General features: G+C 43.1%; 4 protein-coding genes across 4 annotated transcripts; 3 read left to right on the top strand and 1 right to left on the bottom strand.

Annotated features, from left to right (window-relative positions):
• The first annotated feature begins 1,888 nt into the window (after positions 1–1,888).
• On the top strand, positions 1,889–19,469 carry LOC308118922 (glycerol kinase 3-like). Its single transcript, XM_080478636.1, has 19 exons — positions 1,889–2,054; positions 6,647–6,720; positions 8,724–8,830; positions 8,974–9,051; positions 10,767–10,846; positions 11,576–11,713; positions 11,832–11,941; positions 12,640–12,706; positions 15,167–15,202; positions 15,456–15,523; positions 15,956–15,998; positions 16,093–16,173; positions 16,705–16,783; positions 16,865–16,961; positions 17,278–17,362; positions 17,901–18,021; positions 18,154–18,297; positions 18,890–18,970; positions 19,061–19,469. Exons 1-19 carry the CDS (start codon positions 2,001–2,003, stop codon positions 19,081–19,083), a joined length of 1,566 nt encoding a protein of 521 aa, XP_080334762.1. The 5' UTR covers positions 1,889–2,000; the 3' UTR covers positions 19,084–19,469.
• ddx18 (DEAD (Asp-Glu-Ala-Asp) box polypeptide 18) lies at positions 19,177–25,640 on the bottom strand. The gene is made up of 13 exons (XM_080478635.1): positions 25,487–25,640; positions 24,999–25,169; positions 23,874–24,047; positions 23,427–23,562; positions 22,853–22,953; positions 22,583–22,782; positions 21,840–21,954; positions 21,610–21,749; positions 21,367–21,528; positions 21,011–21,277; positions 20,876–20,932; positions 20,379–20,556; positions 19,177–19,812 (listed from the first exon to the last, which is right to left on the bottom strand). The coding sequence occupies exons 1-13, from the start codon at positions 25,608–25,610 to the stop codon at positions 19,667–19,669; spliced, it is 1,971 nt and encodes a 656-aa protein (XP_080334761.1). The 5' UTR covers positions 25,611–25,640; the 3' UTR covers positions 19,177–19,666.
• Positions 25,641–25,921: 281 nt separating this feature from the next.
• Positions 25,922–28,091, top strand: LOC308118587 (uncharacterized protein). The gene is made up of 2 exons (XM_080478063.1): positions 25,922–26,133; positions 26,401–28,091. Exons 1-2 carry the CDS (start codon positions 25,930–25,932, stop codon positions 27,472–27,474), a joined length of 1,278 nt encoding a protein of 425 aa, XP_080334189.1. The 5' UTR covers positions 25,922–25,929; the 3' UTR covers positions 27,475–28,091.
• Positions 28,092–28,772: 681 nt separating this feature from the next.
• On the top strand, positions 28,773–43,829 carry LOC308118813 (actin-related protein 3). Its single transcript, XM_080478411.1, has 12 exons — positions 28,773–29,012; positions 33,706–33,761; positions 34,878–35,002; positions 36,572–36,682; positions 36,777–36,872; positions 36,951–37,058; positions 38,530–38,673; positions 39,219–39,392; positions 40,123–40,215; positions 40,437–40,562; positions 41,944–42,027; positions 42,920–43,829. Exons 1-12 carry the CDS (start codon positions 28,969–28,971, stop codon positions 43,013–43,015), a joined length of 1,257 nt encoding a protein of 418 aa, XP_080334537.1. The 5' UTR covers positions 28,773–28,968; the 3' UTR covers positions 43,016–43,829.
• The last annotated feature ends 27,108 nt before the right edge of the window (positions 43,830–70,937 follow it).

A 70,937-nucleotide genomic window follows, 5' to 3' on the forward strand; every position in this document is an offset into this window, starting at 1 on the left:
AAGCAGAAGCAATAACCTGTGTGGATTTACACCGTGCATCCTGCCTTCACAAGAGGAATTCATGGTTCTTCTGTGCGGAAGACTTCAGTTTAGATACCAAGTTACATTTGTAGAGGAGCTGCATACGACGAGATGTACGGGATGAAAATATTAGTGGGCTGGCTGTAGGACTGTCAAAATGCATAACGTTTCCTGCACGCGATCCTCTGGTAATGCTGAAGATATCAGCATGCACCTGCAACCCTGTCCTGGTTTGCTGGCGCCGCCTGGTGGCCAGGCTGTCCCTTTGACTCCTCCCACAATTAGGCAGCTCTGCTGGCACATGGCACCACGAGAAGATGTACTTCGTCCTCTTCCCAAAATGGGCATGTGTGGGCGGAGCCAGTCCAGCTCACACAGACACAGCAGATTCTGAATGCAGCTCCTATGATCCAATATTCACGTGAGGAAAATCGAGGTGAAGGTTTTGTTGTGGTAGATCCAGTCTAAATCTTCCAAATCAAAATAAAGTTAATGAACAGAAAACCCACATTAACAGATAAACCTCTAAGCCAAACATTGTGAATTATAAACGTGTTTAATTGAGCAAGTCGTATGTGAATGTGACCCCTCTGGAGTTATTGATCGTACTTCATAAGTGAATAACAATGTTGTCTTTCAGCATTTGTGAGCCGGCGTTTAACCTTTTGAAACTCACTAAAATATCTGTCAACTGCAAATTTTAAACCCCGAAATGTCGTTGAAGGCCGTTCGATGAACTGTTACATGACATTTATACCATGACGATCTCAACAAAGTAATTGACCAAACGAAATGACAAAACTTTCTCAAACCACACAAACACTTCGGTTTTTCCACTTTAATTTAAATATTACTTTGAATATGTACAATTGTTCAACGCTCTTACAAAATGTTGAATTATTTGCACTGACATGCTTGAAAAGTCCAACAAATCCAGTGAGTCAAGTTCGTCTTTAATAGTCTAGATGATCTTAATGTATATTTTTACACATTTAAACTGAGCATATTAATCTCTTAAAGCTCTTTTAAAAAGTGTTTAATTTTCACCTCGGCAGAGGATTTTCAGAGGTTTGTGCGAAATTTAAAAGAGGAAAATGACTGTACCGTCGCCTGATCACAATCCTCAGCAGCAGGTGGCGATGCTGCCTCGTACTGTGAGCCGGCATTGATTTTATTAAAGCAAAGCTGTTATAACAAATGTTAAATTTTCATGGTGAAGCAGGTCTGAGGCAGAATATCTGTCCAGTTGAGGACAAAGGAGGAGATGTGTGGAGGATTAAACTTACCCAAATTGAATAATACACACCCCATTAACTAATCATTCAAATGTGTCAGTCATTCATTAAAATTTTAATCAAGTTGATAAATTTGTCATAAATTCAGCACTACTCGTTTTATGTAGAACAATCATGCATAATTATGTCACTAATAATTAATTATTTCATGGTCCGGTGTTGTACTGCTTCATGAATTTATTTTCTCTGTCAAACTCGCCAGTAATTATTCAATGGGGGTATTTATTTATTTAATTTTGGAACTTTTAGCCCTCCATATGATCAAAACTAACAAATATTGATTAATTGTTGGTTTGTTGTTTTTTTAATCATTGTTTTAATGATGTAGGGTATTAAAATTAAAATGTAGTTGACATCATATATATATATATATATATATATATATATATATATAATGTAAAGCGCATTATTGTACAAATTCTGCTTCCACTTTCATGAAAGGAACAAATAATTAAATACTAGCCACGCCCCCTCAATCCTAATTGGACAGAGTCCATGCCAACGCCTCCTTCACAGCAGCCAATCAGCGCCGCCAGTCTGCTCTGAGCCCGCCCTCCACCCGGGCCGGACCCGCGGTGTCCTCAGCCCGTCGGTCGCGTCAGTTCCCCGGCCGTCCTCCACGCTCCACTCCCCCGGTCCTCCTCCGGGACTTCACAGCGCCGTGTCTCCACCGTCTGTCCCGGGATGGACCCGCTGGTGGCCGCTATCGACCAGGGCACCAGCTCCACGCGGTTCTTGGTGAGTGTGCAGGCGGACCGGGAGGCTCTCCGCCCGGCGGCGTTCCTCCCCCCGGACTCCCGGTCTGTACCTCTAGTGAGACACTGGAAGTGAGAGAAACTGTCTTATGAGTGACAGGAACTCTGGAACCTTTAGGACCAAACCAGACATTTCTGTGGTTTTCTGCCAAATCAATTTTACCCTCGAAGATTCAGAATGAGGCTGAAGCTCCGGGAGTTTTGAAGCACGTGCGTGTATGACGTCTTAATGAAAGATGGTCAACATTACATTTCCAGCTGTTTGTACACCTGCTTTTACAGGGTTCATCTTTCATTTCCTGCATTTTCCACACAATTTGGACATTTTGGAATAGAATAGAATAGATATTCTTTATTAAGCCCAGAGGAAGCGTTGCTCCTCACAGAGTAAATAGAAATAAAGTTAAACCTCAAAACAAGACAGGATAGAAATGTAATAAGTCATTTTTAAATAATATACACAAAGAGACTAATAAAAGCGGCATCAATGATTAAATTAACCAAAACACAGCGAACACTATTTACAGAGTTATAGAGTCTTATGGCCACATGGTTATTCGACAATAATCATAAAATACATGTAGAAGAAATACAATCAGAATGTAATGATTATTTATTAGATTCCATTCATTAGGAACCGTAAACCTTCATGAAAAAGAAACTTTTGAGGGATTTGTTTTTCCTGTGGTGCTCTCAGCTGATCTGGAAGAAATGACGTGAGATATGTTCACACAAATCTTTCAAAATTAATACAACGTTGCAGACAAAATAAAGTGTAATCAGTGTTTCTTGGCACGTTACTCTATAATATGAAACTCTTATAATGTAAAAAAAATAGCAATGCTGATGACTAAATAACACAATGAAAGAAACTTTATACTAAAAGTATCGCAGTATATCAGAGAAATGTTCCACCTCATGGTGACGTGACAGTTTTTATAACACATATTACATTACATTATTATTATGAAAAACTTGGATTTATTACTGCGTCAAAGTTTTAATAGTTTCTTACCTGATTTGGTGAAAGTTAATATTACATCATAAATAAAAAATAAAATAAAAAATCCCTGTGCCAAGAGGCGGTTTGAGTTAAAGTCATAAAACATTATGTCATTAAAGTAATAAAACTAAACCATTATCACATTACGTCATGGAAATTGTGACAACTATAATAAATTGTATTGATAATATTTATCAAATCAGAACAAAGGAAGTTATAATGTAATGATATATTCTGGTCTGATGACAGTGTAATCTGTAATCTGTAACCTGTAATCTGTAATCTGTAATGTAAGAACACAAAGCAACCATCAGATCAAGGATTCATTCCTCTGAGAAACACGAGACATCAAATCTTAAAACAATAAGAGTTCCTATGTTTGATAAAATATATACATACACAAATATTTTCTTGTTTAAGATTTGATGTTGGGACAATCCGAAAGTAGAAAGTGTGAATATGAAGGTCGTTGTTTGTTTGCAGGATCTTTGATATCAGAGCGACGGATACTGATCGTATGTCCAGCAGGACGAGTTTGTCTGTTTGTTTTATTTATGTTCAAATACACACGAATACATCCCAGAGTACTTTAACAGAGAAAACACAACTTCTTCATGGGAGCAAGTAGAGGAGTCGGAAAGGAAAAACTGCCTTCTGACAGGAAGAAACCCGCAGAACCAGACCCATAGGAGGAGGAACCTGCAGAACCAGACCCAGAGGAGGAGGAACCCGCAGAACCAGAACCAGGGGAGGAGGAACCCGCAGAACCAGAACCTGAAGAGGAGGAACCTGCAGAACCAGACCCAGAGGAGGAGAAACCTGCAGAACCAGAACCAGACTCAGAGGAGGATAAACCTGCAGAACCAGACCCAGAGGAGGAGGAACCTGCAGAACCAGACTCAGGGGAGAATAATCCTGCAGAATCGGAGCCAGAGGAGGAGAAACCTGCAGAACCAGACCCAGAGAGGAGAAACCCGCAGAACCAGACTCAGAGGAGAATAAACCTGCAGAACCAGAGGACGAGGAACCTGTAGAACCAGACCCAGAGGAGGAGGAACCTGCAGAACCAGACCCAGAGGAGAATAAACCTGCAGAACTGGACTCAGAGGAGAATAAACCCGCAGAACCAGATTCAGCAGAGAAGAAACCTGCAGAACCAGACCCAGAGGAAGAAACTTTCTGAGTCTGACTTTCTGCAGAATCTGCACTGTAACTACAATCTGCACGGCTGATTCACAGTTCCAGGTCAACCGGAAGATCCGATCCTGGCACAGGAGCCACGGAGGCTTCTGGATGGTTTTTCATGAAAACAACAACAAAAACAAAAACCAGCCTGTTGTGTTTGGCGAACTGAACAGTGGAGTGACTGTTTGGCTGAAGCAAATATAGAAAAGTTTTCTCCTTTTAGTATTGGGAGCCCAAATCAAAATCAAAAACACTGAACTCAAACAATATTATTAAAATGTTATTTATATTAATGTTATTAAAATTCCCAAAAATATTAAAAAATGTAATTGATTATATTAATATTTCAAATCTAGATATATATTATTGAATATAAAAAAATATATAATTTGTATTAAAAAAAAGATTTATCATCTATATATTCATTTTTTTCTACTTTTATTAATTCTACAGTTTTTTACTGACAATTGTACTGATATTTTGTCTCTTCTTGCAATAATATTATAATAATAAATCTTAAACCTTTCAATCATTCTCAGTCTGATTACCTGCTCGTCCTTTGTTGTGGGTGAAAAACAGACGGATGGAAATCAGAATAACTCGATTTCAAGACTATGTTCAGCAGATCTCTCTTGTTCATTATGCAACACTCAGGTCGAGCAGAGATCTGGTTCTGACCAGAAGTTAAACTTTAACCTGAAAGTCATCTTTACATTTTGTCTGGTCCTGAGCGCAGCACATGTAGCCTCGCTGGATCCTGTAAACTTCAGACTTGCTCTTGTTATTCTGCGTCTATGAGTCCATGAACTGATCCCGAGTTCACATCAGGCTGCTCATATCTCCTAACTTTCTCCGGCTGTGCCCACAGAAGACACAAGGTCAGCGTTTTGGACCTTTGTACCACTTTTCTACTTCCCCTGTGACCTCGACTCGTTCAGTCTAAACATTAACGCGAACCGGTTACGAAGTCTCAGACACAACATTCATTCAGAAACAGGAGTCTCCCGTTGCATCGGCACAGTGAGGAAATAGATGATCAGAATCTACTACAGCCTCTTTGATTTCATAAATATGATCACAGCCATAGTTTTCAGAGGTGTAGAGAAGGAATCTAGAACTGGAATCTTCAAGAAAATGATTCAACCCAACGTATCTGCATCAGCTTGTCTTTCAGATTGGGGTAAAGGTGTAATTAAGTCTATAGAGGCTCGACATTGGAAGCTGGCCTGGACGGTTTCAGTGTGGGGAAGTGATCAGCTGAATGTAAAGTCCAGCAGATTCAGTAGAATTGGTCTGTTTTCTTCCTCCGTCAGAAGCTGGGCCTCTTAGGATGTTAAACTGTGACTTCGTCTTCCGTCGGACAGGTCCTGAAGTCGGTCCTGCACTGGGTTCATCCTCTCACCTCATTAGAACAAACTTCGGTCCCTCTGTACTTTATGACCAGTGCACTACCTCATGCTACCTCATGCTACCTCATGCTACCTCATTTCATTTCCCCGTTTACACTACAACGGTGCTCGGAGCCAATGAAAACGTAGCTTTTTGAAAACGGCTCCCAAGGGAGAATTTTTTTTTAATGATGTCCATCTCCATGGAAACGGGGACAAACGCTCAGTTTCAGCAAAAATGCCACTTTCCTGGAAAGCAACTACTGTGCATGTGCCACCACAGCCGTGGTAAATACGTTTTCTGCACATGCTCAGTTAAGAACAATGTTGTGTGATGACTCCCCGTCCATGTTCTCCTTGGAATTGGTAGTTTTATTTTGACAGTCACCGTAATAACAATCCAACTTGATTGTCTGTCCACTAGAATGTTTAAGTTTGATACCAAATACAGTTCATGTTGCTCTTGATGGCAACGTCGTAATCCTTAAAGTGACTTTGGTGTGATCGATTTAGGCAACTGCGCATTAGAAATTAGTGGACAGGCATGGTGATGGTCTTGGTTTGGTGTGTTTGGATTATTCTCTGCGCAGAAGTGCTAAACTTTATGGGAAGTATATTTTAAAGAGTTTTTTTTTTCCTGGTACAGTAAATTTAAACATCAATCTCCTTATTTTTCTTTTGGTTAAGGAGCAAGTGCATCATGGTGAAGTTCATTTCGGTTGAAAATGATGCCATTTCTAAGCCTCTCAGAGGAAACTTCAGCCCCACAGTACTGCTTCAGTACTAATGCTGTGTCACTGGTCTGAGGGCTCAGGTTTCAGAGTTGTGTTCTCTCGTTTTACTAAAACTGCCGTATCAGAAGTGTTTCATGTAAAACCTCAAGGCAGCATTTGTTTCTTCTCCTGGACCAGACAGGCTGTATGTATCTTGTTACCTGCTCCTTCTGAACTCTGCATTAGACCATCAGATGCAGTAAAGTCGGTCACTTTCTCTCCACAGGTGTTCAATGCAAAAACCGCTGAACTCATCTGTCACCATCAAGTACAGATCGACCAGAAGCTCCCCAGAGAAGGGTGAGTGACATTACAACGTAACGACACTACAACGTAACGACACTACAACGTAACGACACTACAACGTAACGACATTACAACGTAACAACACTACAACGTCACAACATTACAATGTAACAACACTACAACGTAACAACGTAACAACATTACAACATAACAACACTACAACGTAACGACACTACAATGTAACAACATTACAATGTAACAACATTACAACGTAACGACACTACAACGTAACGACACTACAACGTAACAACATTACAACGTAACAACGTAACAACATTACAACGTAACGACACTACAACGTAACGACACTACAATGTAACAACATTACAATGTAACAACATTACAACGTAACGACACTACAACGTAACAACATTACAACGTAACAACACTACAATGTAACAACATTACAACGTAACAACACTACAACGTAACAACATTACAACGTAACAACATTACAACGTAACGACACTACAACGTAACAACATTACAACGTAACAACATTACAACGTAACGACACTACAATGTAACAACATTACAACGTAACGACACTACAACGTAACAACATTACAACGTAACGACACTACAACGTAACGACACTACAACGTAACAACATTACAATGTAACAACATTACAACAGAACAACACTACAACGTAACAACATTACAACGTAACAACATTACAACGTAACGACACTACAACGTAACGACACTACAACGTAACGACACTACAATGTAACGACACTACAACGTAACAACATTACAACGTAACAACACTACAATGTAACAACATTACAACGTAACAACACTACAACGTAACAACATTACAACGTAACAACACTACAACGTAACAACATTACAACGTAACAACACTACAACGTAACAACACTACAACGTAACGACACTACAGCATCACTACAGCGTCACTACACGACACCAACAAGTCTGGTCAGAGTTGACCTTTGAACCAGAAGCTGCTCGCAGACAGGACGCCAAAGCTTTTAATGACAACTGAATACTTTTGTGTTGCATTAATGCCATTTAAAGTTATATTTTTACCTGCATGAACTCGACCAGAACTAAACTTTTTTTTTTTTGATGATCCTGCATCTTTTCAACGTGCAACCTTTGAGCAGAAGGACACTCACTGAACTCTTCCTTCGTCCAAAAGAGCTGCTTTCGCCACTGTCCACATAATTACCCCTGTAACTTATCAAGTTTAAGGAATTTACATTCTTCTAGCTTATAGCAGTTTTTATCTGATTTGGTTGTTTTGCAATTTGAACAATTTTTACCTTCTTGAACTGTTTCTTCAACTGTCGCGCTTGTCTCCTGAAAAGATTTTCTTTTTGTGCAACAAAATGAAACAAGACAAAAGAACTGTGAATACATGGCGCCGATCCAGAGCGGCTCCAGAGGAACACATCATTTATTATTTACTGGCACACTAGTTATAATTTAACCACATTTTATTTGATGTTGGACACACCTACATGGGACTTACAGCCTCACACCACTGAAGTTACATCTGAGCATGTGGAGAACTACTAGTTACTACGGCCGTGTTGGGCACGCCAATAGCAGCATTTCCACCGTCTTTGTGGAGACGGAGCATTTCAAAAAAGTTGTCTTTTTACCCCCCTTTTCCACTGAGTCGAAGGTTCTAGAAAAGTTCCACCTTGGGATCCGTTAATGGAAACAGTGGTGTCTTCAGTGGCTCCGAGCACCGTGGTGGCGTAAACAGAACCTCAAAACGCAGCGAACGTTATTTTGCATTTTCACGTGAAAACGGGGCTGAAGTGTCGCTCATTAGTGTGGCTCGGTAGACTGTAGTTGGCCACTGGACCCAAAGACAAGTCTCCAGGTTAAAGTACAGACTGGGTGACGTCCAAAGTGTTTCTGGCTACAAAGGGACAAGGTGTCTGTAACAACATAGCAAGTGAAAAGTTCCTCAGCAGCTCAACACAACACTGTTGTCTTTTGCTTGTGTCTTTGATTCAGCTGGGTGGAGGAGGACCCCATAGAGATCCTTCAATCCGTCCATGAGTGCGTCGAGAGGACCTGCGACAAACTACGCCGGCTCAATGTCGACGTCTCCAACATAAAAGGTGGGACCCTGGCAGATGGTCCATCCATCCATCTTCTTTCCTGTTCAGTCCAGAAATCCCAGCTTCCTGCAGTGCTTCTTCTCGAGACGCTTCTAGAAAGCCAACGATATAATTAATCTTTCCATTGCTGTGTCGCTTCCCAGCGGTCGGGGTGACCAATCAGAGGGAAACAACCGTAGTTTGGGACAAAGAGACGGGCGAGCCGCTCTACAACGCCATCGGTGAGTGATCTGTCCCGACGTCAGAGCGCTTCCTCCTTCGTAAACCTGTTTCTGTGACTGACTCGCCACTAATCGGAAACGTCTCTCAGTGAGTAAGAAGATGTTGTAAGTCAGGAAGCCACCCAGCAACTTCACTTTGTTGCATCAGGCTGTAGTAACCTACATCAGGTCTGTGTCTGAGTACCCCCCCCCCCCCCCCCCCCCCCCCCCCCCCCAAGACTCTGAGTGCTAATACTGCCAGTGAGACAAGTAGTGTCAGAGTTCTTGATAGGCTGCTTCATCTGAAAGCTGCTCAGGATCTTTATTGGATTATACAGAGAGTGGTCGTGGGGGGGATGGGATGAGGAGGGGATGGAGGTCGGCTGACTGAAGGCTGAAGCACCATGTAATGAGCTGAAGCCACGATGAGTAGTAAACATGTAGTGATTAGTCCAGGAGTGCAAAACTCATTTTAGTGAGCGGGCTACAAGAGTTGGTTACAGGAAATACATGGCTCCTTATTTAGTCATATATTTGTACTGTTATCTCAAATAAAGTAGAACGAAGTGCTCTTCCAAAGTAAAGTTAATGACTTTATCACATAGATATACACAGGCAGAGCACGACAAAAACCAAACAAATTCAAATCAAAGAGACTATAGAGGCAAAAACTAACTTTAAATGTGTTAGAGCTCCAAAAGCTTCAGAAGATGTCTCACACCCTGAAAAGTTTACTTTTTATTCCAGGTGAAACATGTTTGAGAGAGGAACTCTGATTCCATCTTTCATCGATCGCATCAAGGATTCTCAGTATGTTTCAATATGTTCCTCTGACATGTTAAGAATATTTAAGTTCAAGATCGGCCTGCCGATTTCATCAGCCGGTTAAAGCCGTCAGAGAATAATCGGCCTAAAGTTGGCCGATTGACGCCGATGTTCACGCTTATTTTTCAGTAATAAAACTAGAGCTACACTCGGTAGAGCACAGATTTTCGCCAACGCCACATTTGTTTGTGGAACCGAGTTATCGACGCCACCGTGGTAGGTCATGTAGCGACACCACTTTGTGAAACACTGAGCAGCGAGCGTCTCCATGGCAACAGGAGCTGATCTCCTTCGATCTCCATGAGTTGCCTCTCTCATCCACTTTGTATGTGAATTTTAGTTTTTAAGTTTTTGGGGGTTTATTTGGAAAAGGTTAAACGTTGACATCCCAAAATCTAATCAATCAGGCAGCTCTGCTCTGGCACACGGTACTACGAGAGGAAGTACTTCCTCCTCTTCCCAAGATGGGCAGGTGTGGGCGGAGCCAGTCCAGCTCACACAGACACAGCAGATTCTGAATGCAGCTCCTATGATCCAATATTCAAATGGAGGAAAATCAAGGAGAAGCTGGATTTGGGGAAATAAACCTTAAATACAGCGTTTTTGGACCAACGGGACCATGTGAAAGTGTTGAAAAGCTGAATAATATGACTCCTTTAAGTTCAGAAAAGACATCAAGTAAATGTCTGATGCAGATATTTAATGAGATTATAAAAACTGATTCCTACTATCAGCTGGGAGCAACATACAATTTCAGCTTCTTATAGCTTTTATTTTCAGCTTTTGTGTGCCGGATGGAAGTGAACCGCGTGGTTTCATTAAGCTTCTTCTGCCCTGTGAAGCTTTGAATCTCCACTTTGAGGCTGTGCAGACTTTAGCTGACGTGGATCTTCTGTCTGTGCCGTGTTTAGTTTGGTTGGACCTTCGCACCCAATCCACCGTGGAGAGACTCATCAACAAAACCCCAGGCAGAAACAAGAACCACCTCAAGGTGAGACCCGTCCCCGTGTGTGTTTGTATTTTCTTAAACTTCATCGTCAGGATTTCATGTATCTGATTAGGATGCAGCTCTGGAGCCACACGTGGCTCTTTAGCGCAGCTGCACTGAAGCGTTCACGGTTATATATGAATAAACGTTTTTATTTGACTTACAAAGCAGACATTTTTGGAAAAATGTTACCATACCTGGTTAAAAGGGCCTAAAAAAGTAAAATAGTTAAAAATGCCAACACAAAAAGCTATTAAGACTACAACAGCAGAGATGACTACGCTCGCTAAAATGGCTCAAAACTGCTGAAATCACTAAAATCATGAAATTGAAAAGTCAATCAGACGAAAGAACAGAAATCGCTAGAAACATTTAAAAGTTGTCTAAGAGTCAACACAGCAAAACGAGTAAAATGGCTAAATTCAGTAAAACAGATAACGACACTAACACTAACCCTAAACAGTTAAAATACCTTAAATGGCTAAAACCAGGTCAAATCAACATATATGAATGATAAATTCTATAAAAAATGTATACAGCTAAAACAACTACGTCTACTTAAAAACAGCTAAAAAGTAGTGAAAATCACTGAGCTAAACTTCATACGTGCTGCACTAGAGACAGTTTTGGTTTGATATTCATTTTATTTTTCCGCTCTGTGAGCGATTATCTTCATTTCAATGCTCGCTCTGGTTTCGTAGCTCTAGCGTTGAACGTGTTGAACCTCCACAGAATAAGACGGGCCTTCCCATCAGTACGTACTTCAGCGCAGTGAAGCTGCGATGGCTGCTGGACAACGTGGACGAGGTGCGGCAGGCCGTGCGCGACGGGCGCGCTCTGTTCGGCACCGTGGACTCCTGGATCATCTGGGTAGGGCCCGACGCTGACGACGGCTCAGCACAGGGTGAGACGGCACTGACATCCAGTGTGTGTGTGTGTGTGTGTGTGTGTGTGTGTGTGTGTGTGTGTGTGTGTGTGTGTGTCCCAGTGTCTGACAGGGGGAAAAAACGGAGGCGTCCACTGCACAGACGTCTCCAACGCCAGCCGCACCATGCTCTTCAACATCCACACCATGGAGTGGGACTCAGAGCTCTGCAGGTACGCAGCCTCTCACTGGAAATGACCTCTGACCTCTGCAGTTCGTCTCAGCTGTTAATTAGCTCCTTCCCCTTTTGGTATTTGGTTAAGATGTTATTTTAAACTGATGTGAACGAATGATTACCGATAGTTAAAGCAATGAACCCGTTGAGTCAGACAGGCTAACATTAAAGGTAATGGTAACAAGGTAGTAATTATTTGATCGTATTTAAATTACTTCACCAGTTAGAAGTAGAATTCCAATAACTACTTGGAAAAGTAATTTTTCTGTTGGATCATTTTCTTGTCACTTTAACTTGCGTCCTGAGACCCCGTTTACACGACAACAATTCTGCATCAGTTCTGTGTTTCCGTTTCAGAAAGGTTTTGCGTTTTCACAGCAACGTTTTGAAAACGATGTAGTTGCGATGTTTGCCACTAGCGGATGCTGTTGGTTCTTTGTCGCGGCCCGGCATGCTAACTACACAATTTTCAGCGTTTCTGTCGTTTCCATGTGAACGGACATGGTTTTCAGAATTTTGACGTGTAAACGGGAAACTTTTCTGAAATGAAAATAAAGATGCGTTTTCACCTGAACTGTTGAGTTAACGGGGCCTCAGTCTCTCCATGTGGCTGTTTTTATATATATATTACATATTTAATAACCTCAGGACTGTTTGGTAACCGATCACAACAGATTTCCTTTGTGCCGTTTCCAGATACTTTGATATCCCGATGGAGATCCTCCCGGACGTCCGGAGCTCCTCGGAGATCTACGGCTGCATGGTGAGTCCAGACTGAGCGGTTTCCCAGTATAACACCCACCAGATAGTCCTCCCTCAGTCGACTCTGTCGCTCGGTTTACCAAGTTATCAAGTGAATATTCCCACCGTTTCTAAATGACTCCCGGAGACGTTCGCTGACCAGAGGTGCTCGTCGTCTGACTTCTGCCTCAGTGACTCTTGAACGGAGCCTCTCAGTGTCTTCATGGTGTCATTGAAGCAGAGATATTGACGACAGAGTGACTGGACCGTCCTCACCCAGACGTCTGTACGTTACAATGGTTCTGGAAGTTTGTGTTTGTGAGACAGAAAGAGAAAAGATGGACCCCTGTTGAATTATTGAGCCACATAATTGATATTTATACTAATAGCCTACTAGCCTAGTGGTATTAACATCTATTAAGTGGCTCAATAATCCAACAGGGGTCTTAAGTATTATATTTATATTATACATACTAGATATTTATGAAAAATAATCTTAATTTTTGAAAAGTTTTACTTTTCATTATTTCTTTTAGGTCTTCAATTTATACCAAAAAAACCTCCTTTAGAATATAATAAAAGGGATAAAGAAAGAATGTAAAAATAAATGAGTGTAGCTCAAACTATCGAACTATTGGGGTCTTATGATAAAAATTTTTGCTTTTGATTTTAATTGCAGCGTATTTCCTGGACCATAAATGTCACCTTTCTTATTTTTTGGCTAGTGACATATATTAACGTAAACTGGTAGGTACCATCTGAGACCACTAGATGTCAGTGTATGACAACAGAATGTCGCTACTCTAAATCCCCCAAGGCTAATCGTGGGCTAAACGCTAATAAAAGCACGGAAGGTTCTGGAGCAACAGCTGCGGGATGAAGATTATCAACCGTTACATGTGGACATGGAGAATAAATGTTTTTCTCTCTTAATGAAATAATGTTTGAAAGATGCGACTTATAACGTGGAAATTATGATAAAAATCTACTAAAAGCTCAGTTGAATTAGTTTTAATTGTCCTATGAACACAGTTTCTATTTTCAGTGGTCGTGCACTGCTTTCCGCCGCCGTCCCGTCGTGTTGTTGTCCGTCTTTGTTTTTCCACTCTCATATCTTATCTCTGCTCAGCGGCTCGGCCGTTTCTCTGGAAGCTCCTTTATGCAACCTGCACATTGGACTCTGGGTCAGAGGTCAACACCAGGGCAGCCGTGTTTGTTTTCAAGTGCGTGTGAGAGCTATGTTTTAGCGTTGGGAGGCTGCTGTTCTTCATGGTTTCCAACATCCTCCCAGTCAGACAGAGATCCAGACTGACCGACCAGCATGAAGCTGTTGTCTCACATTATAACCATAATAAAACCACTCTGCCATGTCTGCCATGACCGGGACATCCCTGGATTGATCGGGATAAAGACGCATCATAAATCGCGCTGTGGCACCATGCTGTGACGTCACTGTGACATTTAAGCCTCGTAAAAGTTAAAGATGATATTTATTACAATGATTTCAATGTCACCTTATTATAAAAACGGCTCATAAATAGGGTTAGGGTTATAAATAAGGGTTATATGAAAAAACCTTTGTCGCGCTTTGGGGTCTGTTCAACACGACAATGGTGCTCGGAGCCAATGAACATGCAACTTTTTGAAAATGGCTCCCAAGGTACAACTTTTTGAAAAACGCTCCAACTCCATCTCCACGGAAACGGGTTGAAACGCTCCATTTCCGGGGAGCAAAGATACAACCTTTCCGGAACACAATTACTGTGCACGTGCACCACGGCCGTAGGAAATAGTTCTTCTGCACATGCTCAGCAGACGGACAATAAGTAGTTGTATTTTGACCGTCACAGTAATAACAGTCCAACTTGGTCGTCTGTCCACTAGAATGATGACGTACTCCTATTGTATAGCGTTTGGTCTCTGCTGCGTGTGTGTGTGTGTGTGTGTGTGTGTGTGTGTGTGTGTGTGTGTGTGTGTGTGTGTGGTTTCATTACAAAAACGAACCTCAGCAGTCGCCTTCCCGTCATATCAGACCTCACACATGTATGTGCACTCGTCCCTGCAGCCTCAGGCCGTCTGGGTTTTGTTGGTTTTAAGTCGGCGTCGTTTTTGTGACGTGTCGAGTTGTGCTCATTGAATATTTTCCTGCTTTGATACTTTTCCTTTTTTAACTACAGTGACAGAAAATCCAGCAGGTTATATTGACTCGGGGCAGAATGCCCTTCAACCAGGGGCTGATTGAATCTATCCAGGAAAGATAAAAAGAAACAAAACATTAGAGTTTCTGTAACAATAACCTCAGGGAACGGCAGGATCCATCCGTGCTTCCTGAGGCACAGATAGATCCTGAGAGGAGTACGCTTCTTTATATCTATATTACACCCCTGAATGAGATCTACTGAACTGACTTCATGTGAGTGTGGACCTTTCACAAAGTTCCTGAAGCACACTTTTAACATGCGACTGTTTGCTTTGTGACCAGAAATGCGGCTCTCTGGCAGGAGTTCCTATCTCGGGGGTAAGTTTTCCTTCTCCACGTTGTGTAACCTTGTTGGAACGGTGACATCTGTCTCTCTGCTGTGGCGTGTGGTTCATGTTACTGTCCTGCAGACGGGCGCGACAATGTGTCACTACGTAGTAACAAACTGGCTCATAAATATAAAAAAAACCCGCTCCGAGTAACCTCCATCACCCGATGACTTGCTGCTATTGAAATGTTTGGTAACGATAACATGAAGACTGACTGAGCGCACCCTCCTTCCCTCCGTCAGTGTCTGGGAGACCAGTCGGCTGCTCTGGTTGGTCAAACATGCCTGCAGGAAGGTCAGGCCAAAAATACGTGAGTCTTCTTCCATTATCTTCCTGTAACTTTTTGACAAACATCTTTTATATAACTTTTGAATTGAAGTCAGAACCAGCTCACTATTGTGAGAGCAAAATACCGTATTTATTAGAGTATAACTCACTTTTTTTTTTGTAGTTTGGCCACTTATGCAGCTTATATATTTAAATATATTAGTACCTATTGTCTGTGACCACTAGGTGTCCCTGTGTGACAACAGAATGTTGCTTCAGTAGCACGGGAAACCCGAAGAGAAAACTCCCCACAGAATGATTTGAAGTAAAAGTGATGAAATGTGAATCAGCAAAGTTCAGAGTGTGAGAAACTTGTGAGGGACTGGAGGAAAACTGTAGTTCCATCCTGAACTGGTTTCTTTCACGGTAGAAAACCAGATGTCTCAAGAAGGACATGCACTTGTTTTGTTTTCAGGTACGGAACGGGCTGCTTCCTGCTCAGAAACACCGGCACTAAGGTAGAACATGATTTTGGCTGTTCGATGAGATTTAAAAAAAATAAAAAATGTTTTCCCTGCTCTTTTCTAACGTGTGTGTCTGTGACCGTGTCAGCCCGTGATGTCCGACCACGGCCTGGTCACCACCGTTGCCTACAAAATGGGAAAAGATGCGCCGGCCTGCTACGCCCTGGAGGTGTGCGCTCACGTCTGTCACACTCGTCTGCAAACAATGGTTCCAAAACACGTGTAAACGACGTCGTCTCTATACATCCAGAAGACGTCCTCAGAGGAGCCAGAATGAAAGAGCTTTTTTTCTGGGAACGACCATGTTAATTGACAGTACTGATAAAACATTTACTCATGTACATAGCGGTGTTGACGAGACTTGAAAAGTTCAATGCCTTGTGACCGAAGACTAAACTTCCCATCCTGTCTCCTCTTGCCTGTCATGATCGAACTCCCTAAATATTTTGATGACAAATCAATGATTATGCAGGCGGCTGGACTTAACCGACAGCTTGTGACCTTTCAACTGATTCTGAGTGTCTTAGGTGTCCATCGTTTTATTTTTAATGTGTCATTTGTCAACTAGTTCTGGCGTCAAATAGACGTCCAGATTACAACCTGGACGAACGCACATGTCTTGGGACATCTATGGACGTTGTTTGCTCAGTGGGCAGTAACGTCCTCCATGCGGATGAGTTATTTTTTCTCCTCCTCGCAGGGCTCGGTGGCCATCGCAGGCGCGATGGTCAAGTGGCTGAAGGACAACATGGGCATTGTGAAGTCCTCCTCGGAGTTAGGTACTTCTTTCCTCCATCGCTAGAACTCATGGAAAAGTGACCAAACGAGGCTGTGATTCATAGCCGCCGGTCTGCTTTCAGAGAGTCTGGCTGCCGCAGCAGGGACGTCGTACGGATGTTACTTTGTGCCTGCCTTCTCCGGCCTGTACGCCCCCTACTGGGAGCCCAGTGCGCGAGGGTAAGAAAGTTAACGCAGCCCACAGGAGGAGGGTTCCACTGGGCCTGAGATTACCAAAGGAGATATCAACCAAGCACTTCCTGATTAGTTATTAGTTATGTTATTTTCCTCTTCATGATGCATTTTTGACCGATTTATAGTCTGAGATATACGGTAGTTACTAACCTTATGCAGACTTTTACCGTATTTTCTAGAATATGAGCTGCACCTTTTTCAGTAGTTTGGCTGGTCATGTGACTTAAATGAGGAAGTAAGTTATATATGTTTATACGGATGGATGGTCAAATCTGCCTCCTCTCCTCTTTTTGTTTTCCAGCATCATCTGTGGACTCACACAGTTCACCAACAAGAGTCACCTCGCCTTCGCAGCTCTGGAGGCCGTTTGCTTTCAGACCAGAGAGGTGAGCAGCAATATTACCTAAAGACAAACTGAACCGCGGTGGATAAAACTCCCTGCACTGAGCTTTTAAAGATGGAATAAATGTGTGATTAATTGCACATAATTGACATGGATTGTGCTTTTTGTGGCGCGAGAAACTACACTGTTATAACGTCATAGATTTGTTTGTATTTATTGTAAAATAATATAATTGTTCACCTGCTGTTCTCCGTCCCGCTCATTTTTCAATCTGCAGTTTGTTTTATATTTATGTGTATTTGTTACGTTATATCGTGATATCTACTATTGTCAGATCTACTATTGACTCCAGCGTTCACATTTTCTCCATGTTTGTAACTTTCACCCGTTTTGCTCTTTTCAAATGGAACAAAACGAAAAGCCTTAAATGTATTTCGCCCAAACAGTATGTATGATTATTCCATGAAAAACTTGCTGATTGTATTGCGTTTTCCTGTCTTTGTTTATTCTGTTGATGCAGTTTAATTTCTAGACCAAATCCTGCATAAATTAAAGGGTGTGTGTGTGTGTGTGTGTCTCAGATCGTGGATGCCATGAACCAGGACAGCGGTGTTCCTCTGATGCAGCTGCAGGTGGACGGAGGAATGACGTCCAACAGATTATTGATGCAGCTGCAGGCTGACATCCTCTGCATGCCCGTGGGTACGACTCACACTACTACTACTACTACTCACTTATAAAAAATATATAAATTTGACTTCTATTCCAGGAAATACGGCAAATTAGCACCATTTGACCGCAGCTGTCGTGTTCTGGTTGCGGTGTCTTTCCCAGTGCGACCCCTCATGTCGGAGACCACCTCTCTGGGCGTGGCCATGGCAGCAGGGGCGGCAGAGGGGGTGGATGTGTGGAACCTGAACCCCAGCCAGGTCGTCCCGGTCGCATCTGAGAAGTTCCAACCCAAGATCAACCCAGAGGGTGAACAAACCGAGTTCCTCACTGGAACTCAAAAACAAACCCAACGTGACATGAAGCCAATTTACACCATTTTGATCAGAGGCCACATTCTGCCAGTAAAATAGTGCAATAATAACAACCTATAAATGTAAACGTTTTCTGTGTTGTGGTGCAGAGTATACGTGATGGAATTAGGGTAATTTTTAAGGTTAAAAAATAAAACCCATGAAGTAATAAGCAAATCAGTATTTAGTATTTCCTACTTTGGTTCTGTAGGTCCAATCCAACTCCAACGTGGGGCTTCTGGTGCTCAATCCTTTCGTAATAATCAACCAAATACGAATATCACAACATATTGTCCACCTAGTACTCCATGTCATGTATAATCACAGAAAATCAACACAAAATAGGTCCTCAGGAGGTTAAACAGTGTTTTCCTCTTTGGATACATTCAGGGTCAGTTAGATAAACTCTGTTCAGAAACCTTTTGGTCGACAGTCTATTGGACTTTTCTAATTTGTGTCAGATTTGTCACCTGGAGCTGCGAGATGAGACTGAATAGACGTCATAAAAACCGACCGTCTGGTCACAAACTGTGTGTCCCTCCTCACAGAGAGCGAGTTCCGTTACGCTCGCTGGAAGAAGGCCGTGCAGCGATCCATGAACTGGGAGACGTCCGAGCTCAACGGCACCGGTACCGGTAACCGTCGCCTCTGGAAACTCCTCCGGAGTGACTCGCAGGTCGTTAACGACTCTCTGTGTGCTTTGCCCTTTGACCCCGCAGATCACCCGGACGACTGCAGATAGGCCGCCGCCGCCGCCTTCAGGGATCAACCTTTCTACTCAAGTGCCAGTCTGAATGAATCCTGACGAGCCGAGGAGGTTTTTTTTTTTTTTTTTAACAAACATTGAACAGACTTGAAAATCTACGATCTCGAAGAGAAATAATTTTTAAGCGGAACAGAAATGACTGGAAAAATGTAAATCACTGTGATCGAATCCCGACAGCACTTTAGGATTAGCCAATGGATTTTAAAACCTTTAATTTGAAAAATCAAGTTTTTGAAGTTTTCACCGGGGAAAACGTATAAACGAGGCACACAATGAGACCTGCATCGTTCACCGTGTTCAGATGCTTTATTTGTGTTATCCTGTGAGCGTAAAAAGACAATAAAGTTGAACTTTAGCACGCCGTTTGGTTTAACGTCACTTCCTGAAGCGTACTTTAAATGTGCCGAGCGCCGACGAGCAAAGAGAGGATTCAGAGAACTAGAAGGACTCGAGTTCCTCCAACATGAGACGGACAGCGCATCGAGTTCATGGGTATAAAACAGGAATCTATAGAAGAGGAGGAGGAGGAGTTGGGGGGGGGGGGGGGGGGGGGGGGGCTTCAGCGGGAGAACTGCCTCCGGTCGCCCGGCCCTTTGTTCACGTGCTTGAAGATTTTGGATTTGTGCACGTTCTTGGACTTCTGGTAGCCGAAGCCTCCGCCGCCGCCTCGCTTCTGCATCTTCCCGCCTTTGCCGCTGTGCACGTCTGCAGGGAGGAGAGTCAAGGAGGGAAACTTCCACATTCAGAACAACGATCCTGTAAACCTGGAACCACCTGGAACCACCTGGAACCACCTGGAACCACCTGGACCGGAGCAGCAGAGTCTCGTCCTCTACTTGCTCTGGTGGAATTGTTGGGTTTTCTATGTAAAAGCAGCCTGAAGTAACCACAACAAACTACAAGCCGGTAGAGCGCAGACCTTCGCCAACGCCACAGTTTTTTGCGGAACGAGGTAGGTCAGGTAGCTTCATCACTGTGAAACACTGAGCGTCTCCATGGCAACAGACGCTGATCTCCTCCATGAGGTGTCCCTCTCTTCCGCTTTGTATGCAACATTTTTTTCACGTCCCAAAATCTAATCGACTGGTCCTTGGACGATGTCAAATTATCCCCTTACGCAATTCTGGTGAGTAGTTGTTGTGAAAAGTTGGTAAAACACAAACAAACCAATAAATAAATACACGAAGATGAAAACATCACCTTCCCTCCAAACTTTTGTTGGCGAAGGTGATAGAACTGAGAACACGGAACGTGAGCACAGGGAAGGATACTGAGGTCCACGAAGGGAGGCACTTTGAACCCGAAGGAGAGCGCCACCATGGGGAGGTTGAGGGTGTTGACGCTGTAGATCTGCTTGAGCGAGTGCGAGTCGTACGCCCTCACGTAGGACTTGTAGGCCTCCTGCGCCGACTTGTGGAGGTAGTAGTTCTTCTCGATGAGCTTCTCCAGCTGAGGAGGGAGGGAGAGCGTTTAGACCGGGTTTCTCTTCAATCCTGTTTAGTCTTGGAATTTAAGTTTAGGAATTAATAAAAGTTTCTATTTCTATTTTGTATACAGAGACTTAAAGTTCATTTGCATGTGATAGGATTTAGTAGTGGCTTATTTTGAAATTGTATATATGAAAGATCAAATAATAAACAAAAGCAGTGGCTTAATATTTATATTAAAGTTCTACATTAAAACATCCTTATTAGTAGAAGGTAAAGTTTCATATTGGGGCCGGCTCATTCTTCAATACTGGAAACACAACAAAGACGAGCGAACCGACCTGAGACTGGATGTCCGAGATTTTAGCCCAGGAGAACTCAAACTCGCTCAGAGGAACCTGAGGAGAAACAAAGACGAGGTTAAAGTTGCGTCCAGAGGCGAGAGGCGGCGCGGAGGCGAGAGGAGGGAGGCGGACCTTGGCCTGCTTGAGGAAGCGCAGGAAGCCGAGCTCCTCGGGCCGCAGGATGAGGAGGGCGTGGCCCCGCCCGTCGATGCCCCGGGCGGTTCGGCCCACCCGGTGGATGTACTCCTTGGGGTCGTCCGTCGGGTCGTACTGGACGATCCAGTCCACCTCGGGGATGTCCAGACCTCGGGCCGCCACGTCGGTGCACAGCAGGATGCCCGAGTCCGCGTTGCAGAACTGGAAGAAGGTGGTGGTGCGTTTGGTCTGCTTCTGCTTGCCCTGCGGAGGGAAGAGCAAGCCGGCGGGGGGTCGTGACGTGTACAGAGGGACGGGTTGGGGGGCGGGTGTGGGTGGGGAGGGTCTCTTACGTGGATGGCCATGACGGGCAGGTCGATGTAGTTCAGCAGCTCGTAGTGGAACTTGACGGACATGCAGGAGGAGAAGAAGACCATCAGCTTCTTCTTGCGGTTCTTCTTGAGGAAGGTGAAGAGCAGCAGGAAGCGTTTCTCCGAAGGACAAACCACGTAGCCCTGAAACGGCACACAGTTCACTGTCAGACCAGACCAGACCGGACCGGACCACCCCCCACCGCTGGCCCCACCGCCCTCTACCTGCTCCAGGCCGTCCACTGTGGCGTTGTCCTTGTTGTCGTCCACGCCCACGTACAGCGGCTCCTTCTTCAGGGAGATGCGGGCCAAGTCCTCCACCTTCCGGGTCTGAGTGGCTGAGAACAGCATGGTCTGCCTCCTCTCTGTGGAGGGGAGGGGGGGGGGGGGGTCAGCCAAACATCATTCTCTCTCTCTCTCACACACACACACTGGTGTGCAGAACGTTGTCTTACTGGGCAGCAGCTTGATGATCTGCTTCAGCTCCTCCTCGAAGCCGACCTCCAGGATCCGGTCCGCCTCGTCGATGATGAGACACTGAAGGTTCTTGAACATGAAGCCCGGAGTGTTCTGAGGGAAAACATCCAGCCCAAACATTAACACCGCCTCCACTTCTCAGTAAAGCTCAATAGAAAGCTGTCCTCTCACTGTAAACAGTGTTAGTGTCTGTTTGTGCGCCCTCTAGTGGTCTCAACGTGTAAAACTACTTAATTGTGACTGATGAAACACCAGACTATAAATATATTATGTTTATCAATTCATTTAATGATTTGATTCAAAACAATTTGAATTAAATCAGTTTTCAGGAAATCTGATAATTTTATAATCAATAAGTTCAACTAAACATAAAACCTGGGCGATCGCTCAGTCAACACGAGCTGTGAAACTGATACCAGTACCGGGTCCGATATCGCACAAGGTACTCGATACAGTGGAGTACTGCGTGACATCATCCACCAGCAATGGAGAATATACTGAAATATTGTAACAGAGTAAAAGTATCTTTACTTTGCTGAAATTCTACTTAAGTAAAAATGTACTTGGGTAAAAGAAAAAACTTAATTTAAAGAGACAGAAACGCTAAATTTAACACGCTGAAGGGGAAACGTACGTACGTGTGTGTGTGTGTGTGTGTGTGTGTGTGTGTGTGTGTGTGTGTGTGTGTGTGTGTGTGTGTGTGTGTGTGTGTGTGAGAGACCTGCAGGTGGTCCAGCAGGCGGCCCGGCGTGGCCACCAGGATGTTGACCCCGTTCGCCAGCTTCTGAGCCTCGGCTGAGCGGTTGCTGCCTCCCATGACGAGCCCGTACGTGTGAACGTGGTGCGTCATGAGCTCCTTCAGCACGCCGTACGTCTGCATGGCCAGCTCCCGCGTGGGGGAGAGGATCACCACGCCGGTACCTGCGGGGGTGGGAGGTTAGCCGGGGGGTCTCTGAGGGGGTGGATGGAGGTGTGGGGGGGAGGGGCTCACCATTCCGGGGCATGAACTTGAGTTTGTAGATGAGCTCGATGGAGGGGATGAGGAAGGCCAGCGTCTTGCCGCTGCCCGTCTTGGCGGCCGCCAGCACGTCCCTGCAGGGAAAACATCAGCTCACACACGGGGGAAACCACCGGATGTGTGTTTAAAACAAAATACTGCCGATGCAACGCGGAATCTTCGGCTGCGTTGACACGTCAAAATCACATGACCACAGGATCCATCAATTTTCCTGCTTCCCATTCATTGTCTATGTGAAACGCAGTGCGATGCCGGAGTGTGTGGCGGCACACAGCGAATCGGTTCCTGGGGCCGTGTGACGATAAAGACGCTCTGCTCTATCCTGTAATAAGTGTTGTGATCAAAGGAAATCCTTTTTTCAGATGCGGGGTGTTTCCATCTTGGAAACCAAAAAAAAGAACTCCAGGTGATGAGGTCTGTTAGGTCTTTTACCTAGTGGGCCGCGCCGAGGTTTTAATGGGCAGAGACCAACGGTGTGCGGAGATCATCGCGGCTCCCTGCTAACAACGTGCTAACGCTAACACTAAGAGGGGCGTGTGAGACTCACCGTCCCTCCAGCAGGGGGCGGATGCTCTTGTGCTGGATCTCGGTCATGTGTTCGAAGCCCATCTCCTTCACTCCTTTCAGCGTGTTCTCGCTCACCAGCTCCGACAGCGAGGAGAAGGACGTGTCCTCGAACGCCCCTGAAACAGCATCCGGGAAAAGGGGGGGGGGGGGTTATTGGAGCTTCACAAGGTTCTCACACACTCTCAACACAGTCCGATGCATGTTGTCGCAGAGAGAAAATCCCATCTGATTATCAGACATGTGAGACTTTCTGGCTACAAGACGATAAACCGCCAAAAAGATACTAAACTAAAACTCCCGAGTCAGCAGTAAAACTGTGAGTAAAACAGCGTAAAGAATGGAGACGATACAAAGAAAAAAGTTTGCGCAGGTTGTTTGATCAACCATCAGCATGTTGCAGGACGAAAATCTACTTTTCTTTCCGTACCCGTTAATCCAGACGGTAACTCGGGTTGATCTTCATCCTCGTCATCACCACTCTCCTCTCCCCCGCGAGCTCCACCTTCCTCTGGTTTGTCATCATCAGCTCCTGCTGCCTCCTCATCGTTCTCCTCCGCCTCTTCTTCATCGGCTTCTTTCACAACTTTACTCTTTTTGTCGACTGAAAGTAAAAGAAACGTATTTCTTCAATTTAAACAAAAATACCAAATACTCCACAAATGTAATTTACTAACATTTTAACTACAATATTTTAAAGAAAATCAAATTTCTGTGTCAAAATTTACAACATTTAAAAAGTATAAAGCCACAAACCGAATAAATTATGATTGGTGAAAATTAATTGTGTGAATGGGAGTCAAATATAATTCTTTACATATCAGGGGAAAGTTGTTTGTCTACTATTTTTTAAGCCAGTTCAACGTTTAACTAGTTAACGTTAATACAAGTTAAAAAAATTAAGCATTCTCACTGTACTTGTGTAATATAAGGTTAAAGACTAATAGATTCTGTTGATTTCTATTTAATAATTTTAATTGCAGCTGCAAAAATAAAACAAATAATCACAAGAGAAAGGTTTTAAACAATTCTAACAGCCCTTTTTCTTTTAAAGTAACATCTGGGGTCTAATTGAGATAATTACAAATTTAAATTAAAGATAAACATCTAACATTTTTGACTTTATAAATGGATTTTATAAGTGACTTCAGGTCGTATTGAATTTGCATCTGACATACAAAGTGTTTAGCAATTGTAATGGGATTGTTTATATTCATATTCTAAGGTACCATGCTTTTACACTGACGGAGTGATGCATTATTTGTCAGAACAACCTCAAATAAACCACCCTCTTCATTTTTTAAAGTTTTGTGGAAAAATATTCCACATTTTAAAATGAACTCGTTTGGCTTCAGTGGGATGTTATCAAATAATTATGGCTTCCTGGCATTAACCCTTTAGAAGCCACGTTATAGTGAAAACACAAATAGGTTCTAAACTATTAAACTTATTAGATCTACAAACTGGTGTATGTCGGTGATTCAGTATGTGAACAGCAGCATTGGTTTCTCGATCTTCATATTAATCTGGCAGAAATGATTACTTTGAAAGTTACCTGGAGTTTCAGCAGCTTCTATCAGCTTCCTCTTCTTTTTCTTCTTCTTTCCAGGAGTTTCTGTCTCCTTGGAATCCTCTGCTGGTCCCGTGGCTCCTTCCTTCTCAGGATGGACGTTTGTATTGGAGGATGAGGGGTTTGTTTTCTCCTCGAGTCCGTTAGAAAAACTCACTGCAACACAGCAGTGAGAAAAATGACTTTAAAAAGAGTTTTAAGTTCAGTCTGCAAACATCAGCGTCACCTACACACGTCGCGCTATGCTGACATGCTAACCACTGTGGAAAACGGTTAAAATCAATCCTGATCGTAAAATATAAACTCAATGTGCTCCAAGTAGACACGTGTCACTTTAACTTTAGATGTTGAATATGATCAAAAAGGATTTTCTAAACATCCTTAGCTGTCGGATGCTAACGCTGCTAGCCGGGTGATGTCGTGTCAGTCTCAAGATTAAAACCACTTCGGAACAGTTCCGCCGCTACACTCACCCTCCTCCTCTTCATCCTCTCCTCTCTGGACATTCTTCTGCGTCCTCTGGGCTTTGCGCTCTTTGTTCTTCTCGTTTCTTTTCTGGATTTTCTTCCTTAGCAGCTTCATCTGCAGGTCCGCCATGTTTACTGCTCGCGAACATGTGGGTACGACGTCGGTGCTCAGGACCCGGAGAGGTGGCAGCAAGGACTGCCTGAGTCAAAGCCGCACGGACGTTGTGGTGGCAGAATATAATGCCTTAGAGAAAAGATTAGATAGTTAGTCTGTGATGTAGAAGTAGAAAATATATATCGAAATTGAAGGTCTCATTTTGCATTTAGAATGTCAGAGAAAACCTGGTATATTTAAAAGCTAAACTATTTTGGTGGATACATTATCTTTATGTTTGTATTTCAGCTGGAAATGACGTCTTGAGACGTCACTTCCGCTCGCCGCATCAACAATGGAGGACTCTGCCGTGGTCGCTCTGTGTCTGCTGTGTCTTCTCCTCTTTTTACTGCGCACAGACCTGGAAGCGAAGCGGCTGAAGGAGGCGGCGGACAGGGAACGGAGGAGGGCGGACCGGAGGAGTCTCCGGCGGCTGCTGGTGGTCCGTCTGGTCGCGGAGGTGAAGAGGATCGAAGTCCGCAGGAGACGAAGGAGAAGAGTCAGTCACTTCTTCACGATTATCACTGTGATTATAGCTCGTGTCCAACATCTACAGTCAATTTTTACACAGTATTCAGTCAAAATCCCTGGTTGTATGTGTGAAATTGTGGAAAAATTAATCATTTAAATAGCTATAATCTTAATCCTGATGGATTGGTGTCATTAAAAGCAGCCTAATGTTTGTATTTACACTGCTTTTATTTGATCTGTGGGTACTTCTATGTGACGTCAAAGAAATGTAAGATGAATGTCGTGTTGTGTTCAGATGCTGCTTCGGCTCCTCGCCAGGCGCTGTTCACCGTGTGTGTGGACCCACAAGAGAACCGATGAATGGTGGACCGCGGTGGTCCCGGGCTTCCGAAACCAGCAGTGGAATCAGAATTTCCGGATGTCCAGAAGGACCTTTGAGTACCTGTGCTGCCGCCTGAAGCCGGCGCTGGAGAAGAGCGACACCAACTACCGGCTCTCCGTGCCCCTCGACAAGAGAGTGGCCATCGCCATCTGGAAGCTGGCAACCAACGCAGAGTACCGCAGCGTGGCGCAGCTCTTCGGCGTGGGCGTCTCCACCGCCTGCTCCTGCCTGAAGGCGTTCTGCTCGGCCGTGGGGGAGATCCTGCTGCCCGAGATCATCCGGCAGCCGGACGCAGAGAAGCAGAGAGAGCTGGCTCTTCAGTTTGAGCAGAGGTTTGGTTTGCCTCACTGTGTCGGGGCTTTAGGATGCCTGCATGTCCCCATTCTGGCCCCGGGGAAAGACCGCGCTGACTATTCGAACCCTGCCGGGGGGTATTCGGTGTTGCTCCAGGCCGTGGTTGACGGTAAAGGCTGCTTTTGGAGCGTGCGCGCAGGTCGGCCCGGCAGCCCGAGCCACGCTTGCGTTCTGCGTACGTCAGACCCATGGGAGCTGACTGAGCTGTGCGAACTGTTCTCCCAGGAGCGCAGCAGCTTGTGCGGGCAGGAGGCGGGCCACTACGTCCTGGGAGACGAAGCCCATACGCTCACGGACCGGCTGCTCACGCCTTTCCCCGACGACGGGGGCCTCGGACTGCAGCAGCTCGGCCACAATCAGGGGACCAGCGGGGCGAGGGCGGCGGTGGGGGACGCCCTCCGCAGGCTCAGAGGGAGGTGGAAGTGTCTGCAGGGGCGCAACGACTGCAGCCCGGAGAGGGTCGCCTCCATGACACTGGCCTGCTGCGTGCTGCACAACCTTTGCGAGAGCCGCAGGGAGAGGTACCGGGACGAATGGGACGAAGCGCCTCCTCTACCAGAGCAGGAAGGCACGCTGTTGCCAACACCGCCCCCTGCAGGACAGACTGAAGGAGCAGCCGTGGGGGAAGCCTAAAGACCTTATGACTCTGATACATTTTTGAAAAAAAGCAATTCAAAATATTTTTCATTATAAAACGTTTTTTCGTCATACTGCCGTCATCAGCAAGTAAAAACACTATGAGAAACGAACTGATCGGGTTTTATCAACCTCCATCTTGCTGTGATGTCACAGCAGTAACAGGCTGAAGCAGCCAGGATCAACACACAGCGATGGACTTGCAGAAAAGTGAAGAAACAGAAGCGGCGGTACATTAAGACTTTTTTTATTTTAAGAAGAGTATGAGAGCGTGTTTACAGGAGCGTTGGAGGTCAGACCGAAGAGATTAGGAGGGTATAATGATGATATCTTGGGCGTTAGCACGAGAAGAGGTCACCACAAATGAAATCCACAAGCAGTATTTCTCTGTGCTTCACCTGAAACAAATGATCTCACATCTTATTCATCTATTTATTTAACACAGAAAAATCCCCTCAGAAAGCAGCTCTGGGCCACCGTACACAGATAATGCAACCTCTCTCTTTAAATACTAAACACTGTGTGTTATTTTTTTTCTATTTACATGTAACATGTAAGTCCTTTCAATGTTTACTCTGTTATTTATTATTTTTGCAATAAAAATAATTTAACGTAAACTTCACTCGTCTTTTCTTTTTAAATCATGGAACAGACATGATGAAAAACAAGTGGTGTAAAACCATTCCTTGTTCTAGAGAAACACTTTGAAGATATTTAAAATTAGGTATGCAACGAGATAATGGTTTATTGTATTTACTATGAATATATATATGAATAAAATCTTGAAATTTTAACCAAAAAAAGTCTAATTTGTAATATTTAAATAACATACTCATCAGATGTGTTGACACTGCCATCTGCTGGACAGAACATGGAATTAAAACTTTAAAAAAGTCATTGAAATACACAAAAACTACAAGCGTCACACATTTTTCTTCAAGTTTTATTGTTACTATATGCGAACGATGTTTGAAAGGTTATTTCACCTGTTCAAAGATGAACATATATCTTTAGTGGAGGTGCTGTGTGTGAGAAATGCCTCTTCTCTGTGTTCATTTTAATCAGCAGTTGCCAAGAGCTTCAGTCAACATTGTATTTACTCTTTTATTTCCCAGTATTGATGCCCCGCCTCTCATATATTGGCCACGCCCCTCACATAGCAGCCCTGTCTCTCATATATTGGCCACGCCCCTCATCTCTCAGCCACGCCCCTTATATTGTCCCCGCCCTCATCTGTCATCCACGCTTCTAATATCGGCCCCGCCCCGCCCCCCTCCGGCCCGCCCTCCCTCCTCGTCCCGGTCCTCCGCCATCTTGCCTCTCCCCTGCTGGCTGCTGTGTGCGGAACAGGAAGCGTCGCTCCGGCTCCGTGCTGCGGGCTCACAGAGGTTCCGCCAGCGGACGGCTCAGCAGCACCAGCAGCCCCTCCTCCGCCTTTGCACCGATTTTCTTCCCCTCCCTTGGCAGCGGAGACCCCGCGAACACCGGGCCATGGCTGGACGGCTACCGGCGTGCGTCGTGGACTGCGGCACAGGGTGAGGTGTTGTCGGGGTGGACGGGGTGAGCTGGTGTCGGTGTAGCCGGGTGGTTAGCGGGGGTTAGCGGGGGTGTCACTGTGTGTGTGTGTGAGAGAGAGCCTCGGAGCTAATGCTAACATGCTAGCTGGGTGTTCATTGCTGCGGCTTGTTCTTATTTTCTGTAGTTTTCTTGTTTTGTGGCTCTTGTCAGTGTTTGCAGCTGGAGGAGCTGGCAGGGCCCCCTCTCCTCTCCTCTCCTCCTCCTCCTCCTCCTCCTCCTCCTCACAGCTGGATTCATTCATTGCTCCTTTATCGCAGCTACATTCACACATAATCAGATGTTTTGTTCTCGTTGCTCTTCTTGTTTCCTTCGTTGATGTCAAAGTAAAGTGCAGCCGCTGTGTCGGTATTGTGGAGGTGATCACTGCTGCTTCCTCCCCGCTGCACTTCCTCCTTCACGCTTTTTGCTCCATATATGGTGCTTTCTCTCATCCAGCCTGGTTTTTTTTTTTTTGTTTTTTTTCATTAACTTCTGCAGTTTCAGCCTTTTTCTCTCCATCCCTGCTCCCTGGATCTCCCCTCAGCAGTTCGAACTGAAACAATCCTGATTCTTATTCCATTTCCATAATGACCGTTATCCAATCACATCATTTTCACACTCATTTAGATATATTAACCTTTTGTAGAGCTCCAGTAAGAATACATGGGAATTTAGACTGTCTTTGGAATTATTAAGTTTTTAACTATGAAAACATTTCACATTCTATAAACTACAGAATCCTCCTGTCCTACAATAAAACGAGTTATTTACCAATATTCAGCTCCAAAAGTGAGTTTTTTTTTTTTTTAATGGACACGTTTGTGTCTTTACAGATTAGAGGAAAAACACTCATCCGGTGCCATAACTGAAACTAAAAAAAATGAACTTCTCCAAAGATGGCAGTGTTTATTTTATTGCATGGGAGTATAAAGCAGAAGTAGCTGTCGTGATGCTAAAACGGTGCACATACGTACTTCTTCTGTGGCTGTCATCGTTTGTCCAGCTGTGTTTTACACTTTTATTCTGAAACAACGATCCTGTTGCCCACAAGAGAAGTCTGTAAACTTTAGTGCATTTTGGCTGTTTGTTGATATGACAGCAGCAAAACTGCTTTCAGATCAGGAATCTGTCTTTTCATCACACAGTTCTGTGTGTGTATTCAAGAGAGTTTTCCATGATTTATTTAATTTTTTAGTAAATTGAGTAAATTGACACCAGGTGTCTGCAACTTTTTTGTGCATAAGAGACGTTTTCATGATTTTATCACAAATCAAATTGGTCTGGAGCGACAGAAACTTCTAAATATCTGCAAAGTAGAAATCGAGAACCTCCCTGTGGGATTTATGGAGCTATTCTATTCTATTCTATTCTATTCTATTCTATTCGATCTAAAAAAAAAATTCCATTTCTTTATGTACAACAACTGAAGTTGAATTCATGACGTTTCATAGCTTCCTCTAAATTGAAATATTCTCTATATATTTTCATTTGCATCTTTTATCTATCTTTGCACCTATTTAGTAATTTATATATACGTGCATGTTGCAATAGTTTGAGTAGTTTTAGATACAATTTGAAACATCTTTGACAGTTTTTAGCCATTTTCCTAGTTTTCCCTGTATTATCTTTGAGCAGTTTTATCCATTCGATTGGCTTCTAGTTGTTTTTACCTATATCTATACTATTCACCAGCTGTCGTCGGGTAAGCAACTAAAATGAAAATTAAGACAAAATGTTGATGTGGATTTTTTTCGTGGAGCTGCTCCAGAGAGCCACGAGTTGCAGGTGCCTGTATTACCTCGTCATCTGGATTAGCAGAGACGCATTTCTTCCATACATCAGATACTGAGTGGATTCATACGATAGAAAGGAATTGAATGCAGTAAACAGAAACAGACCAACTGTTTCTGATTCAGCTTCCTCCTGTAGACATCCAGTTTATCTGTTGAAGCGTTAACCTGAGTGTGTTCCAGGAGCCGAGCTCAAGTGTGAGATAATCTGAGTTAGATTAACGTGTGAGCGGGTCTTAATGAGCTGAACTCGAGGGGGGGGGGGAGCTGCACAACATCTGGATGCACACATGGTGTTTTATGTGTGTGACGAAGGAACTCCTCCTGCTGTTTTCACCCCCTCTACATTTCTATAAGCTGTTTTTGAGCTTTTAGTTGGTGAATAAACCACATGTATTGTTTATAACCCAACATAGAGCACCAGTTAACGGATATACCTTTTTATTTCCTGCTAAAATACACACTTGCCTTGTCTTTGTAGGCTTAGTTTGTTGTTCCCTCTTTTCTCCTTCTTAAATTGGATCTAATTATAAAATAGCATCAAAAGGAGGACATTTGGAAATGAATACAAACAAGAAAACACACACAAATATTCAGAGTGATGAAAGTTAAATTAAAACAAGATCCTGTTTAAGGTTTCTGAAAGTAACTTCCTGTTTGATGAGCGTGGACTCGCCACACTCGCTACGCCCGCTTCGTTTTCAGGGGCTAAAAATGGTTTGCATTGCTTGCATGTCGAGGCTTGAAGCGCTCGCTCTGCATGCCTACACACACACACACACACACACACACACACACACACACACACACACACACACACACACACACACACACACACACACACACACACACACACTGCGTGGTGGGACAGTAACGGGGCAGCAGACGGGCGGGTTAGCCCGTGTTGCCGAGCAGATGGCCCCTGCTATCGTCACATGTTAAACTAACACCAAAACGATCCGCAGTCTGTTCCAACTTTTGGATGTTTCAAACCTCTCAGTGAGTCACACACACACTCCGTCCAAGCAGTGACGACTTCCTGCCAGACAGAACGCCTCTCGGTGACCCGCTGCTACTATCGGGAGACGGCAGAGTCCCCGGAAACTTCGTAATCACGACTCCTTCAAGTCTTTTAAACAGGAAGTTTCAGCCACTAAAATCTTCTTTTTTTCTGCAGAACCAGCGTTGCATTTCCTTTATTTACTTTCATACCACAATGTAAAGAACCCCCATTAAGTCTCCATTCGTACGGACCGATTCCTCTTGACATGTTGGTATTCGTCCGACGTGCTCAGCTCCAGCTGTAATCTGCATTTCTGTCCATGATTGTGCGTCTTGTCGAGGCAGGTGGAGTCGGGCGTGCTGGGACTGTTTCTGTGGTATGAAGGAGTTCACCCTGCTGCTGTTTCAGGGTTTTCTTTTTTCTCCCACTGAAATCTCAAATCTGAAGTTAATGTAGCGTCCTCGGTGAATGAACACCTCACATCACTCTTTTGTCCTCGCGTCAATACTGCATTGATGCAGTCTCTAAATATATATGAAATATAATATATATTGTTTTTAAAATAACAAAAATCCCCAGCCCCCCCCCCTGATTTGGTCCTGTCTACTGAAAGCAGCCACTGTTATGACCAGGATGTTCTCTGCTTTGCCCTCAGAGCTTTGGCACTCGTCAGCAGTGTCCCTCTGTCTGTCCCCCGGGCTGTGTGTGCAGGAAGTGTGGGCCTCAGTCCGGATTACATCTGGACCACATGTGGCTGGATAAACAGGAGGCAGGCTCATGGCGTCCAAACAGAATTTAACTCGCGGCTCTGAGATAATAGTAATAAGTATGAAACTGATTGGAGGGATTGGACAAATCTGCACATACATAGATGGTCTTCTGACTAAGTCTGGACGATTTGGCCTTAAAAAATCTTTTTTTAATGATTTTTGTAAAGAAAAATTTGAGTTTTGAGGTTTTTTTCTCAATGCATTTAAAAGTGACTACAGACCTCAGTTATATTGTCAAAAATGCAACTTCATTGCTGTGATTGTCCTCAAAGTTAAAATGCATATAAACAGTCCCGAAATAGTCATTTCTTCTACAGTACCGTATTTCTATTCTATAAGTCACAGAAGCGAACACGTAACACGTTCAGTGTGCAGCGTGGACTGACTCTATCTCTGGTGCAGACGAGTAAAAACTGTTTAAAGGTGCGTGTGTGCACGTTCACTCTATGTGAATGGATTTCACTTATAAAGAGCTTTTCCACCGCTTTAGCTTTACACTGTCAATCACCTTCTCTCACACACACACACACACACACACACACACACACACACACACACACACACACACACACACACACACACACACACACACACACACACACACACACACACACACACACACACACACACACACACACACACACGAGGGAGGCGGCCGCCATGCAAGGCGCTCAGTCCAGTTTGGGGTTCAGTGTCTTGCTCAAGGACAGTTTGTCATCTGGATAGATGGGCAATCGAACCTGCAACCCTGTACCAACAGAGCCCCAGCCGTCCCGCAGTGTACTGCGTCATTTACGTGTTGTCATGAAAGTGAGGAGTTGGCACTGTTAGCTGCACTTCCTGTTGAGGATGTTCGGTTTACACAGACGTGACCTTTGCCCTCTTCAACAGACGTGACCGGTCTTCAGCTTACAGACGCCTCATGAATGGCTCTTTTAGTGGCCACCCATTATCAAGCCCCCGGCTTTAGGGAACCGCCGCGCCAGAGGACAGTGACGGCATTGATCCCAACGTCAGCAGGAATACCCCCCCCCCCCCCCCCCCCACCCCCGACAGTGGCTTTGGTTCACTATATGCGAAGGCTAACTGCCCCTCTCTTCTCTTGCAGTTACACCAAACTGGGGTACGCAGGGAACACAGAGCCACAGTTCATCGTCCCGTCATGTGAGTATCTCACCCTCATTTTAAAGAAAGAAAATATTTAAAATGTACTTCCCAGTAAAGGCATTACTTTTGCACAGAGAATAAACCGATGCACCAAAACAAGACCATCACAGTGTCCATATCAAAGATGGCGTCAAGCGAAAATATCAACAAAAAAATTGACCGATTCATCCCGAAACAATAAATAAAATCCAGACTTTCTCAAAAAAAAAGAGTCTTCAAGCCACGAGGATAGTCTTTACAAATCTTGTGACACAATGCTTCGGTAAACTTACGTTTCTGTGACGATAAAATGTCTCAATTCCGATATTTTTCTTATGCGTGATCGTTCACATTACATTTTAAAAGCGACCTCTATGAGACCGTCGTGTGAACGTGCTCGAACCCGACGCTTTGGGAACCCAGAGCACCAGAAGAACCTGTGGACAGAAGTAAATATAGACGCCGCCGCGGTCAGATCCAGGGTTGCCAGATGCGACTCGCCGTTTTCAGCCAAAAACAAAGTAAAACACACACACCTCAATAAAAACCAGCCCAAATCTCAACCTGTGTAGGAATCATGTTAAAACTGTGAAACTATTATATTTGTCACAAAAAAAGAGACGAAATAAACAAAGTAAAAAGGTAAGAGAATTTGGCCCGCCAATTGGGGGATACAGCCACATCTGGCAACAAAGGACAGCCGAGAAAATCGAGACAACATGACGAGGAAAAGGAGGAGGAGGAGGAGGTAAAGAGAGAGCACAGCTTCTAACGGCTTTTATTGTGGCAGAGCCGCTTATCCGTGACGTCAGTCACAAGTCAATGACGAAGCAGCCGCACGTAGAAAAATCTCCAACTTGGTTCCACATGAACGATTCCCGGGTCTGGTGTGAAAGATCTGGAGGTTTTACACAGAAACAAAACAGGTTGAATATGAGTCACTTGTGAGCGGGAAAAAAAAAAAAGGATCTGAATTGGGTGGAGGTTTGAGAGATTTACATCAACAACTAAAACTGGCTCCTAAATTTGTTCGTGTTTCTGGCAGAGTAACTTTAAAGTCTTCAGACACGTCTCTGAATGTCCCCGAGTCGGTTCTCAGGCCTCCTCTTGACCCGAAGTGTGTTTTCTTCTCAGGCATCGCCATCAAGGAGTCGGCCAAGGTGGGAGACCAGGCCCAGCGGAGGATGATGAAGGGGGTGGACGACCTGGACTTCTACATCGGAGATGAAGCCGTAGACAAACCCACGTACGCCACCAAGGTACACGACCCCGGACGGATTCACTCCAACACGGGGAAAACAGGCGAAGCAGCCCAGCGTCATGATGATCCCTCTGCCGTGCTTCACCGCGAGGATGATGTTTAGACCTCATAAGTCGTGTTTCTTATTCCACAACCAGGTTTTCCCGTCGTTTTAAAGCTTCCAGCGCTGCTTTTTCCAGTCTGACTTGTTTTGGGTCGACATGCAGAGATTCCGTCGTCTTTCATAGAGTCGACGTCTCCACCTGCCCGAAGTCTTCGACATGAGTTTGGAGTTACTTCTAGTGTCTTGCTGCAGTGGGCCGTTAACGTGGAGCCCTGCGGTGGCAATAGTTTTTGTCTTCTCAGGTTTTTTTTTTCCGATGCGTGATTTTCTTGTCGGTCGACGACGCGAGTAGAAACGACCTATTCTGCGATCACACCGTGAGCTCGCACAGGAACAAGTCGATGGGGACTTTCTTCACTTCCCTTTTTTTTGAAAGTGGCAGTGAAAGCTCGGGTGAAACGGCGAAAACTCTCCGATCCGTTTCACTTGTGTTCCCCAGGACGCCGGGAAAGTGTCCCACTTCTGTAACACACTTCACTAACCTTATTTCCTCCATTGGAGCTTTCTGACCCAGAACCCAGCCGAACCTGGACGTATCCACTGCTCCACTTCCGCATCTATAAAGACACTTAAAACTGTTTATTTATATTTTTTTTTTATGAAACATTCAGGCCATTTCTGAAATGATTTCATAAACAGAATAAATTGTAATATCAGATGGTGTTTGACACTTTTCAGGAACACAACAGAGTTAAATTCTGAATATTTTCAAGTTCTTCGTCAGAACATTTCTAAAAACAAAGATTGTTTTACACGTTTAACTTTGGGGGGAAAAAAGCTATAAGATTTTAAAATTTGTAACGACCAAAACAGCCACTTTAGTAACTTTTGTCAATTAAATTTAACCTTTAAAATGAGGAGAACACGGCTTATAAACGCTTTATTACTGTTTGTAGTTTTACTCTCCTGTTTCAGGATTTGTTTTAAGCTGGTTTAACAATTTTGTCTCTTTTAAGCAGTTTTGCATGTATTTTTTCCTGTTTTTAAGCTTCTTTTTTTTTTTTTTTTTTAATTTGTCATTTTAGGTATTTTCAAGCAGTTTTTCACATTCCTCATTCCTTTTAGTTTTAATCGACCCCCCCCCCCCCCCCCCCCCCCCCCCCCCCCAGGTGTATGTCACACACAGTTATAATGTAGTAATGGGACTGTGCTGTGCAGATCTTATTCATCTTATTCTTCTGACTATGTTTATTTCAGACATGTAGGTACACAACAACACAAATATAAAATAAAAACACAATCAACAAACATAACAGAGCAACGCAAAAAAAGTAACATAACTAAATAAATAATGGCCCCACAGATCTGAAAATGAGGAAGAAGCCACACTTATTTACCCCTTATTCACCTCAACCAACAGTCATTTGTACCCTTGTGTGTGTATATATATATATATATAAGTCTGATCTTTGAGCTACTACACAAACATTTTCTTCAGGTTTGGTTTTGTCTGTGTTTGTTCAGTGGCCGATTCGCCACGGCATCGTGGAGGACTGGGACCTGATGGAGCGCTTCATGGAGCAGATCATCTTCAAGTACCTGAGGGCGGAGCCCGAGGACCACTACTTCCTCCTGGTGAGCGCACAAGCCCCCACTCAAACGCCTCCTCACTTTCGATACCGACGCGTCACAGTTACTTAAGAAGCGGGGATTTGTCCGGCGCTTGCAGACGGAGCCTCCGCTGAACACTCCCGAAAACCGCGAGTACACGGCGGAGATCATGTTCGAGTCCTTCAACGTCCCGGGGCTGTACATCGCCGTGCAGGTCGGCCTCCACTCACCAGAGTTACACCGTCTAACCACTGCAGTGTGAAGCTAATCTGTGTGTGTGTGTGTGTGTCAGGCCGTGCTGGCGCTCGCGGCCTCCTGGACGTCCAGGCAAGTGGGAGAGAGGACGCTGACCGGTACCGTCATCGACAGCGGAGACGGAGTCACACACGTCATCCCGGTGGTGAGGTTCTCCAAATCGCTCCTCCAGAGCGAAAATACTTCACCGAAGTGTTGTTGTTGTTGTTGTTTTTCTCCACCAGTCTGGAGGATTTGTCGTGTTTTTTGCAGAGAAGCGCGAGTCCACCTGTCGCTCAGCTCGCTGCCCGGAGGCGGTCGGCTTTAAAAATAGCTTCAGGGGACGGAACGAATTAGTCAGTTTGCAAAAATGTGCTTGCGGGAAACTTTTAGAGGCTGAAATAGACTGAATCAGCGGGTTTGTGTCCGCCGCTGAAAGCGAGAAGCCAAACTCCCAGTCCGCCCGTCTGAGGGGAAAATAGAAATATGAAGCCTGAACAGCTGCAGCTAGAAAAACTGTTGAATGGAAGAAAACACCGCGTTCTGTTGATGAATCTATTTTTAGCTTCAAACCAAACAAAGACAGTTCTGCTTCTTCTTTTCTTTCTCTTTTTTTAACAAAAGGATTTTATTTTATTTTATTTTATTTTATTTTATTTTATTTTATTTTATTTTATTTTATTTTATTTTATTTTATTTTATTTTATTTTTTATTTTATTTTATTTTATTTTATTTTATTTTATTTTATTTTATTTTATTTTATTTTATTTTATTTAATTTTATTTTATTTTATTTTATTTTATTTTATACAAAAATAAAATAAATAACTTAGGTAGGTAATAATCATCAATAAATCACAGGCAACACTGGGTTATTTTGATGAATCTATTTTTAGCTTCAAACCAAACAGAAAGTTCTGCTTTTTCTTTTCTTTTGCTTTTTTTTTAACAAAAGGATTTTATATTCTATTTTATGAAATGGAAAGAAATCCTGGATCCTGGGTTCATGAGCAAAGTTCCTTTTGAAAATACAAGTTAAAAAATGATGGCTAAAGGAAGTGACAGAAACAAACTCGGCAAAGTGAAATTTACAAATCTGCAAGAACCTTTCTTTTTCCTTTGTCTTTATTTTTCTCTATCTGTTGCATTATGGGTTTATTTTTCGACAAACGCACCCTGACGGCACGGCTTTGAACCTGGTTTGACAGCATCAGGTTTAATAGCCGTCGTGGCAGCACCGCTCCTCTCAGGAAGTCTGTTTGAAAATCACTTTTCTTTCATTTTCTTGGTGGTTCTGCTGAACTGGAGCCTTTTGCGGGGCCATTTTCTGCCTCCCGGGCAAAAGACGTTTAAAAAGCGAAAAAGGAAATGATGTAGAGACTTTCCAATGGTTGAATAAGATAAATAATCTATTATCATATTAACATTTAGTCAAAGTTATTACATTCAGAAGTAGCATTGGAAAAAAGAATCTGCAGCCACGATCGTAATAATGCAGAAATAAAAGTGCTTTGTTTGGGAAATAAATGCTTGTTTGCTGATGAGAGATAGTCATGGTGGATGGAATCGATTTGATATCCTTTCACCCCCCCCCCCCCCCCCCCCTCTCTCCCTCTCCCCCCCTCTCGTCCGTCCAGGCCGAGGGTTACGTGATTGGCAGCTGTATAAAACACATTCCCATCGCAGGACGAGACATCACCTACTTCACCCAGCAGCTCCTGAGGGAGCGGGAGGTGGGGATCCCCCCGGAGCAGTCCCTGGAGACCGCCAAGGCCGTCAAGGTACAGACCCGCCAAACGCTTCACGTTTCCCCAGCCTGGACTCGTACTGGTACTGGTACTGGTACTGGTACTGGTAAAACAAAGTGGTATCGGTGCGTCCCTCCTTCCAGGCAGACAAGTTGGGTAGAAAACCAGGAGCCAGAGTCCGTTTGGATGTGCTTTACGCTCCATGCTTTAAACATTTGGACCCATGTTTTAACCTGCACTTTGACTATATTTTACTTTATTTAATTCCCGGGGAAGAAAGTAGTTTTTTCCTCTTAATTTGTAATTTTGTTTGGTTCCGCAAATTTCTGCACAAAAACAACCAACCTTGTAATAATGTAATAAATGAGTGTTTTTATACTTGATATCATCTATACTGATGACATAACGTAATGCAGATTTCATGTGTTTTTAAATTTCAGTAAAACCCATAATTTTAGTCTCGTGCTGTGTATTTCCTCGCCGTGCCATCAGATGGCGCCCGTGCGACACGCCTCCCTCGCGTTTGTAGCCGGATGAAGGTGACGCGCGACGCTAACACGCGCTGCTTCTCCCGCCAGGAGCGTTTCAGCTACGTGTGTCCAGATCTGGTCAAAGAGTTCAACAAGTACGACACGGACGGCTCCAAGTGGATCAAGCAGTACACCGGCATCAACTCCATCAGCAAGAAGGAGTTCACCATCGACGTGGGCTACGAGCGCTTCCTGGGCCCCGAGATCTTCTTCCACCCCGAGGTTAGTGTCTGCAGGGGGAAACACGTCATCTTAGCTCAGGCAGCTGTGGTCCGTTTCTCCGGAGGGGGAAAGGAAAAAGCCTATATGATCGAGAACTGTGGTGCGAGAGCTCCCTCTGGTGGTAGGTAGGGACAAGTCATTTTAGGTAAATCCCTTTCAGACAAAAAAAATTAATAAAATGATCAAAATAGTACAAAACTTAGAATGAAAAAAACAAAACATGAAACATATGAAATCCTTAGAATAAGTATTATGTTTCCTCGTACCGCACAGCGTCACTTTTAATGGTTTTACAGCTGCTTACTTGCAACCTCCTGCCCCCATTCATTCTAGTTTATTGGTGTTTATTTCATTACATCCCACTCTGCATTGTACGTATCTTTCCTCGAATTGTACACATTTATAATTTTTAATATAGTCTTACTCTTTATATATAGAGAGTATATAGTTATAGAGAAACTGTCTCAGCATGTGTGTGTGATTTGTAATTAAACTTTAAGTTTTTCACATGAATCGTCGTCGTCGTCTTCGCTGCAGTCTCTGTCAAATAAAGTCGGTTTTCCTGCTTTTACAAAAGTTAAACTGAGAGAAATTAATCAAGTCGAAAATACATGTATTAATGACTTATTTTATTTTAAGAGGACAGATATATAACGTCTGCAATCTGACTGAGTTTTGTTTAATTTGAGCAGGAATGAGATGTAAACATGTGACGTGTCGCCTTCCTCAGTTTGCCAACCCGGACTTCACTCAGCCCATCTCGGAGGTGGTGGACGAAGTCATCCAGAACTGTCCCATCGACGTGCGGCGTCCGCTCTACAAGGTCAGAGACCGAAGAGCTTCCTGCAGTCTGGACAAATACTCCCAACGTGCTTTTATTTTGATGGTGCTTGAGGCTTCGAGCTGCTCCTGCTCAGCTGTTTTGAGCTCTTTGTGTTTAACATCGCGTCTCAATCAGGGAGATTCTGGGCTGAAGCCTGTTTGGGGGGGGTGAGAGGAGCTCCTCCAGTCGGTGTGACCTCCTCCTCTGTGCTCCTCCTGCAGAACATCGTGCTCTCCGGAGGATCCACCATGTTCAGGGACTTTGGGCGCCGCCTGCAGAGAGACCTGAAGAGGACGGTGGACGCCCGTCTGAAGATGAGCGAGGAGCTGAGCGGAGGCAAACTCAAGGTAACGGCACATTAACGGGTTTCGTCTTTTACAAACATCGGAGTGCAAGAAGATCTAGTGAGATTTCATTAACTTCTAAAGCAAAGAAAGATGCTTTTCCATCATAAGGTTCTATATATTATTATTAAATGCTGAGTTTGCATTTGTTTTAGTGGCAGGTCCAGTGTATTTATCTGTGAATTCAGATGAAATATTGAAAGATAATAAAATAAAGAATACGTGTGAAATAGTAGAACTGAGTGTGTGAAAGTCCACAGGCTGAAAACACACGACGAAATCGCTTTTTAACACGTCTAAAATAACACAAACGACAAACTGTGGATGTGATTCCTTCGTTTAAATCGGTGGAGTGAAGCTGCAGCTGAACAACAACATGGAATACAGGAGATGAATCTAACTCAGAGTTATAGCACATATAACTCAGATCTGTGAAATCTAGAATTTATAACTCGGCTCTATAAAATCTAGAATTCCCGACATCCATAAAATCTAGAATTAAATACATAGATCCAGAAAACCGAGAAGTTATTACACAGATCTGTAAAATCTAGAATTTCTGACTCAGATCCTTAAAATCTAGAATTCTCTTCGATCTGTAAATTGAACACACGGACACACTCAGATCCGTCTCAGCTGGATGCTGATTGTGTTTCTACTTTAGGTTTTAATAAATCTTCACTATTCATTGTAAATATCATTTAAAACAATTAAAATTCAGCCGTCTTCAAGTAAACACTCCCAACTCTGCAATAAGGGAATTTATACAATTAAATAGTTATTTTTTTTAATTGGAATCCATACAAACTAATATTTCAGATATACTTTTCAACTAAATTGTGATGCATAGTTTATATTTCTCATTTAATTTTGTTCTATTTTTTTTGGTCTATGATAACTTATGATGGGATCTATTTATACATTTTGGATACTTTTGTGCAATAGATTTGTGTCGGTAGAACTTGTATTTATCTAATCGTTCTAAATATATACTGTGCTTTTGTACAATTTTGTGTTTTTAATTGTTCACTATATTGTCACTATTTCATATTTTATATTTAAATTTGTTTTCCATTACGACTAAAACGAATATAAGTCTTATTTATGACTTTTTTGTGTCGTCCTGTTTTTTTTATTTTATTTTACATGTCATCAAATTGATTAATATATATTTGTATGTTTTATTTTGTATGAACATGTAAAAAAATCCAAATAAAATCATAATTTATTCATAACAGTCAAAAAGATGAATAGAAAACAGTCGACGTCTGTCGAGTAAAAACAAAACAAAACAAACCCGACCCACAGCTCCGTTGACCAGAACTCGCTGGACGGCCTCCGGCTTCCTGTCAGTAACCGCTCAGTTGTTGTTTCCGCCCTGCAGCCCAAACCCATCGACGTCCAGGTCATCACTCATCACATGCAGAGATACGCCGTGTGGTTCGGAGGATCCATGTTAGCTTCCACTGTGAGTACCCGAGACGCGACGACCAGCAGCTTGTTGGGAAACGTCCTCAAACTAAGTAGAGAGAGAAAATATACCAGGATTTGTCTTTTCAAATGGAAACCAGCCAGATGTTCTCCTAAAAACCAAGTGTGGTTAGTTGTTTTTTTTTTTTTTAAACCATCAGACGTGTTCCCGTGTGAACCGTCCTTCAATGGGAATAAACCTGCGCCCGTCAGTTTTACATGGATGCTAAATAAATCGGTTTTGCAGACGTGCACCGAGCTTTTATTGTGATAATTTCAACAAACGCAGAGTTTTAATTTTCCCGGAAACAACAGAAGTTGTTGTTGTTGTTCTTGGACATGTGTCGCTAATGAACACCAGCTTTCCTCATTGGCGTGGAGCGGACGTCACGGAGAAGCGCCGGAGGAAGCGGCTCCGCCAAAATAAAAGCTGTGCTCTCTTTTTTCCGTCATTCTCCTACCTTCGCTCGTCATGTTGTCTAGATTTTCTCGGCTCGTATTTAACAACCACTTGAAAATGAATCTACACGCTGACCTGTGTTGCCAGATTTGGCAGGTATCCCCCAATTGGGGAGACAAACTCTTTCGCCTTTTAACTTTGTTTATTTGGTGCACTTGTGTGTTTATGTCGTGTTCTTTAATACACATTTAATTGTTTTAGGGTTTTAACATGATTCCTACACAGGCTGAGATTTGGGCTGGTTTTTATCGAGGTGTGTGGGTTTTCCGTTGTTTGGGCTGGAAACAGTTAGTCAGATCTGGCAACCCTGGGCCTGAGTTGGATTCTTGCCGTTATTGAGAATAATTTAATCCGATTTTCTGCTGAAAACCTGCAGAAGTTTTTCTTTTTTCTTTTATATTGACTTGCGTTTGCTGCCGTTTCCTCTCAGCCGGAGTTCTACCAGGTCTGCCACACCAAGAAGGACTACGAGGAGATCGGACCGAGCATCTGCCGCCACAACCCCGTGTTCGGAGTCATGTCCTAACTTTTCTGAGAGGAGGAAGACGATGGTGAGGAAGGGGAGGTAGATTTCTCGTCCAGGCTGTGGATGTGTGACGAGCCGGAGATCCAGACAGAATAAAATAAATTAGTGGGGAATAAAAAAAAAAAAAGACTAAAGAGACGGGCTGGAAAATATTGTGAATGTTCATTTATTGTTTTGTTTTTCGTTTCTTTTCTTTTTTTTAAGCGAGAGAAAAAAGAACAGAACTAAGAAGTGTTCTGGTTGTGTTGAGCTCACATGGAGGAGAGGATGATGATGATGATGATGATGTAGGTTGAAGGTATTGACTATAACAGAGACGAGACAAGACTCCTTGACCCCAGAACAAAGTATTTCTCCTAAAATCAGAGTCCAGGACTCTTCCACCACCTCAGAACATTTTCCGTTTCCCTTGTCTCACGTCAGAGCTTGTTTATATTTCATACTAAAGGTTTTTATATGTAAAACTTGGGAAATCCGGGGTTTAAAGAGAAAGAAGATAATGAGACTGAGCTTTGATACGTCAGCGTTTCCTTTCAGTTTGACTGTACGTAACCCCCCCCCCCCCCCCCCCACCCGCGTGCTGCCGGCCCTTTAATTATATGAACTCACCTGAGGCCGGGTTCCCGGCGCTGAGAGAAAAGAGCAGATCTAAAAACTGAAATCAGAATGACTGTCAGACCAGTGCTAGACTAGAAACTTTGGTTTTTTTTTCTTCTTTTTTTTAATTATTATTAAATACCAAACTATTAAAAGAATGGAATTTGTGTATTTAATGCCTTGCAACATTCCAATAAAGGCTCCGATTTGTTTCTAAGCTCCAGCCTCTTCTTTCTTCATCCACTCTTCTTTTAAAAGAAGGAAAACAAACTTAAGGTTCAATCTGACATATGCATTGGATATAACCTTTTAAAAAAAGCTGAACTATTCAACAGAATGTAATAAAACTGGTTTCCTGTCATCTGAAAGGTGTCTTCCCGTACCATGTTCAACCACAAGGTGGTGTCATGAGTCATGTCTCTTTAGCGCCTCCACAGCGGCTCAGCAACACGGGAATAAACACTTTGAATTAATTAACATTTTATTTGCACACCAGATTGATTTTTGTTTTTTCTGTAGTACGACTACACCCGGGATGAAACGGGCTGAAACGCTAAAGGTAGAAATGAATCGCTAAAATGGCAATAAAGGGTAAAAATTAAAAATGGGCAAAATGCCCAAAAGAGTTAAAGTGGCTCAGATGGCAAAAAAAAAACAGCTTCAAAAACCTAATAAAATTACTAAAAGTGGTAGAATGGACTAAATGTGCTTTAAAAAAAATGCTAAAATTGCAAAACACTTCAAAATAAAGTTTCGTTTTTGGTCAACATGACAAGACGGCACTTGTTTATGAGCCGTTCTGTCCTCGTCTCGAAGGTTGAGCTTGTTTTCTTGCTCCAACAAAAACACATTGTTTACCTCATACTTTAATTTATCCACTTCACATCCTGACGTTTCTACAAGCCAGGGAGAAGAGAGAACGGCACATCTATTTAAAACATGTATAACACTCTGTGCCTCACAATAACACAATATTATTACGGATCAACGTTCACGTATTTTCTTTTTAACAGTTGTAGTCCTTCAAAATACACCAATATTCCAATTTGTCGAGAGCCAAAAAAATCATATTTGGAAAATGCCATGTTAGAGCCCGATATGTAACACAAAATATAACAACCACCTGAATTGTTATAAAATATAATGTAAGAAAACCTGAAATTTAACAGAGAGGCCCAGAATAAGCTGATATATTGTATATTTATTGTTTGTCAGTCGGTGGCGGTTCGGTTGTGTTGTTTTTCTGAGAAAAAGCAGGTTCTGCATCGGTGAGATTCAGCATTTAAAACACTGAAGTGCCGGTTTCTAGTATTTGCTAATTTCAGATTATATCTACACCAAGCACAAGTTCCTTTTGTGATTAAAAACTGTAAGATATGGGTGACGTAACTAATCCAAGGTAATCTGTTTTTATGCAGATTTCCGATTATTTACTGATTAAAATAACCCAATAGTTCTTTGAAGACCTGGAGACTAACTGGATGAGTCATTTAAACACTGCAGGCTGGGAAGGACCTGCCAGAGGAGTTTGACCGAGTCATGCTTGTCAGACGTATGGAAGAGGAGGAAGTCCTCCTTGTGAAGGAGATGACTCAGCATTACCAATATCTAAGAATGGAATTGGACAAACGGGACATCCTCCACAAAACTGAAGAGGACATCAAAAACCACAGTAAATAACCTTCTATAAGACGACCACACATGGATGCACAGGAAACAGTCTGGAAACAGGAAAATCATTAACACAGAAACAGTCTGGCTCAGATATACGTGGGGAGAGAAACTGTTATTGTTATGTTGAGTATTAGTGAATTTTATCTCAATAGATTATTTTTATTGCCAATGTTTAATTGATTCTGTTTTATTTTTTAAACGCCTTTTCGCACTCCCCTCCTGGGCTTCCGTAGTTTCTCCTGCCGACTCCTCGGAGTTGTTTTATGTAGGTTGTATGATAATTCACTGCAATATCTTCCTGTTTTCTCTATAAATGTAGTAATTTATGTCGAAGTTTTTGGTACATATGGTTTATCGTTGTATGGCGTCGTGTTACTGAGCTGTTTTGTTTTGTTTAGACTTTTAATTTAACTTTTAGAGCCATACATAGTTTCATTCATTTTGGCGCGATTTGCCAGAAAAGGCGCGTCCTGTGACGTCAGCACTCAGCGCAGATCGGGTGAACACTGTTCTTGTTTTATGTTTAGGACCAGAAAGCACAAAGGCACGTGAGAAGGAGATCAATTGTATTTTAATCTCTTCTGCAGGTACGTTTTAAGTTTTTACTTTATTTCCGTTCATTCGTTCCACGCTCATGCACTGTATTTATGTGTCCACCAGATGGCAGTATTATACATTTTGTATTTGATTTGATTCCATTGTTCAGACTTGATGTTCAAAGTTTACTTTTATAGTGTTAAGAGTGTTGGTTTTTATGGCAGAGGGACCAGAGTACACAAAGGCAAATGAGAAGAAGATCAATTGTGTTTTAATCTCTTCTGCAGCTAAAAAAAACCCCCAAAACTCGGATCAACTCATCGTCATTGAAGTCCTAACCACAAGCATCACTCCCATTACACACGCCTTTAAAATATTGTTTAATATCTTAAAAATGAAAGCAGCATAAACAATAATTTTTTCGGCACTAACACAGCACTCACGATTGGGACTAGTGTCACTGAGTCGGACCGGACACTCGTGCACGGGGACGGATGGCGATTTTGACGTCACGCGTACATGTGCGCATGGGTGGCATGAAGGCCTCTGAACTCGTCCGTGTGCAGAGCAGAGTGGTCGGTGAAGGATCTGAACGAGATCACGATTCCCGGTAAAGACGTGGTGATGGTCCACGATTCCCAAACAGAAGGTGGACCTGACCCGGTACCTGAAGAACCAGACCTTCCGGTTCGACTTCCAACAGGCCATGTGCTTCGTTTACGGTCCACCTGGAAGCGGGAAACACATGCGAGTGTTTTGACTTTGAACATAAATCCTAATATACATAAATGTTTACATTTTTGTTGGATGGTAAGAGATACAAGCCTTCGTACTCTGCTCAGCTTTGGCTGCAATATTAAATTTGCATTGAATTTTTTGAAGTTGCATAGGAGTTCAGACTTTGTCCAAAAGGACATTGTTCCAATGATTAGATGTGCGGTGACTTTTGATATGTTACCCATTAACCCTTGTATTATGTTGAAAAAAAATTACATTGGTTATGTTGCGGGTCATTTTGACCCGGACCGTGTAAATCCACTAAAACAGTCAAAAAACAAGGTTCAACTAAAACTAACTTTATTTAAGATTATATAAACATTTAGAAAAGTGACATACAATACATTTTCAATTTCAACTCTATATTTAGGAACTATTTAAAGTTTTTCTCTTTTCGCAAACACATTTCTCTTTTTTTATTTAACTTTCCCCGCTTGATCAGATTTTTTCTGTCCAACATATCCAACGTTTTCCACATGATGGACAGAATGTAACTGTGCTTTCTGCAGATGATATTCTTGCATTTCACAAAGGAGGTACATGTTTTGCTGTCCTCTCGAGCGGGACAGACCTAGCATCTTTTCGGTTTCTTTACACCTGGATCCACTGGATCCACTGGATCCACAGCAGGTTTGTTAGATGACCTGGGAAGTTCTGGCTTATTTCTTCTCATTGTTCCCAACATAGTCAGCTTTCTCTTCTGAAGTTCATCTCCAAGGCGGTAGGATGTAAAGAACTTGTCACATGTCATGTTATGACCTTGCAGCCCTTCACTCATCTCCAGCACCACACGCCTCCCCTGATTCTTTTCAGATGCTTCTCCAGGCAACTTTCCAGGGTACACTTGCAATATTCCTTGCATAGCTTGATTTTGCGTCACAGGCTGCCCATATCTTGATGCCATACTTGGCAGGCTTGTTGGCCATGTACTGTCGGAAAGGACAGCGCCCCCTGAACGGGACAAGGCGCTCATCTACAGTCACAGGGGGACCAGGATTGTACAACAAAGGTAGAATTTCGACCCACTTATCCCATACATCTCTGATTGCAGCGAGTTTGTCTTTTTCACGTCGACCAGCTCTGGTGTCACGGTTGTCAAATCGGATCACACGAGATATCATGTGAAATGTCTCCAAAGACATTGTTGCTCGAAAGATGTAAGCATGCAAGTGAGTCTGATCCCGTGGCTTCCATTTCTCTTGAAATACACGCCTCCCCTCCAAGTTGGTCATGTCCAGTATGATCTTCTCTGTCGGTGGGGATATGAAGAGCTGAAATGCTGATTGAATATCATCAGCTCGTGTGATAGCAAATCTTGTTGGACCGGGAGTCATTTTGATAACATTTGACGATGACAGTCTGCCTCGGCTTTGGTGTGGTGATGTTGACCAGTATATATTACCGTCTTTAGATGCCCATGTCCTCTCTGTGGATGGGGATTGCTGCAGTCCTTGGTTTTCATCTGATGGAGAGATGGCGGGAGGCTCATCTTCTGAATCCTCATCATCGTAGGAACATTGACAATCAGGATCATCAATAACATTGTCCTCAGTCTCTGAAAGATCCTCTGTCTCTGAAATCTCTTCCTCTGCATCACAATCCCAGTTCAACATCTGTGATGAAGCTTCTTCAGCAGTAAATCTCCTGGAGCTCATTGTTGGTGTGTTCGTCAAAGAAATGACATGACAAAAGTGACGAGGAGAAGAGAGAGAAAGTTCCTCCCACACAGAAACCTGGATCTCTGGTCTCTAAATGGCTATTCAGAGGCAGTCAAAACAAAGTACATCAAAGAGACAGGTGTATATTGGATGTGAACAGCTCCTTACCCACATTAAAGTGTCCGGGTCAAAATGACCCGCAACATCATCTTTGTATGTAAACTCTGCACAGACATTCCACTACATGTCAAAGACTCCAAATGTTACACACCTGTTGATGACCCTAGATGAGGAAAAGTCACAAAATTTCATGAAGAAAAAAAAAAGGGAACCAATGTTTTAGTCAACTCAAAAACTGAAATGGGTCAAATTGACCCTTAACATAATACAATGGTTAAAATCTGGAGAGCCTGCTGCGAGGGGGCGTGGCCCGAGTATGACCTCTCCTGCCAAATGAAATTTGTCTTGAGCCGTATAAATGGATTTAAATTCAAACATCTTGGTAATCCTTTTCATTTCCAAGATGCCACCAGCAGAATAAAAAAAAAAAAAAAAAAAAGAATCAACAAAAGCATCTGTGAAGTTGGAGGTTTTTATTAGAACCAAATGGCAGGAAATATCAGAGTGAAGCGCCACAGCAGAGCGGAGAAATCACTCCGTCGGGGAAATGTCAGGGGGAAACTCTCCGAACTGTTGGCCTTTAGGAATCGGCGGGCTGTGAAGTCGCTGTGAAGACCGGAGTGCTCAGAAGCAGGGAGGAGGCGCGACGCCTCACTTTATGAAACACGACGGTCAGGTAATGGCTGCAGAGGCAGGAACGGTGGTGCAGTGGTGAGAGCTGTCGGGAGAAGGTTTGATTCCAGGCTGTTCTGTGTGGAATCGCTGTGTTTGCATGGATTTCTTTCAACAATTAATCTCAACATTAGAAATCTGGAGGGAGTTTAACCAAACGCAGTAAGTCAAAGCTCAAGTTCCCTGACAGGACTTCTTTTGTATTTGTGTTGTGATTTTTGTATTTAAGTTGTAACTTTAGTTTTTTTGTTGTAGCATTTGTATGTAATTTCTAACTCTTGTATTTTTGTTGCAACTTTTGTATTTTAATTGTAACTTTAGTTTTTTTGTTGTAACTTTTGTATGTAATTTCTAACTTTTGTATTTTTCTTGTAACTTTTGTATTTGAATTGTAACTTCTGTATTTTAATTGTACCTTTTGTGTATCGTAGCTTCAGTATTTGTATTGTCACTTTTGTATTTGTGCGGTAACTTTTGTATTCTGTTGAAGTTTAATCATGTTCTACGTGTTACTATGTGTTTTTATTTATCTGCTTTCATTCATTTTACCACACTGCTGTATATCATATCATTTTTTTATTGAATCCACAAATCGAGCCCAAACTAAACACTATTTCTCTCGTGTCGATGCAGCAGCATGTCGTGATGACCGTGGAGTCTCATTCACAAGGTGACGACCCTTCTGCTTCTGGTCCTTGTAAAGATCTGATGTTCATGGTGAACAAGGAGAGGTGAAAACCTCTGCGTCTCCGTCACGTCACGGTTTCCTCCTTCCAGACGGTCATTCAAGTCTGACTTCCACCAGTTTGATTTCCTTTGGAGGAAACAAACGAAGCTGAGGGCGACGGCCTCGTCTGAATGGAGGGGGAGTGTCGCCCTGTGCAGGTAATCACTTCTTACTCAGAGTCAAACATTTCCAGCTCGACCGCAGTTTGGAATCTGCATTTAAATGGCATTATCCTCCCCACAGGAAGTCAATTTAGAAAAACACTGGGCTCTTTTTTTTTTTTTTTGTGCGGCATTGTTTTTAGTCTGACATCCGCGGAATTTCTCATTGCGATGCAGGTCTCATAAGAGGATTTAAATTAATTCATGGGTGCTCAGATATATTCTTCCTGTGTTAGAGGTTGTGCAGAATCAGTTTGTGGGAGTTAAACCTTCTGAATTAAGGCGGACTTTCAATCTGGAGGTGCATTAAATAAGTCTTTTTTTTCCCTGCATTGTGTGCTGCCCTACCACATGTGAGCTTTTTCTACAATACGCACGCATGCAGTTCCTCTCATGTCCAGCAGATGCCACTCTTCCTGCATCCCTGGGCTGCTCTTCCTCCTCCTCCTCCTCCTCCTCCTGCCTTTTGGCACAAACCTGCAAACTAATGGGAAGCAAATCACTTGGCCGTATGAGCCACATGCAGGGTGAAAACATCCACCGAGCGTCCTCGTAGGCTCCTGTTTTTCCGCGGCCGTGCAGGTGAGAGGTCTGGGAAGTTAGGAAGAATTAATGTCCGCGCCAGGAATACCTTGCAGACACACACCTGGAGAGACTGCGGGAAGGTTAAACACTGATATGTCACAGCGGGCGGATGGATTTGACGGGACGTTTCCTCCCGGAGCCTGAAATGCTGCTGCCTTTACTCCTCTTGATTCATTTCGGGGCTAATGGCACACACACGGCGGTGATAGCCGGTACTCCAGCTTCACGGGAGGAACTTAAAGCTCCTCGTCTCGGGGAACTTGCCAGAAATTCGATGTTAGCTCAGTTGAGTGAGTGCCAGTGACAGGAGGGAGGCCGGTGCTCCGTGTGACTGCAGGCTGTCGGCATATGAAGACAGACGTGAGGAGGCGGGAGGCAGCTGCTCGCTCTCTGCTTTCTGCTGATGCGGACGACTGGAAGAGGAGCCGCCGCACATCTCCCGCAACTAATGTGCTTTATTGTTATTGCTGCCATTACGGCGGGAAGGATTCCCGTCCTTCACTGTAGTGTCAGGATTTAAAAAAAAAGAGGGAGAGAGAGAGACAGAGAGGCTTTTCATTACATGGCACACCGGCTCAATGGGGGAGAGATGTGATTATGCTGCAGAGCGCCACTGCATACTTTAAATCTGTGTTTATCGTCTTGGTTTTGGCTCGACTGAGCTGGAAGAGAGCCAGCGGAAAGTTTGTTGAGCACACGGTTCAAATGGAATGTTTCCTCCTGTAAGTACCCCGCTATGTAGGTAATAACCAGCGTTATATAGGACGTGTGATGAAACCTAACAAAGCTTTATTATCATGAAAGAAAGATCATCGAGCGAGACACATTTTGACGTCATGAGACCAAGACGACACCCAACAACCAACAACCAACAGTAATTCTACCTGCCCTCTGATATGACGCAGTGACGTTATTGCCCTGGTTAGCGGTTAGGGGTCAAAGGTCAGGGGGGTATTTTCATCATCACGCGGTCACGATAAGGAATCGAAAACAGAACGTTTCCATGAACTTGATGTTGACCTTTGACCCCTGTCTTGCCCCAAATCCAGCTTTTCCTTGATTTTCCTCCATTGTAATATTGGATCATAGGAGCTGCATTCAGAATCTGCTGTGTCTGTGTGAGCTGGACTGGCTCTGCCCACACATGCCCATCTATGGAAGAGGAGGAAGTACTTTCTCTGGTGGTGCCATGTGCCAGAGCAGAGCTGCCTAATTGTGGGAGGTTTTAAAGGGAGGAGCCTACCTTGATTGAGATTGGCTAAACCCCTGCTGACACTATATAGGGTTTGATTTCTGATTGGCTGGTTGGAGCAACACACTTTTTAAAACCTGAAACAAGCCAGGGAGAGAGAGGACAGACTGTCTTCACTTCTGGGGCGTCAGTCCAGGTAAGGGGACGATTATCACTGTTGGAAAACCATTAAGAACCATTTTGCATAATATGAGCCCTTTAAACAGACGTTTCCCTCCAGGTATCTGATACAAATCAGATTCCATTTTTAGTACAATCAATAATAACTTATCTTTGATAATTATTGCTCATTATCAACAGTCAACCTTCCCGATGCACAAGCAAAACCCCATGTTTCCAAGAACACCTTACAGGAGGTTATGGGATAAAACCAATACAGGATGAACCATTCTCCACCATAACACTCAAAGGTATCTAGTAACATCTTACGTTCACACTGTTCATTTAAGGTTTTGCATAAATTATACTTGTGAGTAGTCGTACGACTCCGAAGATAAAGTTTGACTCTATTACTTCGGGTTTAAAGCTGCTTGTTATCTTTACTTTTGAGTGGAATACATTGAAATAATCACAGGTTAAAAACAATGCTGCGAGAAAGCCTATTTGCCGAGATATAATATTATGTCTCTGGGGCCTTGCTGTCTGGAGGTTGCATGTTCTACCTGGGTATACGTTACTCTTTCTCTATGTACTTTCCTAGTTTATGTTCCACAGACCAACCCTGCCTTCTGATTCAATAGGTCTATCTTAAATCATGCTGAACAACACAGCGTCTTGATGAAGCCAGTAAATATTGCCTGATGTAAGACATTAGTCAATTAAAACCCCCCAAACCTTCATCTTGTCATTACCAATTTGTTCCATTACCTGTAATCAATCCGTTCCTGAGCCCGGCCTGAAAGTCAGAGGCCCGCCTTCATTAGAAACACAGTCACGACTCCTCGCCGTGTGCCAAACGCGCCAGCCTCTATTCCAGCGCACAGTGAAGCTTGATGTACCCTGATGGCTTTTACTACATTTAAAAGTTTTCCTTTCCTTCCAGAACTCTCCTCTAAACTCTCCTTCAGATTCCCCCCTCTGAAGATACAGACAGACTGAAGGAGATGTTGAAGTTTTGAACGGATACCAATCTGATACTGATCAAATACTGACTCGATTCCTATGTGGTCTAATACAGACACTGATCTGAGCCAATATCGATACTGATTTGATACAGATACAATTCAATACTTATCCAATACCGAACTGATATCAGCCAGAGCCAGTACAAACAACAATCTAATAATGATCTTAGACAGAATTTGATCCAATCTGATATTAACCCTGTCCGATCTCAATAACAATCTCATTCCGATGAGATTGGTGTTGGTATCAGTTTGGTGTACAGATACAAATCCAATACAGAAACCAGTACCAATCTGATACAGATGGTATAAGAATTTGATAATGATTCAATAGGATACTAATATTTTGAATTAAAGTCTGTCTGTTAAAAGTTCACAAATTCACAGGTGGGTCAAAATCATGTCACTAATCACCTATTGGTGAAAGAAATATGCATTTGAAACAATCTACAAACTGGATGTTGCTCTGTGGCGTTAGGAGGAGGGGAAAGTTGTGGTTTTGCTGGTTTTTGGTGGAACCGGAGGAGGGTCACACCATGACAGTGTCAGACTGCGATGAACCTCGGTGTGTTATGTTAGACAGGGGCTGTTTTCTAACCCAGATGTCTTGCCCAAGTTATTTGTCTTCTCATACTTAAATCCTCACGATGGTGTATATTTATTTCCTTTTGTTTACTTGACTCAGAGAGCTGGGTCAAAGTTGAAGCCGTTGGGCCTTAGAACAGGTCATCCAGCATCAGGAAAGCAACAGACAGGTGGTCTTAATCCTGTCCATCACAGTTTGGTCCTTGTTAATCTCACTTAAATGCTCCAGTTTGTCCTTTTTTTCTTCTTCTAACACTTAAAAATTGAGAACAAAATGTTCACTTCCTGCCTCATAGATACCACACATTCAGTGGTCATAATGTTATGGCGGATCTGTTCATTATGACCCGACAGATTTAAATCCCACTTTACCACACGCTGTCAAACTCTGTCATTAGTTGTGTAATCTGTGTGATGGCCTTCTTAATCTGAGCTAAAACAATACAAACCATTCAAATATTTGTTCTACAAGCAGCCGGAAACAAACAAACTCCTGGTCAGATTAGGGTGAATGTTGGTGGTAAATATGATTAATCCCATTCTTAATCTCTCCTAAATTGCACTTTTCCAACCGCTTTGTTATATAACAAGAAAAAATAACAAACAACAACTTTCCATTTAACCGTCTGTCAATCTTTTGATTGTTTTTTTGATTTCGCAAATAAACAAAAGAACATAAAATTGAACGTCATGCCATGGTATCACATTGCACATTTGCGAGAATGGAGAAAGATAAATAAATAAATAAATACATGAGTACATAAATAAAAATGTAAGGGTATATTAATTTTCGAAATAGATTTGCTGTTGAGAGGAAAGGAAAATAAATGGGTAAATGACCCCCCCCCCCCCCCCCACCCCCTCAAGAAATGCAGCCACCGCACTGTGTCATACTATCAATACAGGTTGAGCTCCGTCTGTCAATCTTATTACCCACTTTGTGCACGAACCTCGTCTTTATTTCCTCTTTTCCCTTCACGTGTGAGTTATCTCCACGTCAGGCGTCATCAACTCATTCGTGTGAATCGGGAGTTGAAGTTGCCCTTCGACCGCTCCGCTGCCGATGCTCATGTGTCGATCCTATTGGAAGGCCGTCATCAGTCATCATCGATCACGTCGCCACGCTCCCGCGGCTTCCTCGCGGTTCCGGCCACGTCAACAGTTTTTTCTTGTCCCGCCGGCCTTCAGCACATTTCCTCGTGTTTCTGGCCGGCGGCAGTCCTCCCAGTGATTACTGAAGCCGTTTGACATTGGAACCTTTTAGCACGATCAAGGTGAGGAAGCGCGTCTTCTGATGCGCCGCAAGGAAGCAGCACGGGCCGGCGGCGCTCGTCTGAGGTTTCAGAACAAGGACGAACAAAGTAGAGGAATCAGAAGCGTTTAGCCAAGAGCATCATGAAAGCTCCAAAAGTATCGGGAGGCCAAAGCCTTTACTGTAGCTGGAGACTGAAAACGTATATTTGGCATCAAATAACCAAGATGAGACCAAAGATCAACATCTCAGCTTTCATTTCCAGGTATTTACTTCTGGCTCAGAAGACAGTGCCATTCGTCTGAGCCCGCCTGATGTTCTTTTAAACAAAAGTATTGGAACAGATGAGCAGATAAAAGATCCTTTGTTTTCTTCTTTTATGTGCTTTCCCACCACATCCTCTTTGCGTTGTTTGTTTGTTCTGGAGGGTCAGTCCTTTCCTTCTCATATTGACGGTTGTCAACATGCGGCTCTTTAGACCTTTTGTAAACACACAAATAACTTTATTTTGAAATGACTCTTAACTCTCAGCTGAAGAGGCTTTGAAGATAACTGAAATGGGAATAGCTAATAGAGCTTCAAAAAAGAGAGAATAAGAAAAAAACTTGAATTTCATGCACACAAATCTTGTCGGTATATCAAAGCGACATTAAACTTTTTAACCTTCTCCAATATTTGAGTTATATCTTATAATGATCTTTCTGTATGTTAATTCCATTAATATCAATCAGCTCTGATGCTGTGGTGCAGAGGTTTGCCGTTGAGCCTCAGCAGCAGCATTTTAATCGAAATCTTCAAGGCGCTGAAGCTTTGATCTGAGAAAAGTTTCAGCCCGATTGAAAGTATTGTGTGGCTGGTGCAGAAACCGGGCTCGGCATGAAGAACCAACGGCAGCGAGGTTATTTACCGGGTTGGTATCCGCTTAGATGAGAGTTGCCAGAGCACCAGGGGCCCGGCCTGCATGTGATCCTCCTCGATGTGGGTTTTCTTCCTCGGTGAACTACAAAGAGCACGATCAAGCTGAAGAGTGGAGGGAGGACATCGAGGTTGTTGGATTTCTTTCTTTCTTTTTTCTTTAATAATCATTTGGCGCCTTAACTTGGAGAGTCGGCAGAGAGGAGCGCAGATAAAAGCGGCTGAAGTCTGAGGCTTGTATAGAAGTGGATGAGATAGAGTTCAGGAGGACGTATCAAGGAGACAGGCGGCGATGTGAAGGCTGATAGGAGTTTGAAGGGGGGGGGGGGGGGGGGGATCCACTCGTCTCGCGGCTGAAAGCAATCAGGACATGAGGAGAAAGGAGACGACTCGGCCTTGTCTTATTCTCCATTAAGCACTTTCATCTTTGTGAAGATCGTTTTCTTTGAAGAAAAAAAAAAGTCCCGGATAATGCTCACGTGTCAAAACAAGATAAGATTTAACATCCCCCACAAATCTTATGGCCTTTAGTGAGCTGACCTGCAACAGCAAGTAAAAAGTAAAAAGCCTAAACAACGTCGTCTCTATACATCCAGAAGACGTCCTCAGAGGAGCCAGAATGAATGTTTTATTTCGACGTCTTACTTGGACATTGTATTCATGTCTTGTCTGGATGGCAATGAAAAGACCTTTCATAAGACCGAGGACATCAGTCCATCACAGGACACACGTATAGGGGCAATTTAGTGTTACCAATTACAATCGCGTGCATGTCTCTGGAATGTGGGAGGACACCAGTGGAAATCCATGGACGCACAAGCAAAATGAGACAACGAGAAAGTTGATAATGACGATTGACTGTATTAAACATTTACTCATGTACATAGTCAAATCAAAGGTTATCAAAGTGGCGAGTTTGTCCGTGGAGACGCAAAGAGTTCAATGCCTTTAACTTCACATGCTGTCTCCTCTCGCCTGTCATGATCTACTTCTCTCATTATTTTAATGACAAATCAATTATTATACAGGGTGACTGAGAGGTCCATAATGTTTATGTGTCGTTTGTCAACTAGTTCTGGCTGTCGAATAGACGTCCAGATCACGGCCTGGACGGACGGACGTGTCTTGGACGTCTGTGGACGTTGCTCGCTCAGTGGGTAAAGACAAACCATGAAAAGAGTGTAGCTGCTCGCACTCCGAGTGTTTAGTTATCGTCCAAACCCTGCTGGAAGCCGCCAAGGTAATATCCCTGGCAAGGAGCGGTTGCTAAAGCGTCTGGCCGACGGCGGCGGGAAAGGGCGGGGTCAGTTTCTGAATCTCTGCAGGAGGGAGCGTGTCGACTCTGCTCAGCTGGCAAACGTACACAATCAGGACACAGAGGAGCAGATGGTCCCGCTGACCTTAGTGGGCAATTCCAACCGCCAAAAGCTGTGCTTTTCCAAACAAAGGGCATTCTGGGATGTCACAATTCGACAGCACTGACGCCAAACAGGATTATTTGTCACCGGAATAATCGCCGTTTGACGCCAGTACAAAAGGATGGAGCGCCGGTGTGAGTCGGTGCTTTTCCTGTTGTTAAAAACCCTCATTAAAAGACCAAAGCCGGCTCTATGTTTTCCAAAGTGCCTCCGAGCTGCCAAATACTGCAAATAATGCTCCCATACTAATGGACTTTTAATTTTTTTATTTTTTTTTTAGGAAAAGTAACTTTCTCCTGTATTCATAAATTAGAGCCACAATGATATGTGTAATTTTGGCTGCAGCATTTAAACCCGCCAACCACATAATCATGCATAATTTTATTACTCTTATCAATAATTAAAGCAAATTTGAAAAGTGGAAATATTCAGATGGATGGTGGAGTCAGGTCGCCCTGTACAGAATCCTGCATGGACTTCTGTGATATTGGATGATAGAAATGTTTGTATTACTTATGTTTGATTTTGGTCGAATTTTTCTCCACAACGCTGCACAACTCATTTTTAGATACGGAATTTAGAACTTTGTTGACAAATTAATGCTGAATTATTTCAAACAAAAAGTTGTGAATTGCTTCCAAATAATTAACTAAAAGTGCACGTTTGCTTTCATTATTTGCACACAAAATTAAGTCATTCCTCTTGCACTTACCTTTTAGAGGTCAAAATATGAATAATTGATTTAAATGCATAAAAGTGTTGAAAATTCACATTTACGAGCAGTATTTTCTCCACACACAAAGAGGCTTAGTAAAGGCAGATTTACACATAGCCGGATATTTACAAATTTTTATATTTCCCCTGTAAGTAAAAAAAAAATGTAATTAAATGCAACAAACCTGCATAAAACCTGGTTAAGAGCTACTATGGGCATGACAATGACAGTGTATATTGTGACGGATATTGCGATGGGCGACGTGGGCAGCCGCCCAGGGCGCAATCTGTAAAGGGGCGCACCGCGCACGAGAGGAAGAGAGAATCCCCCCATCTCAAATGCATCTCGTGAAGACGTGGGTGTTCGCCCAGGTTGTAAAAACAAGCCAGGTCTGCACACCCCAGTCACTCACACCTTGTTAAGAACGCCATTCAGATGCATTAAGTTACATAAAGAATGTTAGGAATGTTTCACGAATGACAGGAAAAGGATGTTGGTAACACATCGTGCCTCTGCATCATCCCTGCATTACAAATTACACCTGCTGGTCAAAGACTGTCATTACATGTGTAATTTGATTGGTTTCCAGTGTAATACCACTGATGGCCTGTGGGGCGTCCAGTCAAAGCAGCAAAGAAGACAACATCTCTTCCAGGAAAGACTGTGCGAATGTTTGTGTGGGTTCAAACATTATTACGTTGAACCTGAACCTGGACAAAGAAGCTAAAGAAGACTTCTATATTACAATCCTCAATTGTTCTGCCTTCCAGTGGATGTAGTGCTGAACAGTCACAACAATGTACGTACCGATAGATAGATAGGTAGATAGATAGATAGATAGATAGATAGATAGATAGATACACAGAAAATCTCTTTCCGTGAGCTCTGATGTTCATGCTGATGGTTCTTTCTGGGTCAATAAACGAAAGCTATCACTGTTACTTCCCAGTCTCATGTCGGAAGAACAGACAAACTCAGCACACCATCTGGTGGTAGGTCGTGGTATTGCAAGACTGAGGATAGCTACCTACCTGGTGAATGTTGGCAGACATCTTTGCAATTCAATATCCAGAAATCTTTAAAGTATCATATCTGCTTTACGTAGCATGCAGACACCATCAATAGATTAGTCATGTATAATCCACTTCCATCATGCAAAGTGCCTCTTCTAAAGAAACACCTCATATTGTTCCTTCAAGGACGTGGTTACGGGCCCTATTTTTAACTAAGGTACTTCACAACACACTGACGAGTGTGAAGATGCACGGCTTCAGAATTGGGTCACAACAGGTTGAATGTTAATTAACAGCATTTTTCAGCGGTGAAGAAGTCTGGCAATCAGTGCTTTGATATTCACGCTCTTAAAGTAACAACATCAGACCGCTAATGCAGCTCCAATTAGACTAAATTATCTGTCCAAAGTGGATGTTCAGTGGGTAAGAAAGAAAGGAAGAAAGAAAGAAAAAAAAGAAAAAGAAAATGAACCTTCGCATTTTAAAAGAAAGTCTCAGCCACACGTTACCGAGCTCTTTGGATATGTTCTGGAGGGAACTGTGTAAGACCTTTTGAAGGTCCTCTGCCATCCGGTATCAATTTTCTGATACCGGACCCCTTTTTCAACAGTCCTTCCACAATCCTGCCGTCTTCCTCTTGGCTAAGCTCCGCCCCCGAATGCAAAGGGAACAGTAGCATTCAATACCAGCCGCCCAAAATATTCTCAGCTCTGTAGAAAAGCAAAAGAGATGGAGACACTTTGGTTGTTTTCTGGGCAATTAAAGTCATTCAAGATGCGAAAAAATGGTCAAACAGTGTGCCTGGGCAACCCAGTGTCACTCCAAACTGTAGAATACCTACGTTTGTTCGTAGCTTAAAAAAAACCTAGTAATTTCACAAAATTGCACAAAACAGCTCCCAAAATGTAACGTGGATACGTTTCATCTGCCTGTTCTTCACTGCAGACAGACTTCAGGTCAGGTGACTGCTGAGTTGGTCCAAACTTAAAGATAAAATTCTATTTTCGGTAGAAATTGCTATTTTTTTTAAGATTGCCTGTGACTTTAGCTTTATTTTGATAGATTTTCTAGTGACAAATTTAACTTTATTTTCATAGTATCCATTCAGTTCATGTATGAGATCCATGCTCTTTGTGTTTCGACGTACATTCATTCAGGTTTCTCAACAATCTGAGTTTTTTTGTGGTTGCTATGGGGTTGCTATGGACACTATTAACAACGGACCGGCAGGAAGTTGATGTTGCGTCGCGGTTCTTATAACTTCAGTCGTACATTTGACCACAGATATGCTTCTTTTTTTTTTTTTTTCTTTTTTTTTGCCCTTGTCCTGTTCGGCAGCTTGGGCCAACAATATGATGTGATTGAGAGCCTTCGGAGTCAGAACAGATTTTGGTCTTGCAACAGGGAGAGACCTGGAGTCTCCTCCTGTTGCCTTCTCCGTCAGAAGTTGGCATGGCTGCCGTACACGACCGGGGGGGAACGCTCAAAGAGAGAGAGAAGAGAAGAGAGAGAAAAAGGTTGAGGGAGGAGGGAGGAGGGGGGAGGGGGAGGGGGATAACATACAATATCCTTGTTGTGCTACATATATTATTTGCAGTTATCACACTGATCCAAACCACAGATATGCTTCTATGCATTAAATAAAGACTAAAAAACTTTTAAAATCTTTGAAAAATTACTAGATTTTAGCCACATTACAAACTATTGAATGAAACAATATTTGTATTATAATTTTTATAATATTTATTTATATTTATCATTTATATATATTATTTTACAGAATACTGTTAATACAATGTGTGATTTATGTAATTTAATTTAATAGGATAAATAGGACATGAATCGATGGACAGATGTTTAGATAAACAGATGGATGGACATTATTTCCAGTTTATTACATTCTAAAATGTAAAAAATATTTCATTATTTGCAGGTATTAAGTTGCTGTTTGCGCCACAGGTGTTTGCGGTGTTTGAACGTTGCAGCGTGTTTCACCCATCGTGTTGCATGTGGAGGACAAAAGCTGCCGCGAGGACGACAAAGCCCGGCGAGCGGGTGACAGGTGTGGTAAATAAGGCTGTCGGTGGCCCCCGGGGGGTTTCTGTGAGGACGCCGCTCACGGTTAATAAGGTGCGAGGCGAGCTGGGCGGCGGCTGTCAGGTCGGGAGGCGGAGCGCCGTCAGGGCGCCATTCAGGGGAAAAGCTGACGGCTGGGGTCGGCGGGTCAGCGGCTCAAAGGGTTTCACTGTTTCTGGTGAGACGAGCCCGAGCGACCGCGCGCGTGTGTGTGTGTGTGTGTGTGTGTGTGTGTGTGTGTGTGTGTGTGTGTGTGTGTGTGTGTGTGTGTGTGTGTGTGTGTGTGTGTGTGTGTGTGTGTGTGTGTGTGTGTGTGTGTGTGTGTGTGTGTGTGTGTGTGTGTGTGTGTGTGTGTGTGTGTGTGTGTGTGTGTGTGTGTGTGTGTGTGTGTGTGTGTGTGTGTGTGTGTGTGTGTGTGTGTGTGTTTCCTCCCACAGTCCAAAAACATGCATGTGAGGTTAATTAGTCAAACTAAATTGTCTTTACCTGAAAAAGACGTCAAAGGCGTCTCCTCAACGTCTTTTGAAACCGCACACACACGCAGAGAACAATCTGTCACAAACATTAATAATGGGAGTACGTGGATGTTCGTATGGACAGTTGGATTATTATCACGATCACTGTCAAAATAAAAGTAGGTCCCGGGAGAATCTGGACTGGGAGTCATGACACTCTGGAGGAAACGCACTATGATCGTGACGCTCAGTAGAAGCATTTCAGAAACGTTCCGTTGCCAACCACTCAACCAAACAGACACCCAACAAATGCGTTTTCCCTGAAAAAGTTGTGTAAACGTGGCCTAAATGCAGCAGCGACATCGATGATAAACTTTTTCTCTGCAGCAACTAGTAAAGTAAAGCCACTACTTTCAAAAGCCTCGTCGCTGTCACGCATCACAAATCGTTCCAGAAAACTCCTCTCCTGTGTAAACTGTGGGGCACTCGTCTCTCCTGTTGCAAACAGTTTGATTCCCTTCAAACGGACTTTAAAATATCAATACATGGATTTCTGTGGCGGAGTCCAGCTTTGTGCTTATCACTCCGAAAAGTCGTTTTAAGCCCCGAGCGGAGTGCGATTGAGAAGCGGCCTTTGTCACCATCTGATAACTTTTAAAATTCGGCGCTGGAGGCGCTTTATCAGATCGCAGATGCACTTTGTGGACGTCGAGAGAAACTTTGTTGGACCTCAGAGTGCAGCGATTAACAAGATCTGTAAAGTAAAGCAACATATCTGTTGTTTTTCTGGCTCCTTAAGATGATTTTGGTCGGAAAGGGGCAAATGTGTTTTCTACTCGGTTTAATCAGGTGTGTGTGTGTGTGTGTGTGTGTGTGTGTGTGTGTGTGTGTGTGTGTGTGTGTGTGTCTGTGCTTCCTGGCAAAACAATAATGGGACGTGAGCTGTGTGATGGATGGGAGCGGTGGACGCGTTACCTGCTGTAAAATAAAGAAAAGTCATGGGAAATTGAACACGGTTCCCCCGTCTGGCTCGGCCCACACGGGTCAGGCAGCGGCGCCGCCCTCTCCCGGTTCAGGTTTAATCTGGACCGCTGTAGGTGAGCGTGGCGAGTCGGGCTGCGGCGCAGATTGCTGGTGTTTTGACGGATTACTGTTTGCTCGGGGGGGGGAGGGGTTGTCGTTTCACTGCCACAAATTTGAAGGTAAAAGCAGGAAGACGGAGGGACGCCTGGGATTTAACTTCCTTTATTTCCATTTTTAACTCTACTTAACAGGCGACACAGACGACACGCAGAATTGGGGCATTAAAGTGGCACTCGTCAAGTTTTTGACCCGACTGTGTAATTATCAGTTTATTCTAACACTTCTCTGTCGACTCCCCTGCAGGATTTCTCTGCGTCTGTCAGCTCCCGTTACGTTTTGACGGCCAGCTGATTCACCTTTTTTTTACTTCAGAGTCACTAATTTAATGTTCGGATGCAGTAGTAGAGTTTTGCATTCATAATGATTCTAGAATAAAACATGTCTTTTTGGACAGCTGAGTAATGCACAAAGATTCACCCTCTTTATTAGAACCCGTGTGTCTTACAGGAAGGGTTTGTGCATTTGGCAACGCCAAAAACAAACACAACACATGTTTGAACCAGACTTGATACGAGTGACAAAAGCACAAAACAAAACAAGCGTTCACTGTCCTCTCACCAATATTTTGAGCAAGCAAGTAAAAAGATAAGATAAAATAAGTATGATCGAGATAGATTAAAAAACAACAACGATAAAACACAATAAACGACGTTAGGGAGAGGAAAGTAGCCTCTGAGATTAAAAAAAAAAAAAAAAAAAAGCTGCTCGTCAGCTGTGTGTGTAAATCAGTTAAATCGTTAAACCCCTGAAAACGTGGGGCTTTATTTACTGAAATCCTGCACGCTCACTTGAACAACTAAGGGGCCGTTCACATTGTAACGCCATTGTAATAGATCCTTTGACTCAAAACATGCAGAAGCAGTATTTTCTATTCAGGCCCCCTTCAGATGTAATAATTGCATATATATATATATATATATATATATATATATATAAAAATAAAAGGGGAAATCTGGTTCTTTTCTTGCAATAACAACTGGTGTGGAGCTGATTTCCCCGCAGACGCCGTCTCATAGTCACTGATTCTCAGTAATCTTGTTCGAGCTGCTTGTCATTTTGTAGTTTTAACACCGGCTCCATATTGAAATGAAGACAAGAGTCTTCATCTCCCCTCCAGCCTGCCAGCTCAATGTGAATGGAGCGCTGAGCGTTTGGGGGGGGTTTGAATCCCGTCACCGGGGCCATTCCACAAAGAAGGACCAATCAATTGTGGCATCTTGCCAGAAGTATGGGCTGTTTATTCGGACTGAGGGGGAACGCGATGAGTCTCCAGATATGCGGGAGGGGACATTAAAAAAGCTTTGAGATAATCAGATTTTGGCCACATTACCATACGAGCGGGCTTTTTTCTGGAGCTTGTGGCTTTGACTCGACTTTGCAGTGTCATTGTGTTGACCTGATGATTGAATCAGAAGACTCTAACATCGTTTTGTGGTAACACAGGTAATGTAGAAGAGCTTTATTATGATATAAGAAACGGATGGCCTCTCTTCGTTTTTTAAAAGTCAAGATCCATTAAAAATATGAGGAGATTTACCCTTGATTACCGTGTCTCCAGCTCCGCCTGCAGACTGTTGGTTCTGGTTGTATGAGAAGTGAAGGAACCTTGTGGATGTTGTTCCCGTTTGAAATGTTCTCTCTTTGTTTTTTGGGTCATGGAAACGTGTCCGAGGGCAGAGCTCCAGAGGAGGGGATTCTTAAGTGTTACAAGAGCAACGAGGGAAGTTAGAATGAGACAAGATGAAAGAAAACAGCCACGAAAAGTCCAGCGCTCCTGTTTTAAAGATAAAAGTGACTGGAACTGTCATTCCACATAAACCAGCTCCAAAACACATTCATTTTCTAAAAGGGACTAATGAAGCTTCTGTTTGTATTTGTTTACAAGTGTATCAGTAAAAGAGTCATAATAATAAGTGCACTCTATTCACTAGCTGTTTAAAAGTACAATAACTTTCGCCACTAGGGGGCGATCTCTCAATCCAAAAATAGACAAGATTGTTGTAATGTGGTTTATAAACGCACTGTATTTAAATGGAGTCAACATTGGCTGAAATCAAATAATAATGAAGAGCCCCACCTAGGAAATGTACAACAAGAGTATCTAACCAAGACTATCGTGGCGCTTTGTTTCCCACTCAAGATGAACTTAACGTGGCCCCTGAACTGAAAGGTGTTTGACACACGTGGTCAAAACAATAGAAGGACGAAATGCTACTGAATCATCATGATCTCGCATCTGCTGTCCTGAGGTGTCCGATTTTGAAGCCATGAGCTTGACGGAGAGTAGAAACATAGTAATTTGCTTCTAATAGGATTTAATGAGCTCCTTTTTCTGCATGTGACCAAAAACAGTTGCTTGTACAGTACTTGAAGTGTGTGTGTGTGTGTGTGTGTGTGTGTGTGTGTGTGTGTGTGTGTGTGTGTGTGTGTGTGTGTGTGTGTGTGTGTGTGTGTGTGTGTGTGTGTGTGTGTGTGTGTGTGTGTGTGTGTATCTTGGTTCTGTTGGCTTGCCAACACCGGCTCACAAACACCAACAGGGGTTTGGCTCCGGCTCCTCGGAGGCGAGCACGAGCAGAAGTGTCCTGCGGGTCTACATGCGGGGCTTTGGTTCCAGTTCAGTGCGGCCGCTGGTTCCCTCAAAGCCCCGGCAGGTCCGACGCTGACGTTTGCTTGGACTCGTGGCGTCTTGAATCTGCTGATTTGGTGTCACGGGCATTTATGTTCTTCCGTGTCGAAGCTTTGTGGGGAAGAAACACGATTAAAACCCCTTAAAATGATGTAAAACCGCGTTCCCCTCATGCTGCACTGTGGTATTTAAGCTTTCATGTGCATCTCTTTTGGGCTTCACAAATTGTAGCAATTACTCATGAAGGGAACAATTGATTTAAATATTAATGTAACATTTAGACTTAATTAAATTACACTGAGCTTTTAGACTCAGATAGCTTTATATCACATTTCCCATCACAGAGGGAGTGCATGCAAATTTCCCTCATAGCGACTGAATGGCTTAATATTCCTATTGTTGTTGCAGAGCTGAAAAATGATGCGAATAAAGGCAGCGGGAGTCAATAAAAGTACATATGCAAATATGCCAGGCTTGCAGTTAGACTATTATTGCCTGTGTGGAACGGTTATTGCTGTGGAAATGAAGCTTTTCCTCAATTCTCTGTCTTCCCTCGGCATTTGGTGGATCGCCGGAAGAGTGAAAGGAGAGCAAGAGAAACATCAGCAATAAAATCTTAATTTATCAGAGAGGGGCCAATAGTGTGGAAGGAGCTGACACGGTGTGCTTGATCTGTGAATACAGCGTGTGGGATTAGACAAAAAGCTGGGAGAAGTCTAGTGGTTTAGTGGAGGAAGATGCTCTATAATCTGGATGTTAATGGAGGAAGATGCTCTATAATCTGGATGTTAAAAATCCAAAACAAAGCAAAGTCCAAAAACCCCCAAAATCAGAGAGCACGCAGACAGATAACTCTGTGGAGCAGGATGAAGACAAATTGAACTGAGGCCACGTTTAGATGCACCCTGGTTTTTATTAAAACTGATATTTCCCCCTCTACGATTACAAAAAAAAAATCCTTCTTTGACGATGTACCTCCATATCCACCTGGTTCAGAGCTGCTTTGAGTCTGCCAAACCTGTAGGGGGCAGTGTAACGAGAAGCATGAAGGCATGATTGCCAGAATCCTGGAAAAACATAACTTTACTAATTGTGACGTAAATCTCCGCCCACCTCTCTTTAGCTGCAAACGGAGACACAGAGGTTGTTTAAGGCCACGTTCACATGTACCCGGGTATTTGAAAAAACGGTGATATTTCTCTGCGTTTGGACATAAATGCAGCTACGACTCACCACAAATGATGATTCCTGAAAACTCCGGCCACAGTGGATTAACACCGTGTCTCCGGTTGCATCTAAAGGGAGGTAGGTGGAGATTTGTGTCACAATTTGTGACGTAGTGTTTTTTTCCAGGATTCTGATTGGCTATCATGGCTCCATGCTTCTCGTTACACTGCCCCCTACAGGTTTGGCATGCTCATAGCAGCTCTGAACCCGGTGTAAATTAAACAATTTTTTTTAAAGGCAGAGGGGGAAATGTCAGTTTATGTAAAAACCCAGGTACGAGTAAACGTGACTTGTATCTCCACTGTGGCCGGAGTTTTCAGGAATCATCGTTTGCGGTGAGTCGTAGCTGCGAATATGTGTAATTGCGCGAAACAGAATTAATCTCCTGACATCTGACGATGGTTCTTCAAGTTTCTTATTGCGATTTGTTTCGAAAGAACTCACTATGTGTTACAGGTTTAAGATGTTGAGCATTGAACTGTAACTTGTTGTAATATCTTCATTTGACTTGTGCGTTTAAGTAAAATATCTGTGGCTCAGTTCTTCCTACAGTCTCTCCGATAGCAGGTTGTCTGCCTTAGCAACCACCTCTTTGTCTTTAGAGAGCTGTACTTGTTTCAGCAGCTCAGTGATGAGGAGGATTTAGACACGTGTGGTGTGACGACTGCAGGCTGGTAGAAACTGAGAGGAAAAGACGGAGTTAAACTTAACTGCACTCCCATTCTGCGATGAATTGACCATTTTCTATATGACCATGAAAAATGTTCCAAGTCTGCACTGATAGCAGGTTTCATAATCCCCCGTTTAAAGATCTTCTCAGGAAAATGTCTTGTTATTATTGTTGAAATACGACCTCACATGAACTCACACTTGTAATCTGCCTCCTTAGAAAACTAGGCTCCGTCGTGACTTGTTTTTTTTTTTAGTAAAAATCCATTTACATGACAACAGTTTCAAGCGAAAATGCTCAGGTTTCATCACTGAATAAAAAAGAATGTCAGGTCTCTGTCTGTCTGCCCCGGTGTGTCTCACCTCACATTTCCAATTAACCAGTGATCTCCCTCTGTGTGCTCCCGTCCATATGAGTTCCACCTGTGTCCTCCCGTTCCCAGCGCATTTAAACCCCCTTCACGCACACGAACTCACAAGCAGCTCCAACAAGTCTGTCTCATGTCTCTTGAGATCCCGGGTCCTCGGTGTTTCCCTTGTTCGGTGTTCTTCAGATTTTTGATGTCTGACTCTCTTCTTGGATTATCTTTTGGACGCCTCTGTTTTAAACTTTTTGAATAACCTGTGTTGAACTCTGATCATCCCTGAGTTTGCTTTTGAGTCGTGACAGCTAGATTTCATAAGAAAAACAACCAACAGCACCCACTAGTGGCCCGACATAGACATTATCTTCAAAACGTTGCTGAAACTTTTCTAAAAATGAAAATGCCAAAACACCTTAAAGGGCTCATATTATGCAAAATTCTCTATCTAAAAGTTTTCCAACAGTACTAATCGTCCCCATACCTGGACTGACGCCCCAGAAGTGAAGACAGTCTGTCCTCTCTCTCCCTGGCTTGTTTCAGGTTTTAAAAAGTGTGTTGCTCCAACCAGCCAATCAGAAATCAAACCCTATATAGTGTCATCGGGGGTTTAGCCAATCCCAATCAATGTAGGCCCTCCCTTTGACTCCTCCCACAATTAGGCAGCTCTGCTCTGGCACATGGCACCACGAGAGGAAGAACTTCCTCCTCTTCCCAAGATGGGCATGTGTGGGCGGAGCCATTCCAGCTCACACAGACACAGCAGATTCTGAATACTATGACTCCTTTAAGTGTAAATTCATGCGAACCGTTCACATCTGCTTTAGAGGAAAAATGACAGCAGTTTTCATCAATGCTAAGATTTGACTCAGCGGACGGAGACGAGTGCTTCTTCCTTCAGTATTTGGAGCCATTAGACCCTCCTCTGTGTCTTCAGGGTGTGAAAACATCCTCAGACTCCCAGTGAGAACCATGAACTCCAGCACACTGACATTAGAGCCCATGTTACGTTAAGCAGGGCTGCGCTGTCTCTCTTCCACGTCTCTGATAGAGCTCTCAGCATCCGCGAGTTCCTCAAGGATGATCCAGAGACGATGTGATTACGTGTTTCTGCGTCTCATTACGTTACTTTCCATCCAGGAGCCGGGCAGAACGGGCCGATGAAGCCTGTGAGCAGAACTACTCCGCACGGCTCACATGTTATTTCTGGTGGGTGCCCATTGGATCCAAGTAAGGCGGCACTCCTGTGAGAATACAAAGACGAGAGCCGCCTCCTCCTCCTCCTCCTCCTCCTCCTCTTCTTGTTATTTCAAGGTATGATAATCCTGAAAGCGAGAATACAGCGGGAGACATCAGCATTAGTGGAATTACACGGCTTCGTTCTGATCTTCAGTTGTGATTATTCCAATGCATAAACAAACAACACATCTAAAGTAGAAAATCTCAGCGTGCATTAAAGTGAGATTTCCCCCGCTGCTGGTTTTCTTCTCGGTACGATGCTGCCCACTCGCTTCGCTCCTGCTGCTCCTCACCTTCCCCTGACTCCGGCTATTTCTGAGGCCATGAAAGCCCATCACCGCCCGGAATATGCAACCGGACCAAACGAGCTCTGATGTCCAGCTGGCCGCGGCCGCTTCCCACGTTATTCTGGATCCATGTACAAAAGGGTGGCAAACATCGGCGATAATTGTTTTTAGGAATACAGAGAAACAGGGAAGCAGTCGGCACTGGGAGGAGGGGGTTTTGTTTTTCTTTCACCACAAACTGTAAATACAGTTATTCTTTTACAGTAAACCGGTTTAGATAATAAGAATGGGACATTATAAAATGTGAATTACACTCCAGATTGTGAATAAAGTTAATTTAAAAGGATTCAAAAAGCTACATTTTAAATAAACCACACATTTTATTTATTTATTTTAATATTTGGGTGCTTTTCACAGGGAATAAATAAATATGCAGTTTATTTTTTGGAAGACGTGCATCTAATGTTGGACAAACCTGTTGTTATAATTATTGTTTGTTAATTATTAAGGTTGCTTTTATTGTTATTGCAAGTTCAGATGCTGGTGTATAAGATAGGTCATTTATTTTTCTTTTTCTTTATTCATTTATTGAATTGAATTCATATATTTCACCTTTCAGTACTGTTTCATTCAGGCTAAGTGTAAAGGACCGGCGACACGAGCACAAAAGTCTGAGCAAACATGTATAATCTGTGTTCTTGTTTTCCAAATAAAAAAGTTAATTTACACATAAACCGCACATTTGATAAGCTTAGAGGTCCAGACAGGATGGAGAGTCATGTTGCCATGGTTACCGGTCATGCTGATGGGAGCACTTCCTCTTGCTCTTCATGGTGCATTGTTGCCGTTGTTAATCCCCTTTCTCTTTTTCTCCGTGTTGTTTCTCTCAGGATCTCGTGACCTTTTGTCGCTTTATTTCGGTCTAACAAAAACGAATTGCTGTGCTCTGATTGCTGTTCACGTTACCGTTTATTTTTCTCCCAGAGAATGTGCTTTATAACCATAACTACTGAATCCGGGCGATTGAAGTGGAATGTGAGGTCGCATGTCCTGCCTGTGCATGGACTTCCTGGAGGACCCGCTCACCTGACGCAGGTGAAACCTGCTGCTTTACTCTACATTCGACTCCCCCTCACTAGAAAATTTAAATAATACCTTCAAATTGTCCTTGTTTGTTGTTGTTTTTTTTTGTATGTACATGTATTTACTTTTGTCTACCATGGAATCAGGAAAAAAGTTAATTAAAAATAAAATAAAACAAGTAAATAAATAAGAACTGCTGCGTTCAGTGATAATCGATCGGTTAAAACGGAATCGGATGATGAAATTAATGAATAAAAGAATGAATGAAGGGGTGGATGGATGGATGAATGGGGGTGCACATGCACAGTAACAGCGCTCGGACCATAATAATAATAATCATAATCACTCCGATTTCAATAAAGTCCTATGATGTCAGTGCTCAGACCCTAATGAACAAAAAAAAAAAGAGGGAAAATTAAATAAAATTGCCAGTATAACTTAAAGTGCTCCAACAATTGGAAGCGCACAGCGGCTGTAAACAGATAAATAGCTAAAGCACCAAAATCTATGAAAAGAAAAAGAGGAAAATTCTCTAAAACAAGACCACAAGAACTAAAAGGTTTATCTAAATTGTACCCATGACACTCCATGAATGCAACCTCAGTTTTGGTATGAAAAGCATTTTGTTTTCTTCTTGATTTCAGATAATTCTTGTGTTTTGTGGCTCCAGACACTTTTTATTTGGTGGTAAATCCTGAAAACGACTCTTTAGGTCATAGAGGTTACAGACCCCTGGGCTCGCTGGTCAGCATGCAAAGTTAAATATCCATATAGTGAAAGATATAGACAAGTTTGCCGAGGTGTATTTAATATTATCTTTAAAGTTTCACTTTAAATCTATGAAACTCTGAGTAAAAACGTTAGAACAGGGCGACCAAAATCACTTCAGGCTCCACATTCAGTCCAGTTTGATCTCATCTGGCTCCGGAGCAGCACGAAGAAAACTACATTTAAAATAATAATTTTCGATAAG

The sequence above is a fragment of the Lipophrys pholis genome (assembly GCF_963383615.2).
Source record: "Lipophrys pholis genome assembly, chromosome: 13".
NCBI classification, from domain to species: Eukaryota; Metazoa; Chordata; class Actinopteri; order Blenniiformes; family Blenniidae; genus Lipophrys; species Lipophrys pholis.

Bases quoted from the DNA above. Each gene is read 5' to 3' on its own strand.
- LOC308118922 (XM_080478636.1), top strand. From the start codon at position 2,001: ATGGACCCGCTGGTGGCCGCTATCGACCAGGGCACCAGCTCCACGCGG. The intron at 2,055-6,646 runs GTGAGTGTGCAG...TTCTCTCCACAG, and splicing joins CCAGCTCCACGCGGTTCTTG to GTGTTCAATGCAAAAACCGC. The intron at 16,962-17,277 runs GTAAGAAAGTTA...TTTGTTTTCCAG, and splicing joins TGGGAGCCCAGTGCGCGAGG to CATCATCTGTGGACTCACAC.
- ddx18 (XM_080478635.1), bottom strand. From the start codon at position 25,610: ATGGCGGACCTGCAGATGAAGCTGCTAAGGAAGAAAATCCAGAAAAGA. The intron at 25,170-25,486 runs GTGAGTGTAGCG...GCTGTGTTGCAG, and splicing joins AGAGGATGAAGAGGAGGAGG to TGAGTTTTTCTAACGGACTC. The intron at 19,813-20,378 runs GTATCCTTCCCT...TCCTCCCTGCAG, and splicing joins GCCTCCCTTCGTGGACCTCA to ACGTGCACAGCGGCAAAGGC.
- LOC308118587 (XM_080478063.1), top strand. From the start codon at position 25,930: ATGGAGGACTCTGCCGTGGTCGCTCTGTGTCTGCTGTGTCTTCTCCTC. The intron at 26,134-26,400 runs GTCAGTCACTTC...TGTTGTGTTCAG, and splicing joins GCAGGAGACGAAGGAGAAGA to ATGCTGCTTCGGCTCCTCGC.
- LOC308118813 (XM_080478411.1), top strand. From the start codon at position 28,969: ATGGCTGGACGGCTACCGGCGTGCGTCGTGGACTGCGGCACAGG. The intron at 36,873-36,950 runs GTCGGCCTCCAC...TGTGTGTGTCAG, and splicing joins GGCTGTACATCGCCGTGCAG to GCCGTGCTGGCGCTCGCGGC. The intron at 37,059-38,529 runs GTGAGGTTCTCC...TCGTCCGTCCAG, and splicing joins TCACACACGTCATCCCGGTG to GCCGAGGGTTACGTGATTGG.